This window comes from Talpa europaea (genome assembly GCF_964194135.1).
Source record: "Talpa europaea genome assembly, chromosome: 11".
NCBI lineage: Eukaryota > Metazoa > Chordata > Mammalia > Eulipotyphla > Talpidae > Talpa > Talpa europaea.
In genome coordinates this window covers 75,201,463-75,272,048 of record NC_140078.1, presented here as the reverse complement: position 1 = coordinate 75,272,048, position 70,586 = coordinate 75,201,463, and the positions used below count along the sequence as shown (strand labels likewise).

The 70,586-nt window shown below is 50.9% G+C and overlaps 3 protein-coding genes across 3 annotated transcripts in view; 2 read left to right on the top strand and 1 right to left on the bottom strand.

Moving 5' to 3' along the window:
* Positions 1-316: 316 nt before the first annotated feature.
* LOC311179570 (adenylyl cyclase-associated protein 1) lies at positions 317-1,744 on the top strand (the record flags this gene model as incomplete). Its single annotated transcript, XM_084246849.1, has 1 exon — positions 317-1,744. One exon carries the CDS (start codon positions 317-319, stop codon positions 1,742-1,744), a length of 1,428 nt encoding a protein of 475 aa, XP_084102975.1.
* Positions 1,745-15,282: 13,538 nt separating this feature from the next.
* On the top strand, positions 15,283-45,716 carry VIPR1 (vasoactive intestinal peptide receptor 1; the record flags this gene model as incomplete). Its single annotated transcript, XM_084247791.1, has 13 exons — positions 15,283-15,499; positions 26,548-26,656; positions 30,966-31,073; positions 36,386-36,492; positions 37,809-37,912; positions 38,341-38,470; positions 40,593-40,746; positions 41,285-41,345; positions 41,554-41,620; positions 41,990-42,081; positions 44,474-44,603; positions 44,836-44,877; positions 45,525-45,716. The coding sequence occupies exons 1-13, from the start codon at positions 15,410-15,412 to the stop codon at positions 45,714-45,716; spliced, it is 1,386 nt and encodes a 461-aa protein (XP_084103917.1). The 5' UTR covers positions 15,283-15,409.
* A 15,925-nt stretch (positions 45,717-61,641) lies between these two features.
* SEC22C (SEC22 homolog C, vesicle trafficking protein) overlaps positions 61,642-70,586 on the bottom strand; it is a 10,503-nt gene continuing 1,558 nt past the window's right edge. The window contains exons 2-6 of the mRNA XM_084247405.1: positions 68,001-68,168; positions 67,295-67,470; positions 63,882-64,000; positions 62,668-62,733; positions 61,642-61,993 (exon numbers count right to left, since the gene is read on the bottom strand). Of these exons, the coding sequence (XP_084103531.1) occupies positions 61,793-61,993; positions 62,668-62,733; positions 63,882-64,000; positions 67,295-67,470; positions 68,001-68,168 (730 nt within the window). The 3' untranslated portion in view covers positions 61,642-61,792. The remainder of the gene's footprint in view (positions 61,994-62,667; positions 62,734-63,881; positions 64,001-67,294; positions 67,471-68,000; positions 68,169-70,586) is intronic.

Below are 70,586 nucleotides of genomic sequence, written 5' to 3'. Positions count from 1 at the left end.
CTCCCTGCTCCTCCATTTTCTTCAGAGCACAGTTCCCACCGAGCCCTTCCTCTAACTTGTACCACTGCAGAGGTCAAGCCCAGCCTGCAGGCCCCACTCTCTCCAGTGCCTCCTTGCAGAGGATTGTGGTCTCCCCAGTCAGCCTAGAGAATCCCTCCTCCTTGCTCCTTCTCTCCCCCTGCTCCCCCAAAGAACCTTCCCCTGCAAGGCAGAGAATAGCATGTCTACACACCCCAAGGATGGATAAATAATCTTATATCTGGAGGTTCTTGCCGGAAGTGGAGAGCGGCTGATCGCAGTCCTGAGGTAGTACATTATGGCTGACATGCAAAATCTGGTAGAAAGATTGGAGAGAGCAGTGGGCCGCCTGGAGGCAGTATCCCATGCTTCTGACTTGCACTGCGGGTATGGAGACAGTGCTCCAAAAGCAGGAGCAGTTCCGTATGTGCAAGCATTTGACTCACTGCTTGCTGGTCCTGTGGCAGAGTACCTGAAGATCAGTAAAGCGATTGGGGGAGATGTGCAAAAACATGCGGAGATGGTCCACACAGGTCTGAAGTTGGAGCGAGCTCTCTTGGTTACAGCTTCTCAGTGTCAGCAGCCAGCAGGTAATAAGCTTTCTGATTTGTTGGCGCCCATCTCAGAGCAGATCCAAGAAGTGTTAACCTTTCGGGAGAAGAACCGAGGTAGCAAGTTGTTCAATCACCTGTCAGCTGTCAGCGAAAGTATCCAGGCCCTGGGCTGGGTGGCTATGGCTCCCAAGCCTGGTCCCTATGTGAAAGAATTGAATGATGCTGCCATGTTTTATACAAACCGAGTCCTCAAGGAGTACAAAGATGTAGATAAGAAGCATGTGGACTGGGTAAAAGCTTACTTGAGTATATGGACGGAGCTGCAGGCTTACATTAAGGAGTTCCATACCACCGGACTGGCCTGGAGCAAAACGGGGCCTGTGGCAAAAGAATTGAGTGGATTGCCATCTGGACCCTCTGCTGGATCCGGCCCTCCTCCCCCTCCACCAGGCCCACCTCCCCCCACACTCCCCACCAGTTCAGGCTCAGATGACTCTGCTTCACGCTCAGCACTGTTTGCGCAGATTAATCAGGGGGAGAGCATCACACATGCCCTGAAACATGTGTCTGATGATATGAAGACCCACAAGAACCCTGCACTTAAGGCTCAGAGTGGCCCAGTGCGCAGTGGCCCTAAACCATTCTCTGCACCTAAACCAGGAGTCAGCTCCTCTCCCAAGCCAGTCACGAAGAAGGAGCCAGCTTTACTTGAACTGGAAGGCAAGAAATGGAGAGTGGAAAATCAGGAGAATGTTTCTAACCTGGTGATTGATGACACTGAGCTGAAACAGGTGGCTTACATATACAAATGTGTCAACACAACATTGCAAATCAAGGGCAAAATCAACTCCATTACAGTAGATAACTGTAAGAAACTTGGTCTGGTGTTTGATGACGTGGTGGGCATCGTGGAGATAATCAATAGTAGAGATGTCAAAGTTCAGGTAATGGGTAAAGTGCCAACCATTTCCATCAACAAAACAGATGGCTGCCACGCTTACCTGAGCAAGAATTCTCTGGATTGTGAGATAGTCAGTGCCAAATCTTCTGAGATGAATGTCCTCATTCCTACAGAAGGCGGTGACTTTAATGAGTTCCCAGTCCCTGAGCAGTTCAAGACCCTATGGAATGGGCAGAAGTTGGTCACCACAGTGACAGAAATTGCTGGATAAGCGAAGTGCCACTGGGTTCTTTGCCCTCTCCCTTCACACCATGGGATAAATATGTATTAAGACGGTTCTTTTCTAGATTTCCTCTACCTTTCTGCTCTTAAACTGTTTCTCTGCTTTGAGAAGCACAGCTACCTGCCTTCACTGAAATATACCTCAGGCTGAGATTGGGGTGGGATAGCAGGTCAGTTGATCTTCTGCAGGAAGGTGCAGCTTTTCCATATCTGCTCAACCACACCACCAGTCCATTCATAAGGAAGTGCAGACCAGGACTGGTGTTTTAGCTTTCAGTTTTGGGGAGTTATTTGACCAACAGACAGTCTTTTGGGAAGAATTAAGTAGACCCCAGGAATTAACAGATCAGAATATTCACACAAACCTTTTCCTAACAATCAGCATGAAGGTAGCAGAGGCTGGTGTGATTCCAGTTGTTCTAATCAAACTAATATTTCACTGTTGACAAGTGAGGAAGGGGTTATATTGGACCAGAGGCTGAAGCTTGGCTATCTAGCATTCCAAGTAAAATTATTTCCTATAAGCATTCCTTTATTCTGCATTCATTCCTAGGTCTGCCTGAAACTGAGATAGCAGGTTCTCCTATACCAGCTGCTATGGCAGTGCCCTGCACCCAGGCCAGTTAAAGGAGTCTTTTACTCTTTCTCTAGTATCCCTGCCCAGCACCTTCCTACAGAGATTTAAAAAAAAAAAAAAAAAAAAAAAAAAAGGAAAAACAAGACATCATTCCAAGTAATCTGGCATTCCTTCTTCCTTCCATGCTAGGTGCCTGTCATCCATCTTCACTGCCTCCTTTGCCTGTCATGCTCAATAGCTTTTGGCTTCTGTCTGGGCATCTGAACAGAGAACTAAAACCTCCACTCCTGATTGTAGGTCTTATGGAAGAATCTTGCACAGCATTGCTAATGTAAATTTCAGTTTTTCCCTCTAGGACAAACACCAAAATATGCAAGTTTTTTTGGTGGGAAGAGCAATTGTCCTGTGACTTCTACCCATTTCCTGAGGCCTGTGGAAATAAACCTTTATGTACTTAAAGTTATACAGAAAATAGAATAAAATTAATACCAAAAAAAAAAAAAAAAATCTTATATCTGGAGCTACCATTAGGCCAGAGAACCAACAGCCAATCCAGGGTGGCTTCCCAAAGGGAGCAGCAGGTGTCAGAGTTCACTTGGGCTGCAGCATAGCCACTGAGAGCAGCAGACAAGTGACTTGGGTCTGGGCAGAATCCAGAATAGGGAGGAAGTAAGAGAGGCTTGCGTAGCTGAGTCTATTTTTACCCAGACCTGTGCAAACAGAGGTGTGGGCTGGTCCAGCCTGTTTTTTCCCTCTCCTGGTGCCTGGCCTCAAAGTCCCTTACCAGGTTGGCAGCACCCACTGGGTTGGGAGTCAGAGGGAGGGATGGGTGGAGGAAGGGCAGATGTGAGAACTGCCCCCAGGGACCTCAGGGACTCCCACTCAACTCTGGGCACTGTGGATTCAGACTCACAGGCACCTGCTTACCCAGAGCCAGCCACACATGTCAGAGTGTCAGTTGGGCCTGAAATAAAAGCCAGAGGTCAGCCTGGGGTCCGAAGTCAGGCTGTACTGTGGTCTTTGATCAGAGTTAGATATTGTCCGGAGCTCATGAGTCACTCTGGGCTGAGGCCAATGATCGGGATCAGAGGTACTGGCTCATGGTTGCAGTTAAGGGTCAGACTGGGGTTAAGGGTCAGTGTAGGGTCATGGGTAACTCTGGGTGGAGGACCAAGATCTGGGTTAAGGATCAGTCCATGGCCCGTGGTCAGACTTGGCCTAGAGTCAGAGACAGGTGAAAGCAGGAAAGGCCTCCTAGGGGAACTCCTGACTGACCTTCACCCATATCCACTCTCCAAGCCTATCACCCCAGCCAGGGTGGCCAGGAGTCCTCCCTGAGTGGGTGATTGACCCAGATTCAGGCCCCAAGTCATAACAAAGTGTCCCTGAGATTGTAAGGATGAATGCACTCCTGGCAGAAGGAACAGCCCTGAGAAAGGCCAAGAAGCATGCCGCATGGCTTTCTGCAAGCCGAACCCAGTCTTAGGAGGAAGACCTCACACCAGACTAAGGGGGGCCATGAAGTGTTTCCTCAGAGAGGGCAGCATTAGCAACTTGGGAACAGAGAGAAGGTGGCTTCAGTAAGAATCATTCATCCCCTCAGTAAATATGAACAGAGGACTTCCAGGGGACTTGAGATACCCTGGGACCAAAACATCTAAAAATCCTGCCCTCATGGAGCTTCTGGCTCCACAATAATAAATGCAGTCAAGCACACTCACAGGTAAAGGGCATGGGACCTCAGAAGGTGGGAAGTGCAATAAGGAGGGTGTGGGCTGTAGGGCCAAGAATGGCAGGGAGAGGGGAGTTTGCAGCATGAAGTAGGGGTCTTAGCATTGAAGAGTGAGGTTGGGAGCCATGGGGGCTACTGGGGAAGAGCATCCTAAGCAGAAGAAGCAGCAAAGACCTGAAGGAGAGGGGTAGGAAGGAGTTCTTGGAATTGCAGGGGACCCTGAGCAGCTAACAGGGAAAAGCGGAGAAAGTGATACGGAATCTTGTAGGCACTTTGAACTAAGGATCAACCGCATCTCACCAAGTTGAAGAAGTGTTTTAAGGGCCTCCCCTGGTGGCCCAGCGGTTGAGCGCTGGGTTGCAAAGCTGCCGCAGCCTCTGCAGCATGGGTTTGATCCCCGGCCACTGGCAGCCTCTGCAGCATGGGTTTGATCCCCGGCCACTGGCGAGGATGCCACATGGTGCGACAGACCTCTCCTGCCACGCCCACTGCTGCCCTCAGCAATGTGTTTTGTCAGTCTACCTGTTCTGTTCCCTGCTCTGGCTCTGGTGAATTCTCTCACCCTCCCACACTTCTGACTGTACCCAGTGCTTGTATAAATCAATCAATCAATCAATCTTAAAAAAAATAATCAGTCTCGACAATTATAAATCAGAGGCATCCTGCGGGGAGGAGGAGGGAGAGGGATCAGAGGGAGGGAGGGAGGAGCACAGGGGACTGAGGTGATGGTGCCAGGTGCATTGGGGAAGGAAACTCTATGGGCCCTACACCTGAGAGGGGGCACAAACATTGTTTAAAAATGAACAATGATGTAAAAAATAAATAAAAATAAATAAAATAATCAGTCTAGAGAAAAAGTTGAAATAACACTACAGGGTCACAATCAACAGACTCCAACCAAGGGAGGCCAATGGATTAGACCAACTCAGTTTCTTCAAAAGAGAACTTGCAAGGAAAAGACAGGCTGGGTAGAGAGCTGCAGGGGACCTCTGCTTTAAATTCTAATTGCGCACCTTATTAAACAAACAACTATTAAAAAATGAAAACATGTACCAGGAATTTGGGGTTTTTTAGGTATAAAAAATGATATTGTATGGCACTGGTACCATGGTCTTTGCTTATTTAGCCTTTATCCTTTAGGGATACATACTGAAATATTTATACACAAAATGCTCCATCTGGGATTCGACGAAATGACCACAGTTGGGCTAGAGGCACAGAGAAAACAAAGTGATGGGTACATGGAAGTTCATTCTATTATTTTAGTCACCTTGCATTTTTAAAAATTTATTATTATTTTTTTAATTTTATATATTTTTACATCATTTTTCATTTTTGTACAATGTATGCATTTTCATCTTGGTTATAGTCCCCATGCAATTCCCACCCCCTTGTTTTGATCCTACGCCCTCTTCCCCTCCCCCCCAGTGTGTCTCTGGTTCATAGTTGCTTGTTGATTTTGATTTTTACTTTATTATAATTAGTTTTTTCCTGGTCCTTTATTTAGGTTTTCTAAATTCCTGCTATGAGTGAGATCACCTCGCATATTTTGAAGCTTTTCTTAATACATTTAGAAAACAATAATACTCAATCCAGCTGCTGAGGTCAGAGATGGGAAGCGAGTGGCACAGAGAAGCAGAGATACCAGGAAGCTGCTACGGTGAGGGTGAGCCGGTGCACAGACCAGCCTGTGAGCAGGTGGGAGATGAGATGAAGACGAACTCAGATGGGGGTAGTGAGCTAGGGGGTGTAGGGGGCAGAGATGAGCGTGCAAGCTTGCAAAATGGCCCCCCTTGCTCCAGCATTTGGCTTCCTCCGGTGCCCCTTCCTCTCCTCCCTTTCAACTCTCCCCCCTCCACCCCCCTCACCTCCCTCCCTTTCCATCCCTTCTCCCCCAGCTCTTTGTCTTCCCTTCTCCTTCATCTCTCTCCTCCCACCTCTCTTCTCCAGTAAGCATTTTCCTGGCCTGGTTCCCAGCCCAAGCAGGTGGTCCCACCCAGCAGGTTTTTCTCTGCAATGGGGTTGCCAGGCAGCTCCAATTAGATTCCTCTGGTGACCACCCCAGCCTGGGCCTGCACCCTTCGTGCTGAAGGCTTCCCTCTCCAAGTTAACCCCAAAGAAGGAAAAGGGGTACTGATCTCCAGAGGAAACCCCACCTTAGTCTAGGCACTTGTGGTCCAACTGGCGGGGGGAATGGGGTGCAGCTGGGTGGGCCCATCTTGGCAATGAGAGCATGAGATGGCCTTGACCATTCTCCTGAGGAATGATTCTTCTCTTAGGCAAATGATCTCTCACAGCAGAGAAACATGAAAGCTGGGAGGGAAGCAGAAGTGGCCTAAGACATTTCAGTCCAGGTTTGTGTTTTTAAGTATCAAGCCTGGAAATTGACACTGTGGGGTAGGACAAAGGAAGAACTTGCTTGGGATTCTGAGACTACCTTCTCTGAGTAGTGCCCAGTTCCTGCCTGTTCCCCTCATGAAGGGGACTGCACTGGACACAGGCCTCCAAGATTCTCAGGCTCCAAAGCCTCAACACTACACAGGCTGGACTAATAGGCTCTTGGCACCAACCATGCGCCCAGAGGCTGGGGAGGATAAAAAAGAAGGGTGTCCCTGACACTTTCCCAGAGAAAACCACTCAGGAACTCAAGAAAGCCTCAAGTTGTTTTTTCTGCCCATCTGGTGTAATGAGGGAATAAGGCCAAAATTAATTTGAGTTCTGGAAAATAAAGACAAGCCTTTTTTTTTTTTTTCAGACCCCAGAATTTGTGGACTGAGATTCCACTCCAGTGGAAATGAAAGCTGGAAAGAGAACCGAGGACTGCTGGCTCCAGTGAGCAGGGTCTGGGCCAGGCCCCAGCGTGCAGGCTGTGGCCCCTGTCAGTGGAGGTGCACCAGCCCACCTCATGACATAGGGGCTACCATCAGTTCTGTGCCCCAGGGATCCCAAACTATCTTGTTTCCACAGAGAGGGTAGCCACACACTCCCAAGAGCTCAGAGCCCAGAGCTGGAGCTGTGATGATAATTATAATAATAAATATGATCACGGGATGTGGCTGTATACCTGTGGCCACAATCCAGCTGTGAGGACCCCAGAGACCTTGTTGCCAGACATCTGCAGCGGCATCTGCAGACATCTGCAGACTGCCCATGGAAGGCCAATCTTTGGGCCTCTTTCCTGAATTGCTCTGGTTTATGAAGCGCATTCTCCACGTTACTAGTTAGGGTCCCCTCCTCCAGTCTCAATTCCCATGTGGAAGGTGAGATTTGCCTCTATACACACAGCTCCTGGGCCCACATGCCCTCCCTCGTCGGCAGTGCCTGGCAGCACCTTGTCTGAGACAAATCAACTGGCAACAGGCCTGCCCCAGGCCTTCCTGACAGGCAATCACACTATCCTCCATGTCTCCGCTCAGGAAGTATGGTGATTTTGCAGCTCAATGATCTCACTGTTTCTTAATTTTCACTGCTAAGTAATTCCACATGAATGAAATATTAAATTATTATTAAATTAATTCATCTAGTAATTTATGTACCAATATCCATTAAATTAAAAATGGAATTGCAGGACCTTCCTGGTGGCACAGGACTTAGCACTATGAAGCTATCACTAGCCACTGCAACACAAGTTTGATCCTTGACCAGGGAGCTAACCCACATAACCCACCTCCCTGTCTCGCCCGCTGCTCCCCTCAGTAGATCCGCCTGTTCTGCTCCCCTCAGTCTCGCCCACTGCTCCCCTCAATAGATCCACCTGTTCTGCTCCCCACTCTGTCTCTGGTGAATCCTCTCACCGCCCCCCACGCCTCTGGCCTGTACCCCAGTTCGTCTATGCATAAATAAATAAAAATAAATCTTTAAAAAAAATAAAATAAGAATGGAATTGCCATTTACTTGGGCTCTCTTTGCCTTGGTTTGACATCAGCTACACCTCACAGAACATGGGGGAAGCATCCCACCTTCTTTTCCTTCCTCTAGCTGTTGGATTACATAGAAATTGTCTGCTCCTTCAAGGTTATTGAATTCTCCTATAAAACTCTCTGGGCCTGAGTTCCTTTTTGTAGTAAATTTAATCATTGATATTTCTCTAGAAAAGGAACCATTTCACCTACAAGCTGAAATATTGCTATATTGGCATAAAAATAGCATAACAACTTTTAACATTCTCTATTCCTGGAACTGTGTGCCTTTTCTTGTCTGTGTCCACTGGTTTTCTTGACCAGGTTCAGTAAACCTTTGTCTGTATACCTCAAGGGGCAAGTTTAATTATTTCATTCATTAATTCAAAATTTTATTTCCATTTAATTACTTTCTGCTTTATCTTTAATAAGTCTTTCTTTACACTTATTTTGTTATTTCTTTTCTAACATATTACATTGTAAATTTATTTCACTAATTTTCAAACTTCCTCATTCATTTTCTACAAATATATATATATGGCTACAATTTTAACCAAATTACTATATCTTAGGTCTTAATATCCATTGCTACTCATTTCTAAATCATTGATTATATCAATGGTGATATCCTAAATACAAAGCTGCTTAGAAGGGTAATTGTGTGTGTGTGTGTGTGTGTGTTATTAATTGTGTATGTGTATGTGAAATATTTCCAAATATACAGGAGAAAAGAACAAGAAAATCAAACCCAATGTATCCATTACCCAGCTTTATCAGATCTTAACATAATGCCATTTTTGCTGTAAACATATTTTAAAGAAATAAAATATCCCTATGATTTTGAACGCCCTCTCTCCCCCCCCACCCCACCCCCTGCCCCCGTATGCCTACTATGCTTGACAGAATTCTAAAGTGGCACCCAGGATTCCTGCCCCCTGGTGTGCGGGCCTGGTGAAATCCCTTCCCCTTGAGTGTTGGTGAGTCTCCCAATCAGGTAGCCCTATTTTTTTAAAAGATTTATTCATTTATGCATACAAGATCTGGGGTACAGGCCAGAGTTGTGCAGGGGTGTGAGAGGATTCACCAGAGACAGAGTGGGGAACAGAACAGGCAGACTGACTGAAATACACTGCTGAGGGGAGCAGCGTGCGAGTCAGGAGAGGTCTGCTGTGCCATGTGAGTAGTTTTCTGGCCAGGGATCGAACCCGTGCTATGGAGGCTGCGGACAGCCCCATAGGCTGGGGCCTCAAGCCCCTGTGCCACCAGGGAGGCCCCAGATGACCCTTTTTTAAGAGGGTCTGTAGTTCTGAAGTCAAAGAATCGCTGAGCTGCAGCAGATGCTCTTGCTGATGATGGGGGGGCTGTGGAGGAGAAAGCAAACATTGTGTGTTGTGAACTGATAATGAGGCTCATGTGACTAGGGCCTCAGAACAGCTTCTAGGAATTGAAAGTGACCCTCTTGGTCAACTGACAGTAAAAAAAAAAAAAACTGGGGACCTCATTCCTACAGCTGCAAAGAATTGAATTCTGCCAACAATTTGAAGGAACTTGGAAGAGGACCCTGAGATCCATTTGGGATCACGGCCTCGGCCAATACCTCCATTTCAGCAAAAGACCCAGATACCCCACATCTGGACCTGTGAGCTACAGGAAATGTTTTAAAGGACTAAGTTTGTGATGATTTGTTGCGCAGCAGTACAAGATAAACACTCCTCCTGTGTTCCATTCCTCTCCCTCTCTCCGCACTGGTAAAACACTTTGTGGGCGTTTATCCTTCCTCAGCATTTTTGGACTTCTACTAAGTATTTATGTTTCCATAAAAGTTACATAGTACTATTTGCTTATTGTCAACTCATGTAAATAACATCGTATTGTACATAACATCCTGCCACCAGCTCTGGTTGTTCCCCACCCTATTTTGAGAGATCCCTAGAGGAAGACGTGACTTCACTTCATTAATTTTGGTGGTTGACTGGAATTCCTGAGGGAAGGGTATTCAAATCTTCCACATGACCGTAGATTTGACAATTCCTCCTTTTTTTTGTCTTTTCTTTTCTTTTATATCATCAGATGCATGTTTGGTTGATTGAATGCTCTAATAACACGCACTCTCCCTCCTAAATTTTCCATCATAAATTCCTCTTCGTTCTCATTGACTATAATGACTGTAATTATTCCTGATATCTGCTTTTATGCTTCTATTTACATGATTTTTATTTCCAATCCTCCCATATTTACAAACTTCTGTTGACTTGTTTTCTTCTTCCTTCTTCTTAGTTTTTTACAAGTTACACAAAGGCTTCCCTTTTTTTTTTTCAGTTGCTATCCATAAATTTTTTACAACACACTACTTTCTGATGGCATTCATTGTTACTTAAACGCCATGTCTGCCTTATCCCACCCACATTATCTTTCTTTTCCAGAATCTCTGCCCAAGGTCAGCCACATACCAATTCACAGGAATGCAGGGCTGGAATGGGGAAAGTGAGTGGGGGGACAGAGCTCTCCTGTGGAGCTAGTCTGGACCCTTCTGGTAACCTGCAATCCAGCAGTCCCAGGAATGCACTCTTTTTTTTTTTTAAAAAAGATTTATTTATTTATTTATTTATACAAGCACTGGGTACAGTCAGAAGCGCAGGAGGATGAGAGAATTCACCAGAGCCAGAGTGGGGAGCAGAGCAGGCAGAAGGACCGAAGTACACTGCTGAGGGGAGCAGCGGGTGGCAGGAGAGGTCTGCACACCATGGTGGGACCCTCCTCAGGAGGCCTGGGAGCAGCCGGGGATCGAACTGTTGCTGCAGAAGCTGCTGGCAGCTTCGCAACCCAGCGCTCACCGCTGCGCCAGCCACCTGGGAGGCCCCCAGGAATGCACTCTTAAGTGCCCTGGGCCTGTGGTCTTGAGCACCCCCTGGGACTCATCCCCTCCCTGCCCTAGTTACCCAGAACCATGCCTCTAACTCCACCTCTCCCCAACACAAACTAGCTGAGTCCAGTTCTTGGACCCCAGCTGGGAGCAAATGGATCCTATGAACACACAACTCGTACCATACACAGGGCACACACTCATGCTCATCTACACTGGTACCATACACAAACGCACAAACACTCGCGCGCACACACACAGAGAAGCATGCCGCCTTAAGCACTTGACCGAGAGACCATGACTGCCATTTGGAACCACAAGGAGGGAAATAGTCCTCCCCTTTGGTGTCTTCCTGATTCCTTACACCGAGACCCCCCAAGGCCAAGCAACATGATGACAGACTGCTAACTCCCTTGGACCCAACAGAGCCCAGGGATTACTGAGGATGGGACTTTCTTTTTCAGTCATCTGTCCTAGTGCCCAGACTAGGAGCTTCTGAAGGTAGCACTTAAGTCTCTTTTCCTTGTCTCCTGGAGTGGGAGCATTGCCAACCCCTTTCATTTTCTATGCCTCAGTTTCCCCTTTGTGTTAGCTTTAGAGGTGCAGCACTTGGATTTCCCCTGAAGAAAGAGCTTGCTATTCAGTTGTGAGGAATGCATTGAGCTGACAATCCCTAGCGACAGCACTTTCAGGATCTCCCCCACAGCATTTGAGCTGAGGTCCTGTGCTTCCCAGACAGCCTCAGCCACTGACTGAGCACAGGAGGATGTGCAGTCTGTGCCCTGGAGCCCACTGTCAGGCTGGCAGAGGCTCTGGAGACAGACACCACAGTCGGCTTCTCCCTGCCCATCCAGCTTTCTCCTCCATTATCTCTCACAGCATTCCCTAGTCATCTGCACCTCTGGCTCTGCAATCCTATCTCATCTTATTATCTGCTCCTCTGCATGACCCACCTACAGCTGGCGCTGTCCCCTCCCCTGCCACGTCCCTGCTCTAAGGCCTTGATCTAAGGATCAAGGGACTGGGTAGGCTTTTTCAGAATGGGAACTGGCTTCGTTTCCTCACCTGTCAAGTCAGGACAATGGTCCTTCACCTACTGCATGCTCACAAACTTTTCTCCCTCATGCAGCTGCAGCACCAACAACAGATCCCCCAGGGCTCCCCTCAAACAGTGCTAGTTCTGGAGGGGGACACCCCATGTCTATGTCACTGTGACATCTCCGGAGCCCATGACAGGGCCAGGCCAGAGTAGGTGGTGATCCATGAGGGATGAAGGATGACACTTGACACGTGCTGTTACAGAGGGGGAGCGAGCACAGCTTCTTTAAATGCCTGCCTACTTCCCTCTTGCCCTCCCTCCACCAAAGCACAATTTGGAGTCCACATACATTTTCTCACAGAAAGAACTGGCATCCCCAAAAGGGGTAGCCTGGGGAGGTGGTGAACACATCAGACACCTGGAGCTGCCAGTCTCACTCCAAGCTTGAAGATTTAAGATGTAGGTCCCTTCACCTCAGAAGCACAGAGAAAGCAGAGCTTGCCTGTGTCCCCCGCAGCAATGGAGATGACTCTGGAAGGGAAATCTTAGAACCATGACTCCTAGCAGAGGTCCCAGTCTGGCTTTCAGCCTGCAACCCAAGGCCACACTGTGCTCCCCAGCCCCCCTTATCACTCCACCACAGAAACTCCCACATTGATTTCCTGAGCTGGGAGCCTCAAAGTGGTGAGTGCACGACTCAGGGAAGTAGGGGAAAGCCTGGGGGAGTCAAGGGTGGCACCTCCTGCTGGGCTCTGGCAGGCAGCCAGGAAGCCTGGCAGGTTCTAAATGAGTAACTGCAGATTTATTCCCCACCACCAGGCCTGTCATCACGGGGCATGGCAAGTGACTGCCTCTCTCTCTTCCCCCCTACCTTCTGCACCCCTGTGATTCCTGGCATCCCAGCAGGCCGGTGGGGCTTGGGCCAGAGATGGGACAGGTGCCAGAGTACCAGAAGGAGAGACCGCAGAACAGAATACCCCAGGAAGGAATCGATCCAGGGGACATGAGGACAAAGAGCAGGAGTGGCTGTGACCCCACCCTAAGCCTGGACAGGTGGGCAAAGGCCAACACCAGAGAGACTCATGCTCTGAACTGGGTAGGAGGATGGAAAACAGATTCAAGTCGCTGCTTCCCACCCACTCAGGAAGCTTGTTTTCCCACCTCCTGCCTCTGACATCCACCCCTCCCAGCCCAGGAGGCTTCCCAGATCATTGGATAATTGAAAGGGTGGCTTCCTTATCAGATCCCACAGGACAACCCTGCCAAGGCTGGACCTCTAACTGATTTCCCTACTGCTCAAAACCAGGACTGGACCTGCAGGAACAATTAGTTGAAATGCAATCAAATTTAGTCTGGGTTGAATTTTTTAGGTTATTTTTTTGTTTGTGTTTGTTTGTTTTGTTATTTTCTGGTTTCTGCTCCTTCTTTTACTTCTGAATTTGTTTTGTGCCTTTTGATAGGCGAGGAAGGGTGGGTCTACCAAGGGAACAGTTCTGAAAGAACAAAAGTAATTTTCATTTCAAGGAATCTGCTGAAAACTATTTTCCCTCAGCACCTTTCTGGGACTCTGGGAACGGCAAGGGCATAATAGATGCCATGCCAGTCACTCTTCCTGGCCCCAGCCTGCCCGCAGGGCCACAAGCTAAGGAGGGGCTTCTCGTGGAGCGCCCTCCAGAACTAGGGAGAGACAGCCCGCCCATCCTGTGCTGGCAGCCTAAAATGTACTGCTCTTCTCCCTTCCTATCAACCATGTGTTGGACCTGGCTTAAAGGTCATATGGCAAAGTGGGATCTGGTTCCCTCCTTTTCCCCAGTCCTTCCCTGCTCCATGCACTGGCCATTGCCGAAGACCCCTGTCTTCAGAGGGAACAGAACTTCAACAGGCCAGGGACAAGCATTAATGGTGAGATGTCATTGTTCTGCAGCTGGCTGAGCAGGTAGTGAGAGTGGAAAGGCAGAGAAGAAAGAAAATGCTAGACCCCAAATAAGCCCAAATGGAGGAGAGGTTGTGTGCTCATCCCTTGCAGGCTTTCCCCGGACTCCCCACAACTCCACCTCACCCCAGGTCAGCGGCCTGCGCTGTGGTGAGGGAAGTCCTGTTGGGTCCACACCTGTTGGTGAGCCAGCGCCTAGGATTCGAGAACCTTTTAAGCGGCTGCTCATGCACGCCAAGTGTAGGGGGACCTGCATCCCTCTCCCCATCCACTGAACGCCTCCCGTCCCCAGCCCCCTACCATCTTTACCCACCACTAGCCCCATCCCCCCGCCCCTACAGCCACCTCCGCCCCTCAACTATCCGGTCTCCAGCACCCCGACAGAGGGCATTGCTGTCACTTGTGCTGGGTCCTCAAGTCCAAGAGCTACCGGAAAACGCAGCCTGGGAACCCGCACCTCATTTCAGTGACAAGTAAACCGAGCTCTGTGTCCGGGAGAAGGGGGTGGAGTATGGGGGCGACAGGCTGACCCGAAGTCGCCCAGAAGCCCATCCGCCGAACCTTGGAAGTTGGGCCCCCGAGGCAGGTGGCCCCGGTCCTGGCCCTTCTCTGGACCTCGGTTTCTCCGCTTGTAAAACAGGGAAGGCAGGAGGCAGAGGGAGGTCTCCGGCTGGTCTTGGGTTCTGAGCTCACCAGGGGTCAGTGCGCTGGGAACAGAACTTCCCTGCCCGCTTGAGGGCGCTGGCGCTTCGGCCCAGCCTCCCACTCCAGGGGCCGGGACCCAGACGCAGGAGGATGAAAACGCTCCAGCCGGTCTGGAGCGCGGCCTCCTCCAGCCTGACAGGGCTGGGAAGCCCAGCCGGTGCCGAGCGCGCCCTGCCAGGTCGCCTAAGCGCAGGGGCGGCACCGAGTGACCCAGAGTCTGGCCTTACTCGCGCGGGTGCTTCCCCGAGTGGCGGCGATTGAAAATGGATCAAACTACGCGTCCCCACTCGCCCCCGGTGGCTTCCAGCCCAACAACGTGCGCAAAGCGCATCCGGTGAGATAAGAAGGGACAAATCCTGTCTCCAGCCCTCCACACCCTCCAGCCTAGGCGCAGGGGTGGGACATGCAGAGGCTGCTGGAGGCCTCCTGGAGGAGGCGGCTCTGAGGGTGGACGTGACAGCGCCCCGGAGTTGAGGCGAAGGGGCGTGCGGGGGTGGGAGACCGCAGCCGAGCTCTTCCAGACGTCGTGAGCCAAGCTGGGAAAGGCAGGGCGTGTTAGAGGGTCAAGACTCCGGGGGCGCGGACAAGGGGCAGAGCTCTGTCACCTCCTCACTGCCGAGGGCTGACTTGGGGGGTTGGCGAGCGCGCACCAGCGCTCCACGCTGCCAGGGTCGCCCCGGCCCCGCCCCACACCTGCGCGGCGGCCCCGCCCCTAGGATCCATTGGCTAGACCTGCCGTCCGTCAGGCGAGCCCCCGGGGCCCGCCCCCAGCCCCGAGCGGCGCGTCCTCCGTCCGGGGCCACCGCGGCGACACCTCCTCGCCCGGCTCGCGCGGTCCACAGCGCGGTGCGCTGCCCCTGCGCGCACTGTCCGCGCGGGCCGCCCGCCGCGGGCTCGGGGCCGACCATGCGCCCGCCCAGCCGGCTGCCGAGCCTGCTGCCGACCCTCTGGCTGTGCGTGTTGGCAGGAGTCCTCGCCTGCGCTCTCGGCCCCTCGGTGAGTGTCCGCCCCGCCGCCCAGGGTCTTTGTAACTAGGAGCGGTGCGGGGCCGTGGGATCCGGCCGTCTGGCCTTACGTCTGTGCGAGGGGAATAAGACCCGTCTGGTCTCCCCAACTCCGCCTCGGGCCGAGTCTCCACCCGCGGAGTGGGGTCTAGAGCGTGCCCAGTCCCTCCCAGTGCAGCCTGGAGCGCATCCAGTTCCGTGCGGGAGCCGGGGGAGAGAGTCTCTAGGCTTGCCTTCCTCACGCTATGGGGGTGCGGGGTGCGTAGGTGGCGTGGTTACTGGTTGCAGGGTGGGATAGGTGTGGTAGACCGTGGGTGGGAGGCTGGGGGTTATCTGTGCGCCGTGCGCCTCTGGAGGTGTCCAGGCATTGTGTGTCCTGCACGTGGGAGAGTGAGGGTCCGGCCAGAACACACAGTGCTGGGGGCCCAGGGACCTGGAAGGGGCGTTTGGGATCAGGTGGGTGACAAGCTGTTCCCCCCTGTGTCCTCCCACTAAGCAGAGCTGAAAGGCATTGGAGGCCATGGAGGGTGGCGAGCAGTGAGGCGCTGGTGTGTTTATCAGGAAGACATGTGCATGGGAAAACTGAGCAGGGTGCCAACAACCAGCAGACAGTGGTTTCCCTCTTGTTCCCATTTCTTCTTCATCCCCACATGGGACCGTGTATGCCCTGATTTATGTGTGTCAGTGTGCCCCAAGTGTATTTGTGTCCGTGTGTTTCTGTGTCTCAGTCTCCCCTGGGCTGCAGGGCAGATAGATCCTGGTTGACACGGGCGCTGCATGGATCATCTCCCTCTCCGTGAAGGGAAGACATTAAGACTCAGTGGGTCTACCCAAGCCCATTTTACAGATGGGCAAAATGAGGCCCACAAACACCCGGAGCCACACCTATCCAGTCACACCTGAACAGCGGTTGATTTTCCTCCTACCCGGCACTTGAGGAATCTAGAGTTCCTGCTTGGGTGTGGCCTAAAACCCTAGGGTTGCATGTCAGTGATCAGTTCCAGGTGGGAAAGTAGAGTGGCTTGATGATCTGGTCTCCTCTCTCCCGTGATTACCTCCCTGGCCATCACCTCCACCAGGACAGGAATCTGTTTCTATCTAGCTGATGTCTGACACACCTTTGGCAGAGGTAGCTTATTGCTTGTCCTGGGAGCAGACCTTACAACCGTAGGCAGGAGCCTCCTCCTCTTCTCCCTTTGATAGCCATGAGAACCACCTCCTGAGCACTCAAAACTTCACTGAGTTCTAGCCCCAAGTCTGTCACTCTGGCGCCACTTACCCATGTACCCTCAGTGTCACAGAGCCGCCAGGTCTCACTAACAACTCTCTGATCACCCAATTCTGGACGTTGATCACTCAAACTCTCCTTGGGTTACCAGGGATCTTGAGACCAACACTGGCACCCCTGAATACTCCTCCTCCCTGAAGACTCTCAGCCCAAGGGCAGAGTGGTTTCAGTGGGGCTTCCTCTCATTCTAGGCCATACCTGGCCCCACTTTCTGAGGCAGTCAAGCCTGGCTCCTCTAGTGCCTCCCCTGTCTTTCCAGAACTTACTCATTTAGTACCTATCTCCAGCACCTCCCTAAGCAGCTTGCCCTGATTGCTCCAGCCCATGTGGTCCTCCCCATTCTGACCCCACCCTTCAGCCTTACTCACCTCCCTGCCCAGGCTCTTCTGACCATGCCATGGAACCAACGGCTAAGGTTTCTCACCTCTCACACTCCCCACAGCCCAGAGCAGGATGGGGCCCACAGAGAGGAGAAGTCACGCAGCCTCGACTGGTAAAGGCAAGGGTTGAGCAACATCATCTCCCTCTTTACTTCTCCCTCCTCCCTACTGGCCACGATTTGCTTTCTCACTGAATGTACACCTAGCCATCCTGCTCCAGCAAGGGGGGGGGGGGGGGAAGGGAGGGGGAGGAAAGGTGTGCAAATGTTATCAAAGCCATAAAGTGGCAGCTGCAAAGTTCAGTTTGAAGGCCCCGGGCTTATCACTCCCATATATGATGCCCTGACCTCAGCCAGGGAAAGGGAAATCTCTGAACAGGGAAGTAAAAAAAGGAAAGAAAACCTCCAGTGTCTCAGAAGAGGAAGTCTGCCCCAGGGCGATCTGTCAGGACTTCCACTGCCCTGCCCCCAACACCAGGCATAAAAGCTCATCCCTGGTAGCAGAACCACTCAGGGCAATGCTCATAGAGGAGGAGAGACCCAGGCCCTGCCCTGGAAAGGTTGTCAGGCTGGTGGGGGGAGAACAGACCTGTGCCCCAGGAGGAAGAGACCAGGAGGGTGTGGGCCTCCCCAAACTGGAGCAAGGGTTTGCAGAGAGGAGCTGTCAGGGAAGGCTCCCTGGAGGAGGCAAAACAATGCCCTGAAGAGTTCAGCCAAATGGACGCAACCTTCCATTCAGATTATAAAACAGCCTCCACCGGCCAGATCAATGGACCTGACCCCCAGAAAGAAGAGGAATCTTCCAGCTCCCCCCGCCCCCCACCCCAGAAACCGGGATGGCCCAGGGGTGAGTGAGGCTATCTAACTCACTGAGGTGATTGCCTGTCAGCAGCTCCTGAAGGCCTGACTTACATAGACCTCCTGCCTGGCCACCTGCTCTCAACCTCTCAAGAGCTTGTCCACAGCAGCCTAAGCCTCTTGTGCCCCAGCAGGCCATCCTGCGGGCTTTAGGAGGCATGGCTGCTGTAAAGTGAGGTCTCCTCAAGTGAAGTGATCAACCCAGTTAGGCCTGCCCAGTGCTCCAGGGGACTGTGCTGGAAGGGCAAACTCCCATGACAGATGTCTACCCACCATCCTGGTGCCCCGAGATTTGGCCTTCCCTGAGATTTTCGGGAGCTTCCACGAGGAGTCCCAAGCTGAGGTCCAGAGGCCTGGCCCTCCCCACTCCAAGGCAACAGCCAGTTGATTGTGAGACTATCTCTAATTTCTCTGGAAGAGCCTCCGTTTCCTCATCAAGAAAATGATGAAGGAGGGAGATGGGAGGTGAGAAGGAAGGAGGGAGGTGAGAACCCTTGGCCCCCCGCGCAGGGGACCTGGGAAGAAAGACTGAGCTGGAGACCAGCTCCACCCCTGACTGGGGCCTTAAGCCTCCTGACTTGTCTTCCGGCCAGGATTCTGTGAGGTTAAGATGTGAACGTGCTGCGGAAACTGTGTGACCGTCATTCCTTCCCCTTGATCCCTTAAAACTCTGGACATCATGAACTTTTATCCCTTGATACCCAGGGGTCCCTCAGACAGGCAGGAGTCCTGGGGATGGAGAGGGAATGTCCTCAAGAGGTGACCGGCCAACTCGAGGGGTGAGGCTTCAGTGGGCAGCCTCAGTGGCAACCGCAGAGGCTGAGACTGCCTCTCACGTGGCCGCTCTCAGATGCAGCCAGGGCATCAGAGGAAGCCCCGTCCCTTTCCCCACTTCTCCTCGACTTCCCAGACTGCCCTGTTTGACTTTCTAATGCAAAGCCATTCTCGTGGCACCCGGGATGACGCACCACACAGGTCAATCATCATATATCTCAGGCTTATTTCAGAGACAAAGGGACACAGTTTAAGCACATTGAAAATTTTATTGTGAAAACTTTCAAACACACAGAAAATAACTCGGGAGAATAGTATGATAAATAGTATGATAAGTACCCATTCCTTGGAGCAATGTCAACAAAATGGCGGTATAGGAACTTCTAGCCCTCATTCCTTTCCAACTCCCAGGTTTGACAAATAATAACCTTTATTTATTTGCATCATTTGCTTTTTTTAAAGATTTATTTATTTATTTATTTATACAAGCACTGGGTACAGTTAGAAGCGCGGAAGGGTGAGCGAATTCACCAGAGCCAGAGCGGGGAGCAGAGCAGGCAGAAGGACCGAAGTACACTGCTGAGGGGAGCAGCGGGTGGCAGGAGAGGTCTGCGTGCCATGTGGGACCCTCCTCCGGTGGCCGGGGAGCAGCCCCGAGGGGGGGGTGCAGGGGGGGTATCGAGCCAGCGCTGCAGAGGAGAGGTCTGCGCACCATATGGGACCCTCCTCCGGTGGCCGGGGAGCAGCCAGGGGGGATCGAACCAGTGCTGCAGAGGCCGTGGGCAGCTTCGCAACCCAGCGCTCAACCGCTGCGCCACCAGGGAGGCCCTGCATCATTTGCTTTTTTGAATGAAGTGCTCTAGACATCATGAGCTTTTATCTCAAAGTATTGTAAAACGTGTCTAAAACCAAAGGATGTTTTCCTAACTACAATGCCATGATCACACCAAACAAAAATCAACAGAGATCCCTTCACATCCAACCTTCAAATATCCCCAAGCAGCATTTAATCAATCAGCCCATACTTGTGGTGCTATTATCAGAGGCTTTGGTTTTATCACAAGAAATTTTCCAGCCTGTGTTACCATGTAGCTGCAGGGTGGGTGAGCACGGAGCTGGTCTTCACTGAACGGGACCTCTTCTTTATCTGCAGTGTCCATCGAGGGGCTCAAGAAATGCCTCCTGCTGTCTTAAAAGCTAGTTCTTCCCACACAGTGGGTCTCGGGAGAGGTCCCCAAGCAGTCTCTGCATGTCTGGGGCCCACAGCCTCGTGGTTCCCTGGGTAGGTACCCAGTCCTCGCAGGTGGCCCCAGTGCCAACTCTGGCCATATACGCCATGCTTGTAAACTGAGTCCCTTCGCCAGCTGTGCCCGGGATGACGTCATACAAGCAGAGGCTATAAACCAAATGTTTACCCTGCTGCCCTGCTTCACTGTTGAACCTCTGCAAAGAAAACCCTGAATGGCTTCGTGTGCAAAAGCAACCTTCCTTTGATGGGACCAGGCTAAGCCACTTGCATTCCCCTAATAACCCTTGTCCTGGCACCACTCTGAGCTGTAAAGAGTTCATTTTTACCCCAAGCTCAAATCTATGTCTTCCTCTTCCTCAGCCTCCAGCACACACTAGTTGTCATTCTACCTTCCCAACACCCAGGATGCAGCCTTCCCCAAAATTTGGGGATTTCGGCAGAATTTGAATTTGCAGAGAGGGGAGGTTTCAGATCATTGCAGAAAGGATGTGAAAGTTCGGGGAGAAGAGAAATGGCTGCAGCAGGGGGCACAGCAGCCTCTTGTCAGCAGGTAGGAAGCCTGGGGCCTGGGCTTATGCTGGCATCCAGGCTGAGGCTGGGCTGGGGTCCTGGTGTGGATGGCAAGACCAGCCCGGGGTGAAGGATGGGGTTGGAGCTTCATTAATGACTGCTAACCCCTCTGGGCAGCCCCGTAGTGCCCTTCAAACTTGATCCTTGACCCAAATGCAAGGAGATGGTGTGGCAGGTGTCCCCATTTTACAGAGGAGGTGGAGAAACTAGCCCAAGGTCACCCAGCCAGGTAATGACAGTCTGATTCCAGAACCTGTGGACTTAACTAGGCTCTGCCACCTTACTGAGAACAATGACTCCTTCCAAAGGGGCTCTGTGATGCCACATGCTGCCTTCGGGCTTTAGAGATAATTTCTAATTAGTAAAATGCACCAATCTGATGTGCCAACGCAAGAGATTCTCACACATGTGTACACCTGTTTAGCCACCACCCCAATTAAGCTATCACATATGCCCATCACCCCACAGGCTCCCTTGTGTCCCTCCTCAATAAAATGAGGCCTTGTTTCAACTTCCTTCAGTGTCCTCTGCAGAGCTAGGAGCATCTGTCTCCTTTTTTCTGTGACTTCTGGATTCTATGATCCACCTTTCCGTGTCCCTTGCCCTCTTTCCTGCTGTCCTTTTCTCCTCTCAGTCCTCTGCTCTTCCCTTCACATCCTTAGTTTCAAGATCTCCATCTCCTCACCCATCCAAACACAAAACCAAGTGAAGGGAGCAGCCTGGGAAGTGGGTTGTGGTCCCATGTGCCTTTGGCCACACTGCTTTCCCCCTCGGTCCTCAGTTTCCCCTGTGACTCTTTCCTGCCCTGTTACTTCAGTGGGGGTGGTCATCTTACATGGGGGGGTGACTCCTAAGGCTACTGCCCTCCCCATTTCCCTGCCTCCTCCAATAGTACCAGGCAGGGAAAAGACCCTCCTTTGACAGACCCCAGAAGTGCAAATCATCCACCCTTGCTCCCAATGCTTGTAAATTTACAAGCAGGGATTTCTTTCTCCTGCCTCACCTATGCAGCCTGTTGCATTCTAGACCCCTCTCAGAGACCAGCTTCCCCTAGGAGGTACTCACACTTCCCCCCTCTCTGTTTTGTCTCCCTCAGCTACTCCTGCCTGAGTTCACAGGCTCTGGTTGAGATTGGGGGTTCTGATTTCAGGCCAGTAGCTGTGGTCTCAGGCTTCCCTTGAGGGAATTGAGTGACCCTCTCAACACCTGAGTACCTCTACAAACACCTGAGCGCCCCCCACTTCAGAGCACCTAACATCTAACAATGCTCCAGCATCTTCACTCTCACCCACACACAAACCCAGCCTTTGCCCCAGACCTCATAGAACCCCATGTGGAAAGTAGGGTTTTCTTCCAAGCCCCTCACAGCAGGGGATAGAGAGGAGGAGACCTATCTGAGCAGGTGGAATTAACAAGACCTGGTTAATCCCTGCCCCGTACCAGAGACCGAGGATTCCACTGTCAAGTCCCTGGCAGTCACCTCCCACAGCCAGGCAACACCATGGCAGGGTACAAGAGAGCCAGGGGTGAAGACATACTATGGCCTTCCTCACCCTTGTCCGGGTCCCTTCTGGGTTCAGGAACTCTGTACAGGAAAGGTATTGGTGGTCTAGTTTGTCCTGAAACTCTTGCCTCAACCCAGTGGCAAGGTCAGGCTGACTTCAAGCTTTCTTGGAGGTAAGCATGGCACAGGACTTTGTGAGGGTTTGGGAGAAACTCCTGTTTTCTCTTCTCCAGAGTGAGTCAGGAGACAAGTTGGTAGAATTGGGAAGGACCTTGAATGCCAATTTTGAAGAGTGGGCTTTGACCCCAAAGCCATGAGGAACATCAGGGATTTGAAGCAGGAGAATGAGGATGGGGATACACTTTGTACAAAGATTCCCTCGGTTGCAGGGGCCACTGCACCTACCCAGGAGGGGGAACTGATGAGGCCTGGCTCCTGCTCACATTTCCCAACTTCCAGGTCCCTTACAATCCACCAGACTTTTGCAACTTTAAATGTATTGGGCATTTTCATGCTCCATACTTCTGCATAAACATTATTCCTACTTTCTGGAATATTCTGCTCTGTCTCTGATGGTGCACCTCTAGTACCCATTCTCTGTGAAGCCCACACCCCATATTCTACCTGGGAACCTTTCCTTGAGATCAGTAGGCTTTGCTGTGTCCAGCTGGGAATTTTCCAACTTTGTGCGTTTGGAGTCCAGAGGGATAATGAGGATGTTTAGAATACGGAAATAAGTGGAAGAGGAAGTCCAAAGTCTGCCTGAATTCCTCAGTGATAAGGGTTAGAGGGAGCTGCCCTGGCCGTGGCTCCCAAAGGGCAATGGTTGACCAGATGGCCCAAGGCGAGGCCATGGAGAGAGGCTGATGCAGTCCAGACCAGTGGACAGAGGTTTAGGTCCCATCTGGAAATGTGCATTTTCTGGGTGACCCCAGGTCCCTCTTGGCTCTCTGTTTCCTCTACCCTCTTCCTGATAGGGTCTAGCACTCAATGAAATTGTGGTGAAAAGAGAGCTCATCTTCTTTTTTTTTTTTTTAATAATAAATTTTATTTTTATATTCCCCATACAATTGCAACCCCCCCATTTTGACCCCAATCCCTCCCCTCCCGCCACCCCCCCCCCAAAAGTGTCTCTGGTTCATAGATTTTTGTTGATTTTGATTTTCACTTTCTTATAGTTATTCATTTTCCTGATCCCTTATTTAAGTTTTCTAGATTCCTGCTATGAGTGAGACCATCCGGTATTTTTCTTTTTCTTTTTGGCTTATTTCGCTGAGCATGATCCCTTCCAGCGCCATCCATGTTGCTGCAAATTGCATGTGTTTATCTCTTTTGAATGCTGAGTAATATTCCATGGTGTATATGTACCACATCTTCTTGATCCAGTCATCTATTTTTGGGCATTTGGGCTGTTTCCAAAGCTTAGCTATTGTAAACAGTGCTGCTATAAACATAGGGGTGCAGGTGTTCTTTGGAATTGATGTTTCTGTGTCCTTTGGGTAAATACCTAGGAGTGGAATTGCTGGATCATATGGAAAGGAGAGCTCATCTTCATTCAGAGACACCCCAGGCTCCCAGGTTACCCCGGGGACCCCTGCCCCTCCTCTGCAAACTGCCTCTGAGGAAAGATTCCATGGCTGTGCTGCTGTGAGAACAGAGCTGGCTAAAGAGGTTGGTTCAACACCCTCACTCACTCAGAGAGTGGCAAGCAGGAGCTGCCAGGCACCCTATGATGCCCTCCATGATCGGAAAAGAAATATCTCTTGGCTGACAGCATAGCCCTGGCTGAAGAGGGCCCAGTAAGTAGGATCGCCCATTATCCAGTCCTTAGAGTGCAAGTCTGGACTCTTGATGACAGGGACAGAAAACTCAAGTGGCTCAAGCCATAAAGGAAGCTCGAGCACATCGCTAGGAGCAGAGCTGGTTTCAGGCGTGGCTGCAGTCAGAGGCTCAGACAATGCTGAGAAGACCCAGTTTTCCTGTATTTCTCTATTCTGCCTAGAGCTGTGTGACTTTCATCATTGTGTTTCACTTGGAGGCAAGATGGCAGGAGTAGCTCTAGCCCTGTATCCTCTGAGTTTGCTGGTCCAGTGGGAAAGAACAAATCCACCTGCCTGGTGGATTTGTCACAGAAGTGAGCCTCCTGGTTCCAAGCCAACTGACTTGGGCCACATGCCAGGTACTGTGGCCTGAATGCTCTAACTGGCTCACGTGTGATCACCTGTTGACCCCTTCAAGAGGGTTCATTAGAACCCCATGAACTTGAATTGAGGAAGGAGTTGGTTTCCCACACAGAGATGAGGACATGGCACCAGAAGAGGGTGAAGGGTGGGAGGAGGCAGCAACAACAGGTATCTGCAACCATTAATCTTGCTATCATGCTGGGAGTGGTGGGAGAATGGGAGGCTTGGGAAGGGTCCAGAGGCAGAAGGAATCCTGTTGCTGCAGGAGAATGGGCATGGGACGGTGCCTTGCAGAGAAGCACACTGCAAACACACCAGGTAGACCAATCTTGCTTGGGGACACAAGCCAAAGTGGCCGTTTCCAGGCCCCTTCCAGAGGCCACCTGGAACCCCATTTTTGTCTAAGTAACACTTATGGGCAAAAGGAAAAGCGTGTGACCCCAAGGAGGGACCACAGCACATTTCCTTTGAGTCTCACATCTTTTCTTTTAAACAGTCATAATCTATCCATGTTACTTTATATGCCAAGTTTTCAATGACTTGCCAGTTCGTGTCTTTATCCCAATTGGCTGGGAAAGTTAACAGTCCAAGATGGATGGAATTCATGTTAACTCGGTGACTTTCAAGCATGTAGCACATAAGCAGATGAGGTCTGGATGTTGGGAATCTTGTCTGAAAGACATTGTGGCAGGGAGGAGGCCTTCCCTTGGACCTGGGCTAGGCAGCCGGTGCTTAGCTACAAATGGGGAAGTTGGACTCTGAGGACCTCTGTGACAACGAGTCTGGTCCAAAATCCTCAACAAGGGGTGAGGAGCTGTCAAGGTGGAAGGGCCTCAGCTGTATGGCGTCTTGGGCACCAATTGGCCAGCTTCAGCTTGGACACCCTCTTCCCCTACAGCAATGGAGAGCTCACTAGCACCTGGGACTCATGCCCCAATTGGGTCAATTCAGAACAATGGTCAAAGACACCCTTGGTATCATAGATATTACAGAAGGAAATGAGGGGACACCCACTACTTATACTCTCCTTGTAGCCTGACCGCAAGTCTTTGAGACAGTAAGGGAGGTGATTGAGGCTCATTATCCACCAAGGAAATTGAAGTCCAGGGAGATGAGGTCCTTATCCCAGGATGGGAGGGACAAGTTGGAAGAGACATCGAGAATCTCTCATTCTGGAGCAGTTTTCTGGACACTTACCCACAGCCCTATTGAGGGCTGTGCCATTCTCTTCCCTAGGCAGAGACAAGGAAACCAGTGTGGGGTGGCAGCCACTTCCCTAAAGCCAGACAGGTAGAAGGTGCCATCAACCCTGGGTTGCTCCCTGGGTTGCTCCCTGGAGGCCTTCACCTGCCCTCCCCCCCTAAAAGCTCCTAAGACGTGACTTTTGCTGGCTGCTCCTTGGCAGCCATCACCTCTGTTCACATGTCTGCTTCAGTGCAAATGTCCCCTTGGTGCACAGATCTGGCTTGCTTGCTCCCTGGTCAGGGCACAATGCATGGGAAGGGAGAAGCTCAAACCTTTTTACCCCTTCTCCCTACCTTCCAAGGGCAGGGGAGACCTGATAGGATGGTAAACCATCCAAGAGAGGCTTCTCGCATCTTCTTAAACCTCCTCTTCCTTCATTAGATCTGACATAGGTTGAATTATTTAGAACTAAGAAGGACACAGGTAAGACCTGGGCCAGAAGGGCCAGGCATGTGACCCAGGGGCTGAACATAGGCTCTTAGATTGGGAACAGAGTCTGAAAGGTGTACCCAGACTCCTGGATTCCTCCCAGTTGGCCCCCAGACCCCATGATGAGGTAGCACTAGCTGGGCCCTGCTCATCCGTGGAGACTGAGGCCAGGATAAAAGACTACCTACCCAAGTTGGAGAGCCAGAGTCCAGTTAGCCAGCTGTGGGCTCTAATGAGGAGCCCCCATACCTTTATGTAGATTTGTGCCATGCACAAAGAGACAAAGTTGTTACAGCCTCAACACTGTGAGGGAGCCATCATCTGGTCCTCAAGGTGGACTGAGCCTTGGGGACAATGGATAAGTGTTTGGGTTCAGATCCAAGTAGGGGTCAGCCTTCAATGCAGGACTGGGATCGGGACTCAGTCTGGGGTTGGGATTGGGGTTGGGGTTCATTCTCGAATCTGGGTCAGCCCGGTAACTGCTCGTGGAGTCTATGAGCATGAACAAGAGGTGGGCCCTGCACAGGCTGATGGGGCCCCGTCCCTGTTTCTGTCCCCTAGGGCGGCCAGGCAGTTGGGCTGCAGCGGGAGGAGTGTCACCATCTGAAGATGATTGAGGTGCAGCGCAAGCAGTGCCTGGAGGAGGCCCAGCTGGAGAATGAGACAGCAGGTGAGATTCCCAGCAGGAAGAGAAACACTGCAGACCCCCAAGGAGACCCATTTTTTCTCACAGAAGCATATTTATTCCACATTTGTTGTATAAAGAGAGCACCCATCTTAGCAGTCGGGAGGGAGAAGGGTAAAGCAGGCAAGTCTGCACAGATCTGAAATACTCACCACAGGGGAGAAACTGAGGCCCAGTTCCTCCTCTCAACCCCAGGCTTTCCCAGTCAGCTAGACATTAAAGGGTGACACCTCCCCACCCCAACCCTCCCTCTGCAAACCAGATGAATCACTGGCTCTAATCCAGACCATCAAGTCAAGGTCACATTCAGAAGCTGAGCTCTTGGGGGCCCAGCTACTCCTCCTCAGGGGGCCTAGGGCAGCTCAGCCTCACTTTGTGGAGGATGGTGCCATGCGGGGGGGCCATCAGATCAGATGACAGCATCCTCTACTCTTCATCCCCCGCCCCCACCCCACCCTCCTGGCCAGAATGGGAGGAATTGCAGAGGACTATCTTCAAAAGGCTCACCTTGAGCCAGACTTGGAAGGAGGGTCAGGATTTGGAGAAGCAAAGAGGCAGGAAGGTGGGAGGCACCAAGGCAGACCGCCCTAGGGGAACAGGGGGATCAGTAAGGGGCCTGAGGCTCACTGAGAGGGAGGGGTGGGCTGGAGGCACTGTGGTGCCTGGGCCTGCTCTGGGTCTCCCTTCTAGTCTCCCTCCCTCAGCTGAGCTTACAGTTTTGTGGCAGCCTCACTCAGGAGCAGGGGACATCATCCCCAGCTCCCCCACCTCTCTGGGGTGGACAGTTATGTAATCCCCTGCCCCAGACCCTCCCTGTTGTCCCTGGTACCCATGCCTTCTGCCTGGGTACCATAAGTGAGTGTGTATTGCCCCATAAATGGGCTTTGCCGCCCCCAGCTCTCAAGGAAGAGAAGTCTCCTGTCTCCTGGGGCCCCTAAGACTGAGGCCTGGGTGCAGGGGTGGCCAGACCCCACCGGGACCAGGTTGCAGACATGCCTAGAAGGCAGTCCCCAATGGCAGATCATGGGCGGCCCAAACTCCATATTCTAGGCCCCAATGCAACACCTCCCAGGCCCCAAGGGCAGGCCACCCTCGTGATCCTGATGAGATCATTGCTGGCACAGGGTGCATGTCAGATGCCAGGTTTCTGTCACCATGCAGCCAGCCTGGGATCCAGAGGAAGGCAGGTCCTCTGTGGGCCGCGGGTCGGCCCATGTGTGGGGCTCAGTGCGTGTCCATGCATGTCCCTTGTGTGCTCTTGGCCCATGTCTCTCTGCGACTGTGCCTGCGCCTCTGGGATCTGTAACTGTGTCTGACTCTGAGCGTCTTTCTATGTTGGGGGTGTGTGTCTGTTTAAGCCTGGACATGCTTACACACGTCTTCCTGGTGTGCCTGTGTGCCTCTGTGTGTGTGCCTGTCTGTGAGGTATGTGTGTCTCTCCCTGTCTGTGTTTGCCTGCGGGGGGGGCGGGGGTCTTTTTCACGTCCAAGCAAGCACACATGTGAGTATCTTTGCACGTGCCCATATCTCTCTATACACAAATCTTTAAAATGACACACACAGCAGAGGCCCCTACACTACTCTGCCTTGCCACCCCCACTTTCCCATTTGGACTTTCCTGTTGAAGAGGTACCCCCTACCCCCAGTGGGCACAGTCAGCCTAGACCCTCTGAGGGCCTAGTGACACTTAGGAGGTACCTATGAGGCCTCCCTAGCGTGTACACATAGAGAATACTCCCTCCAGGGCCCAGCCCAGGACAATAGGCCCTCCAGGTGTCCAGCATTTTCTTGGCTATCATCCCCTTCTCAGCCTCCTGATCCTTTTGCTGCCTCTTGCTTCCTCACTCCTCCCCGGCTCTCCCTCCCTGCCCACTGACCGGCACCCTAGCACCACTCACAGCCCGGCCTCAGTGGTACTGAGATCCCCCATGAGGCCAAGAGTGACCTCCCCTTGGCAGGGCCCAGCCTCCTCCTCCTCTGTGCTGCCTCTAGTGAAACTGTGCTCAGAGCCAAACACCCAGCTCCCAATCTACTCCCCAACCTGCCCCGGAGGTGGAGATGCAAAACGCTCAAAGCCTGGCGGAGACCCAGACACAATAGGCGGTCTACAGAGTAGGGTGTGCCCAGCACTGTCAGAGAGAATGAAACAAAGTCCAACAGAACAGAATTCCCAAAGAAGCAGCATGGAGACCTACAGACGAGGAGAGTGTAGTTTGCTGGAGAAGGGGATGCAACTGGGGGCTGGTTACCTAATTGCTCTATGCCTCAGTTACTCACCTGTAAAATGGAGGGTTAGGCTATTCATTTAAGGAGGCAGAACAGTGCCTGCCACATACAAAGGCTACATAAGAGAGAGCTGATAGCAACAGGGTCCTGGACCTCATGCGGGACTGAACTGGCCTGAAGGGCCCCTGCATGGCCCCTAGAAAGGCTGGCACAGTAATAGAGGCGAGTCTGGCAGCCACAGTAAGGTCACAGGAGCCTCAGGCCAGGGTGGGGCAGGAAAGGTTGGGGTCCAGAAGGAAGGGAGGCTGTGCTGTCTGGCCAGGCCCCAGGGATCCAGGTGTCCTTGGTCTTCAGGACCAGGTGCCACCTGGCTGTGACAACCCCAGATGGTAACCCCTACCCCGACACACACACTACCAGCCCACTGCAGTACTCAGTGCCCAGACTCTTCCCTTGTGAGAAAGTCCCTCCACCTCTCCTTCCCAGGCCCCTTTCTTGAGAACTCATGAACCTTCGAACCTGGGCTGGGCCGGGCTTGGCCGAGCTTAGCGTTGACTTTGGCTCAGGGGTTGGGTTTCCTGCATAAATCTATGGGACTGGCAGGATCGCAGAGACAATTAAACCTTCCCCAGGGGCACCCAGCCTCTGAACAGGCAAAACCATGGTATTTGCTTCTGCTTATTAAATCAGATCCCTAGAAGCCCCTCGGCACACCCTTCTCCAGCCAGCCCTGCCAGGTGTGGCAGACACGGCCAGTGACGCAGGGTTTCTCTGCTCTCATCATCACCCATCTCAACTTGTAGTTCTACTGAGTTGGGGACATCAGTGTTGCTTTGCGAGTTTTGTGAAGACTCAAGAATTAAATGGGGGCCTCCCTGGTGGCACAAGAGGTTAAGACACAACCTATGAAGCCACCCGCAGCCACTGCAGCAAGAGTTCAATCCCCAGCCAGGGAGCTACTTACATGGTGCAGCAGACCTCTCCTGACTCGCCCGCTGCTCCCCTCAGCAGTGTATTTCAGTCAGTCTGCCTGTTCTGTTCCCCACTCTGTCTCTGGTGAATCCTCTTACCCCCCACACCTCTGGCCTGTACCACAGTTCTTGTATGCATAAATAAATAAATCTTTAAAAAGAAAAAGAATTAGATGAAGCCCCATATACCATCACCCCATCGTACCCAATATTTTCTGATACCTCCTTCACTGTGATAAAATGAAATTCAGGACACACTCATTCACTTTTTTTTCACATTCATTTTTTTGAATGATGTTCCGGCTGTCATGTAATAGGAAAGTCAAAAGGAGAGTTAGTTATAGTAAAATATCTTATACCTATTCAGCCACAATTACACTGAAAAAGAAGACAACATCTGAAGCTTGTACTTACACATAGAAATTCTGGGCACGTGGGAGTCTAAATGTAGATTGACATGCGGGGTGGACACTGACTCAGGCACCAGCATTACTGCAGGTGACATGATTTTGCAAAACATTGAACATCACTTAGTAAAGTCCAAAACACAAGGAAGCAAGTCTGAGCTCTCTGACTCAGTAGTTGCCTTCCTAGAAAACTCTGTTAAGTTAAACCCGTACAACTAGAACCTTGGCTTAGCATGTAAACTGGAGTAGGAACCCAGGTTCTGGTTATTACAAAAGGTTTCCACCCACACGAATGCCCAGCGGCTCGTCGGAATTCTTTGCCAATGCTGAGCAATTCGTCATGGTGTAGGATTATGCAGATACCTGCTGGCACCTGCCCATCAAATGCTGGGGGAGGCCCCCCAATCTCTGCAATAAACCAACCCCCACCCTCACGCCCCACCACAGTTCTAAACACACTCAGGCAGCACTCCATTCCTCACTAAGGACTATGGCGCTATAGCCCTGCCTCCTTCCCTGCTTCTGGCAGGTCAGGCCTGGCAGGTTGGCACCTCCCCTCTCAGCCTGTAGTTTCCTCCAGGTGGGAGCCTAGAGGAGGAGGGAGAGAGTGGGTGCCTGTGGGCACAGGTCCCAAGGCTGGAGACACGTGGTGCCCACATTGACTCAAGTACCCTCTGCCTTCACCCGCAGGCTGCAGCAAGATGTGGGACAACCTCACCTGCTGGCCGGCCACCCCTCGGGGCCAGGTGGTCGTCTTGGCCTGTCCCCCCATTTTTAAAATCTTCTCTTCCATTGAAGGTAAGAGCCTGGGTTAGGGAGGAGCTGGTGGCACAAGTGGACTGGCTGGATGACTAGAGTGGGGTCTTATTAGGAAGTAAGGAGTAAGAGGGCAAAGCAAAGGGGTCAAAGGGACAGTAGCAATGGGCGGTGGGGACGTCCTGGAAGAGTATGCACTGGTGCAGGGTCTTTAAAGGACTCAGGATTTGATTCACTCTTCACATAAAGATAAGCCTGTGGGAAGGGCTCACTAAGTATTTGCTCAGCAATGGATAACTCATTGACTGGCGGTGCTTGATTAAGTTATGGCTCCCATGTTCCGTTGTTTTGGGCTGGTCACAATTCCGTCTTTCACTACCTGCATCCAATGACCTCTTGGGCTCTGCGAAACCACCGCCTTGCTCACACACCTCGCTGGGCTCTGCTTGAGTGAAAGTTCACAGGTACGGCAGGAAAGAAAAGTGGGCTCTCTTACTGCTGTGTAATTAAAGAGGCTGACCACATCTATTCAGTCATTCTTGCACTTAGCAAATGTTTATTAAATACCCACAAGTACGACAGGCATGGGCTAGACAAACGTGTATGTGTTGGTGTGTGTGTAAAATAACAACACTATGCCCCTGGGAGCTAATGTTCTCGTTGGAGAGAATTTTTTTGTTTTTTTTTAAAGATTTATGTATTTATTTATACAAGCACTGGGTACAGTCAGAAGCGCGGGAGGGTGAGAGAATTCACCAGAGCCAGAGCGGGGAGCAGAGCAGGCAGAAGGACCGAAGTACACTGCTGAGGGGAGCAGCGGGCGGCAGGAGAGGTCTGCGCGCCATGTGGGACCCTCGCCTGGTGGCCGGGGAGCAGCCGGAGATCGAACTGGCGCTGCAGAGGCTGCGGGCAGCTTCGCAACCCAGTGCTCAACCGCTGCGTCACCCGGGAGGCCCTCGTTGGAGAGATTTTTAGCAAGGAAACAAACACTGGTATCTTAAATGATATGAAGGGCTGAGAGGGAGAAAAATGGGTGTGCTGCAACCAGAGGTCTAGGCCTTGTTGAGGGTGATACTTCAGCTGCCCTCTGAAGTCCTGGGTGGGAAGGAGTCACCACGCTAGGACCCTAGGTAGACTGGAGGTCCCTGAAGGAGAGAATCAACAGCTAGTAGCAGGAAAACCTCAGGAAACTCCATGTGGACCTGTGTGGCTGGAGCAGAGATAGCGCAAGGGACCAAGGGCTGGGAAGAAGGGCGGGTGGAGGCTAGCTAGGCCTGGCGGGTCCTTAAGGGTGACCCAGGACTCGGGCTTTTTCCTAAGTCATTAAGAAGCCACTGAGGTCTCCAAGCTGACACAGTCCATTTTTGGTTTTTAATGGGTAACTGGTTTCTGTGAGAAGAAAGTGTTCTGCAAGTGCAGATCCAATCAGGGAGGTAAAAGCTGATGATGATTTGAATTCCAGTGGAGCAGAGAAGAAAGAGACTTGCCTGAAGTCGGGTGGGTAGAGGTGGGGGAAGGAGGAATCAAACATGCCCCTCATGTCGAGGTTTGATGAGCTGGGGGGAGGAGAAGGCTGGAATGGGATGGGGAGGCCTGAGGGAGGAGCAAGCCGAGTGGGGAAGACTAAGGGCGAAGCTGGCAAGGGTGGAAAGCAGGACTTAGATAAGGATTCAGAGGGTGAGCCAAAAGAATCTTGGGCATTGCTCACTCCAGGTGACGTTTCCCTCTCTGGATCTCAGTTTCCCTGTTTGTAAGATGGACCCAGAAGGCAGAGGACAAGATGGTTTCTTTGAGGCAGGCCAGTTTTACCCCCGCCCCGGGGCTCAGTGTCCTGACCTCAGCAATGACAAAGAAATGTGGGCGCCCTCCCTGAGGAGTCTGGGAGCAGTCACAGGCTTGCCGCATTCCAGGCCAGCACCCACCCAGTCCTGCCCCCCTCCGGGGAACCTGGTTCCTGGGCACACGGGCAGCGAGCTCCTCTGGCAGCTCTCACCACGCGTCCTATCAGCAGAGCCTGGCAACCAGCCTCCTGTCGGATCCCTGGAAGCGCCTGCTAATTGCGCTCCTCCCTGACATGCTGCTAATTGCATTCCTCCTGATGGCTCTTCCTTCTGTCTCTGCTGGAATTGTCAAGGCAGCTCCTTCACTTGAGAACCTGGACTCCAGCCTACATTCTGGCTAACCCTGAGTTGCCAGTCTCAAGAGGGTCTATACAGCGCCCTTGAGCAGATAAGAAAAAGGCAACTCTTCCTCAGGCGCAGGCAACTTCTGACCAGCACCGTCCTACTGACAAGCTGGATTTGAAGTAGAGTTTAACCCCCACTGTCCATCGGCTGTACCCTTGGGCAGTTGACAACCTGCAAATCTGCACGGCTGGTACTCAGCAGCCCTATTTCCTCTGAGAAATAGGATTAGCGGCTAGAAATGGGTGAGGGGCTGAAAACGAAAAGGAAAGAGGGTGTGCTTTCCTGGGCCAGTAGATGAAGAACGAGAGAGCAACTGACCTTGAAGTTTGCAAGTAAGGGTGTGCAGAGTGGGGATGATAGCAGCCCCTGCTCCTCGGGTAAAAGGACTAGGGAAGGAGTGTCCTCGCTGAGAGAGTCAGAGGGACCCTAGTTCTACAGGGAAAGTGGGGGAAAAATTATGGAAGTTTAAAGATTGTGGAGAGTTAGAAAGACGTCATCTACCCAGACTGAATAAGAAACCTGGGGGCAGGATCTTCATGTCTTTCATCTGGGGTGTTTTTACCTTCAAATATATGAAGAGACTTTTTTTTAGGATGAACCAGAGGATAGCTATTTTGGTTGAGGAAACTCAACATACAGTCTATGTTAACCATATTTCTGGGGTCCCTGGGTCACCTCCTTGACTCATCCCACTTCCTATGCATCATGAGGTCATAGTGAAGTCTTTTTTTTTTTGAAGATTTATTTATTTATTTATACAAGAACTGGGGTACAGGCCAGATGCGCAGGAGGGTGAGAGGATTCACCAGAGACAGAGCGGGGAACAGAACAGGCAGACGACCAAATACACTGCTGAGGGGAGCAGCGGGCGCAACAGGAGAGGTCTGCCGTGCCATGTGGGACCCTCGCCGGCCGGCCAGGATCGAACTGGCGCTGCAGAGGCTGTGGACAGCTTCACAGCGTGGTGCTCAACTGCCTGCACCACCAGGGGAGGCCCCATAGGGAAGTCCTGATGACAACCTAAGACTGCCTTGGCCGGCTGGGGTCAAGTGTCATTGACAGGATTTCAGCAGGGGAGTGGCCTGATTGGGTCAAGCTCAGTATGGGGAGCAGCTCAGATGGGGGAGAAAAGCAAGGAGACCCATCAGGGGCTCTACAGAAATGACTCCCATTTTCAACCTCCAGTCACAGAGTGATGTTTTTCAGACGGAGAGCCCCGGGGAGGAGTGGTTGGGCAATGTGTGACTTCCTTTTGAAACATGGTGAGCAGGAGACTGGGAGAAGTGTGGAGTGTCCCTTCCAACATGGAGTGAAAGTCCCTTGCCCTTCCCACCTCACACATAAAGCCTGAAAAACCACTGAAGTCTCCAGGACTCCCCTTTATCCATCTGCCCGAATTAATGGAGAACCTGCCCTTACTGGCTTGCCACTACAGCACGTCACTTCATTTCTCTCAGCTTAGCATCCCTGTCTTTTAGTGGGACTGAGGGAAGCTCCTGATCACTAAACAGAAATATCTGAGATCCCTGTGGAGATGCTGATGAGTCAACCAGGTTCACTAGCTTACTTCATGGGCCTGGCCTCACTGAGCCCTCATCCCTACAGCAAGTGGGGAGCCCAAAGCCATACCTCCCATCCAGGATTCGATGCTTAGAGGGACTGCCCCCACCAGGCTGGGGCAAGTAGGAAAAGCAGACAAGGCCAAATCAGCCAGCCTTGAAGCTGGAACACTAACACCTCTGGCTTTGGGCACCCCTCTTGCCAGAGGGACTAGGAGCAAGACAGAGCTGGCGTCGAGTTTCATGAATTAAGCTAGTGAGCCTGTGTGACTCCTTAGATCTGAGGCTGAGATGGGCTGCAGTTTGATGGGGTAATTATTTGAAGCCTACAAGCTGGCCCTCCCGTAGGGGAGCACTGAGGGCCTGAGTCGGGGCAGCTGGAAGACTGTTCTCCCACTCTGGGAGCCTCTCACTGGTTAGTAGTTGGGAGACTGCAGAAAAAGACTGCCAGGGCAGGAGATCTGCCCAGCCCAGTGCCCCTGCCTCATCGAAGCCCTTCCTGCCCTCGCCCACCTCACAGTGGAAAGAGATCCAGCCCCAGCTGCTCCTTCCTGAGTTTCTCCCCCGCCCTGAGCTGCCCCTCAGTTCCTAACCATCAAGTAGGGTAATAAGAACCTCTTTCACATGGTGGCCAAGTGGATTTGCAGAAATAGTAGGCATCTGCCTGATGTGGTGTGAGCGCACATTGTGGGAATATTCAGTGCACATTCGTGGGGACCCTCCCTGTAGAGGACCGCTGGGCCCTGCCAACAGCTCTGCACCTGGGCACCAGGTCACCTCAGTGCAAGTGAAGGCCAGGGTTATCTGCAAGACTCTGGGGACCCCACCCAGTAGAGCAGAGCTAGAGCTCTTCTCCAGAACTAGAGCTCCCAGCTGGGGGAGATCCCTCACCTGACAGAGCCCCTCTGCTGTAGCCTGGGACCTCCGAGAACAGAGGAGAGTGCAGATCCCTGGCTTCAACTTGCCTCAGCCCCAAGACCCTGGTGACTGCTTGCACAGGCCTTCCCCTGGGCAGGTTCCCCTGCCAGGAGCTCCCTGCTTCTTCCTTCTCCATTTATCAGGACTTAGATGGGTGCTCTTATCAAGCGTTACCCAAGCCCCAACCACCTACTGTCTCATTTTTGGTCCTGCTCCAGCAGCACCAGCCCTGAGTATGGGAGGAAACCCAGGCCCCAGACCCCAACAGACTGGCTGAGGAGGACTCGGCACACGTGCAGTCAGATGGCTGCTGCCTGTTCCCGCAGGAGGAAGAAGCCAGCTCCCCACCAGCTCCTGCAGTTATGTGACAAGGGTCAGCATTCAGCTCGTGGCAAGGCCAGGGATCATTCTGGGTGAAGGATCCAGACACAGGATAGGAGTTTATGGTGCCACTGGGGCCAGCTTCAGACCATGAGGAGGGGCAGAGGTGAGCTCAGGGTTGTCTGGAGGGGCTTCTCTCTGCCCCAGTTTCCCCCATGATGCCCTGGTTATCCAGATCAGGGCGGCTGGAACCCAACAGGGCAGGGGTGATAGCATTGGGCTGAGCACAGAGACAGCCAAGCCCCATACCTGCTCCAGAGATACTCCCTCTCCCTGGCCTCAACCTCTCTTTACCCTTTTCTCCACCCAGGCCGCAACGTGAGCCGCAGCTGCACCGATGAGGGTTGGACAGACCTGGAGCCCGGCACCTACCCCTTTGCCTGTGGCATGGAAGACAGGCCATCAGTTTTGGATGAGGTGGGCCTCAGTGTACCCCGCACCCCCAGAATGCCTTAGCTCACAAGGGCCCTTCTACTCTCCCACCAAGGGGAACTCTCGCCATCTATGTGGGAGCCGGGACTCCTTCCTCTGCAGGCTTGCTTTCCCATGGGCTCACCCCCGTCAGCTTGCTTTGACAGGGAGCAGGAGAGGGTTTCATGAGGATGACTCTAAGCACCAAAGGCTGAGGCAACACCCCCAGGCCGGGCTGCCCCACTGCCTCTGGGGAGCCTTGCTGCAGCCCTGGATGTCATTAGGCAGGTGGAGACCATCTTCCCTGTTGCATGCAGAAGAGAAGCCAAAGTGTGGATCCCAGATGAAACCAGTCACAGACCCCCGGCAGTCAGCCAGGGAGAAGGAGAGGACCCTCTGTCCCGGCACAGGGACCTGCCTCGTTAAACACTAGCAGTGTCCTAGGGACATGGGCCCAGGAGCCAGGTGGGGTTTCTGATGGGAGGCCCCTCAGCTAGGTGACCCCCGTGGCTCTGGTGTGTGAATGTACATCTCTATGTGTGTCTGTGGGTCTGCGGTGACGTCTGCCCTGCCCACAGACATCCTCTCAGATGGTCTTTCACTTCTCCTGAGAGGGCAGCAATTTCCTCAGAGGTTTTCAGAACCCACCAGCACCTCAAGCAGCATCTAAATCCTCATAACCACCTGCCTCTGCTGCAGCGGGGGAGGGGGAGGAGAGGAAGGGAGGCCTTGCCTACTGACTGACTCTGTGTGTGTGTGTCTGTGGGGAGAGGAGCTGGCTGGGGAGCAGCAAGGAGCCCTCAGATTCCAGCTTAATCCTGCACCCCCAGAAAGACCAAATTGCCCTCATCCTGCTGACTGCAGCCCCTGAGACCCCCAAATAGGAAATTATCTCCCCAGTGTCTTGAAGATTCCCTCTTCCCTGTGTGCCTCCCCCCACCAAGCAATGAGAGGGCTTCATGTGGGGGGTCTGAAGGGCAAGCAGTCTGGACCCCTTAGGGTGCCAAGCCCAGAAATGGCACAAAGGAGTCCTGAGCCCCTGATTAAGGAGTGGATAGATGGAACTGTGAGGTCTTTCCTTCACTTGGGAAGGAGCAGAAAGGGTTGAATTCAACCCCTGCCCCCACCCTGGAGAGAAGTTCTGTGCTGTCTGTGGAAACTGAGGCTAGGTCTGGGGACTATAGGGGGCCATTCAGCTGCTCTGGGGAGCCCTGGACTCCACCTCCTCATCTGCCACGACAAGGGGAAAAGGGCACCCGCAAACACCCCTAGGTGAGCTCATCTGCCCCCAGCCAAGATCTTCAACCACCTCCCTCTAGCAGCAGCAGACAGTGTTCTACAGTTCTGTGAAGACCGGCTACACCATCGGCTACAGCCTGTCTCTCGCTGCCCTCCTGGTTGCCACTGCCATCCTGAGTCTGTTCAGGTGAGATCCAGCCCCCACAACGGGCCTCAAAAAGACTGAGCCGGTTCACCACCGTGGTGGAGCCAGCCCAGGCCAGGTCACCCCCCAGGCTGCACAGAGTCCCGGCCCCAGCCCCCTTGCCAGGCCAGCCTCCCCTGGAGATGACAGGCTGCTCAAAGTGTCCTGCCTGTCAGTCACCCCCACAGGATGACCCTGCAGTGAGGAGGGGGGGGTGGGGGATAGCAGGGATGGAATGAGGCCCTCGAGGCTCGAGGGCCAGGCTGCACATGGAGATGGGGCATCTGGGGCAGGGCTCCCCTAGGGGACAGGGTTCACGACAGAGGCCACATGTTCTCCCCACCCTACCCTTGCTCAGAGCACCAGGCAGAGTTGGTGGGGGGTGCGGGTCCAAGGGCCCTTCGGCCTCCCAGAACCGCCTGCCCCAGCAGGAAGCTGCGCTGCACGAGGAACTACATCCACATGCACCTCTTCATGTCCTTCATCCTGAGGGCCATCGCCGTCTTCATCAAAGACCTGGCCCTCTTCGACAGCGGGGAGTCAGACCACTGCGAGGGCTCGGTGAGGGCCCCCCACCTCCCCCCTGCTCATCTCCTCTCCGCCTTCTCCCTGCTTCCCCTCCTCTCTTCTTCCCTCTCTCTGGAAGGATGACCAAGCCTCCTTCCAACCCCACCTGGCAACCCCTGAACCCCTCTGTCCTGTCAGCAACACGAGACGATGCTCAGCCCTGTGGGAGCGCACAGATCTGCTCCTGCCGATGAGAACTCCCCTCCTCCATGGGAAACAACGGGACCCTTGGTGGCTGAGCCCAGAGCCCCCTCTCATCCCTGTTGCTGATGTCCCACGTGCCCCTAGGGAACTTCCTGCCTGTCTCCCCATCTGTGCGGGACTTCCAAGATCCCTTCCAATTCTCCCCTCTGCTCTCTGTGTGCCAGGGTTCCTCACCACGCCACCCTTCCCGCTGCCCCCACTTGCCATCCAAACTCACACAGTCCTCCAGTTCATCAGCCTAGTTCTGGGCCTTCCTAGGAAGTGGAGGTTAAAAGGCCCCCCCAGCTATGATAGAGAGCTGGAAACCAGCCCTGACTCCCACCTATTCCTTGGGGTGAGTGACTCATGGCTTCCTCAGTAAACCCAGAAGCTTATCACCATCTCAGGGGTTTGCAGGACCTGCTTCCCAAAGAATGAACCTCTAATGGCAAAATCTCAGGTATCTCGACGAGGGGGAGGGAGAGTCCCAAGGAGCCACGTTGACCATTCAGAGCCCCTCAGCAGATCCAGTCCAGAGTCAGACAGCGGGGCATGCGCTGGAGCTTGAGGAGCAGGCTGGAGCCTGGGCCTCCAATGCACTTGTTAAGGATAATTGTGGAGACTGCCTTCCCCATTCATTAGCAGCTCTGTGAAACTTGTCTAAGAGAAGCACAAATAATCGTCCTGTTAAAGAGCAGAATTATTCTTGTTATAAAGCAAATGGGGAGAAGGGAGAAGTAGGCAGCCTGTAGCTGTAGGCACCGAATGCAGCCTGTGGAAGGGCTTTTCAGCCAAAGGCAGAAGAGGACAGGCTGTTCTCTGAGGATGTCTCAAAGCCAAGGGCACAGGAAGGAAGGGTGGGAACCCAGGTTGTGAGTACAGTGAGGTGTGGAAGCTCGAGGGCTTCCTGGAGGAGGGTGGTGGCTCTAAGCTCTGGCTCACAAGCTTCTTGGCTCAATTCTAATTAGGCCAGGTGGTCAACCCAGAATCCCAATTGCCCTGCTCAGGGGACCCCATGACTCCTCCATTGTCCTCATCTCCCTGATACCCATTCTTCCTCGAGCCTCCAGAATGAGTTGTCCTCCCTCCTCCTCTTGTTTCTCATTTCCACCTCCCCTCCTCATCTCTCAGTCCTCATCTCTCCTTAACATTTCCATCTGGGCCTCCCTCCATGGCCTACATCCCCACACATTCGGGGGACTTTTGCACACTCAGGCAGGATTTCTCACCTATGCCTCCTCCAGCTACCTTCTATCCTAATTGGAAGATGAATGAGTAGATGTGGGAGAAAGGGGTTAAGTGGATGGGTAGGTAGACGGGTGGCTGAGTAAACAGACATTTGGGTGACTGAGTAGGTAGAAGTACAGATGGATAAAGTAAGAAAAATGGGATAAATGATGGCGAGAGGGTAGGTGGATGGATGGCGGAACAGATTGATGGATGGGTGGGTAGATGAACACACGGATTGAGCTAGATGAATGGCTTGTAGTGGATGTGGTCTAGGTAGGTGGACAGATGAATGGAGAGGTAAATGAGGGTGAGCAGGCTGGGAAGATGCCTAGGTAGAGATGCACGGATGGCAGATAGAAAATGGGAGTGTAGGCAGTGGATGTCTAGTGGATGGGTGGGTAAATAATGGATAAATGGGTAGGTTGGTGGGTGGATGATTGGATGAGTAGTGGGGTGGATAGAAATATAGATAGGAAGATGAACAGATAATAAATCGATGAGTCTGTAATTTAAAAAAACAAGTATCAGATGATCTAAAGTCAGGGAGAATAGGAAAATCACTGAGTATTTTCAAAGGGGATAATGCAAAAACAACAAAGTGATTAAGTCAGCTGTACTGCAACTATGTCACCCCAGATAGACACGTGGGCCGGCAGGAACTCCGGCTAGCCCTAGTGAGTCCTCTCTGTTCCACCCTCTGCAGGTGGGCTGTAAGGCAGCTGTGGTCTTATTCCAGTACTGTGTCATGGCCAACTTCTTCTGGTTGCTGGTGGAGGGCCTCTACCTGTACACCCTGCTGGCCGTCTCCTTCTTCTCCGAGCGGAAGTACTTCTGGGGGTACATACTCATCGGCTGGGGTATGGTACCAGGGAGGGCTGCCAAGCTGGGGTTAGAGGGGATGATGCCTGGGGAGCTCACTGGGGGAGGATGCCAAGGCAGCCTACCATTTGAGGTCCTGCCGGGCTGCAGATCCTACCTGCAAGGCTCCCGGCCAAGGTTTGGCAACACCTCCCACATGTCTGGCCCAGGGCAGGTGTCCTTGGACAATGGCTGCACCTAGGGCTGATGAGTGGGAGACAGTCAAGGTCCATAAAAGTCCTCCCCCTTCAGCCCTTGAAACCCACAAGGCCACTGCTAGTCTATAAAGTGCCTCCATAGAAAAAGATTCTCCCTTTAGGTGGACAGAGATTCTCAGGCATCGGGTTCACTCCCTCGGTGCAGCATCTTTGCACAGTGAACAGTTTATGCTACTGTAGGATTGCAGCTCTGGAAACACCACCCCCCCTTTTCTCTCTCCTTCCTTCTCTCTGATTCTTTCTCCTCAATCTTTCCCTTATGTCCCCCATCCCCACCTTCTATGCCCTTCTTTCTTTTTCTCTCTTTTGGCCCTGACAGGGGTGCCCAGCACATTCACCATGATCTGGACAATCGTCAGGATCTATTTGGAGAATTTTGGGTGAGCTCTCACCCCACCCCCTTCCTCTGGCTACCATCACTTGGGGCAGATCCCCAGGGTAGGATGAGGGGGAACTGGGAACCACAGACTCTGGGCCTGTGATCTCTAAAGGGCTCAGGGGCAGAGCCAGGGACAACCTCAAGGACTGCTGGCTCTCTCTGTGGCTGAGGACAACCTCTCTCCTTCTCCCCCACCCTCCCCTGCCCAGATGCTGGGACACCATCGACTCTCCATTATGGTGGATCATAAAGGGCCCTATTCTCACCTCCATCTTGGTAAGGCTCCCTCCCACACTTAGAGATGGGGAAACTGAGGCCCAGATTGAATAGTCACCTCACCTGTAGTCACACAGGAGATCTGTGTCTAGGTCAGAACTGAAACCTCGGCTTCCCAAAAACCTAAAGCAGGATTGTCGCCATCCTTTCTACTCCTACCCCCCAGTTCTTCCTGTAGAGCAGAGAAAGCAGATTGGGATGCTCAGCCTTTAGGGGTATGAAATAGTTTCCTGAAGACCTGCCCAAAGAGGGAAGAGCTAGGGGAGAGGAAAGATGGAGGGGAAGCAGGGTCCTAAGGAAGATGAGAGGCCCAGGCTGGAGGCCCAGGCTCCCCTCTCTGACCCCCCGACCTTGGGCTCTACTCACCAGGTGAACTTCATCCTGTTCATTTGCATCATCCGAATCCTTGTTCAGAAACTTCGACCCCCAGATGTCGGGAAGAATGACAGCAGCCCATACTCGTGAGTGTGGGCCCAATGCCCTGGCCCCCTATGACCTCCACCCACAGTCCTTAAAATATCCCACATCTCCTTGAGCCTCCAGAGTCCACCAAAAAGATATCTTGCTCTAACCCACCTCCACCCCCATGGTGGGGCTCAGTGCACAAGTGTCGGGCCTCGCCCTCAGCAGACTGCCCTCAGGCCCAGGTCTGCTTCTCCGCGGTCACCCACCTGGCAGGTGATCAGACCCAGGTGTGTACCTGCTGCCAAGCCAGGAAGCTAAAGAAGACAGTAGATAACCCGTGTCCGATAATCCGTGTCTTGTTCACACCATGTGCCCAGTCCCTCGTATGTGCCTGGCGTAGAAAAGGGGCACAATAAATGCACAGTAGGTGAATGCCCTGGGGAACCCCCAGTCCTCAATGAGATGGCCATCTTCAGGGCTCAGTCCTCCCCAGTAATAACAGCTGCAGGTGTGTGATAGAGGGTTTTCCTAAGGGGGTGCATGTATCCTCTTATTTACACAGCCTCCTATAAATTGCCCCCATTTTACAGATGACAAAACTGATGGACAATCCCTTCTCCCCAAGGTTTGGGGAGCACGTGGCCATGGCAGAGGCAGAGCACAGTGTCCGTGGGACATTGATCATGCCCCTTGTTTAGAAATGTGCGAGGACTGTTCCCGATGCTTGAGAGCATGGAGAACCAGGCAGGTTTTTGTGAGAACACCAATGCTCAAAGATAGAACTAAAGAAACATTTTTAAAAGGGTGGCCGTGGGAAGGGAGTAGGGGGTCTGCATGCCCACAGATGGGAACAGGAAGTTGTTTAGCAGTGTTGCATAGACAAGACAAACCTGGGATGTCCCATAGGGCCTTCCAGTCCTGGGATTCTAGAATGTTCTTCCTGGCCTGGCTTCTCTTTGGGGAGTTCTAAGATTTCTGGCTAGAATGTCAGGAGCTGGATTTAGGATTCTATTCTGGAATCCTGTGATTCTCTCTGATGAGACTAAGGCTCACGTTCCTGGTGTGGCAGCTTTCTCTCCCACTGGGTGTGTAGGCAGAGCTTCCCTTCCTGTCTGAGGAGGGAAGGCTCTGCGGGGGTCTGCAGCCTGCAGTCTGCTGAGGAGTACACATCAGGCCTGTGCACCCTCTCCTCTGCCTGTGGGGCCTTGTTTTCCCCAAGGTACACTCAAAAGATCTTGAATCAGAGGCAAAGACAGCTGGTCATCACCAGGTCCGTGTGGGTGAGATGGAAGCTGCACAGCTGTTAGCAGGCAGAAAGGGTGGGCAGAGTGGAGATGGAGCCCCCATGGAGGGGCTGCCAGCTCCCACTCTCCACCTCTCCATAAGCCTTCAACTTAAAGAAAGCCTCCATCTGTCCGCCTCGGCATGTGGGGTAGGTTTGCAGGCGGAGGGGGGCAGGTCGTGCTCAGGATCTTGGTGTGACTGGGAACTGAGACCAGGAAGGAGTGAGAGGGTCAGGGCCCTCAGGCTCAGGGCTTCACTTTGCAGAACTGGCTGCCAATGTGGGAGAGAGAGAGGCAGAGACCCTTCCTGCCCCCCACCATTCCCCCAGCCAGGGAACCTGGGCTGACACCGCCTGGACCAGTTAGGTGGTTTGGGGTGCTGAACCAGGATGAGCCCTGCTCCATGGGACAGGGACAATCATTCAGGGAGATATGGATGTTGCCCTAAGAGCAGGGTGGCAGCATATGTCCTGGTATGGGGAGGTGGGGGGAGAGGGAAGCCATTCCAGAAAAGGTGGCAAATCCCGAAGAAGTGGAGAAGCCAAAAACAGAGGTCTGTACTCGCTGACATCTTGGTGATGGATGAACAGGCACAAAGTCGAGCACCCACCAACCTTCCAAGGGGCCTTGGGCATGTGTGGTCAGCATCCCAACCCCAAAGTTCCTCATTCTCAGTCTCCTATTGACGCACTGAACTTTATAGCACCCCACACATCTCTGAGTATACAGTGGGCTCCATTTTTGTAATTTGACCAAGTATATATTTACCCCATTATGCAGACTGGGGAAACTGAGACCAGGAGAGGGAAAAAACAGGGTCTTCTGGTGCCTGGGAACATCTCCCCATTAGCTGCCACAGAGCCTGAAATACCATCATTAGGCTTCATCCTCCAGGTTCAGCACTGGCCTTCCATTATACTCTGTCCTCTGGAAGGGTGAGAATAGGGGCTTCTCTTTCATGCTTCCTCCTGGGCAGAAGGACTCAAGTGCACTGCAGACAGGGGTGAGGACCAGGTGTGGATGTGCTGTTTCTAAAATAGCACAGTCCATCCTCACTTCCTGGTCATGGGCCCTTCTCCTGCGCCCCTCGCGGTCCCCCTGGCAGGCCCTATCTATCCACACGTGTGGATACACATACCCACTGCCTGCTCTCCTCTGTCCCCAGGAGGCTGGCCAAGTCCACCCTTCTGCTGATCCCCCTGTTTGGAGTACACTACATCATGTTCGCCTTCTTTCCCGACAACTTCAAGGCCGAAGTGAGACTGGCCTTTGAGCTCGTCTTGGGCTCTTTCCAGGTATGCACCGCACCATTGACTTAACTGGTCTTCTGGCCTTTAAGGGAATTCCACCTGGAGAAGTGTCTCTTTTGAATGTATTCTAATCTTTTCATTGTACTGAGTGTTAAGCACTTGCTTTGTGCTTAGCCCTTTGCATAATCTGGGGAACACTGGGGTTGGGGCCAGCAGTGGGGCAGGCCTGAGGGCTCCAGGGGTATGTCGCTCACCTCTTCTGCTCCCTCCCTCCCAGGGCTTTGTGGTGGCGATCCTCTACTGCTTTCTCAATGGGGAGGTAAGTCTCTGCCGGACCCCAGGGTGGGGGGGTGGGGGCAGGACGCAGAACTCATATGGTTCTGGGGTCCAGAAGCAGAGCAAGGACAGATAAACCTTGCTATGCAGGTGTGGTCCTCAGACCAGTAGGTCAGCAGTGCCTAGGATAGGACCCTGCTAAAAATGCTAATTTCCTGACCCACCCCCATCTGCTTAGGATTTACATTTTCAGGCAATCCCCCAAGGAATGTGGGAGCATGTCCAAGTCTGTGAAGTGATTGTGTTAAGTGGTTGTGTAGAGCCCCTGGGGAGGGTGACGGCAGCAAGGCTGAGTAACTGTGGTGTCTTGGGCACAAACCACAAAAGCCCACTTGGATAAGCTCAAGTGAGCTGAAGGGCAGGAAACAGAAGAAGGGACTGCAGCCACCTTCAGGGAGTATCCTCTCTAGCCACCCCCCTTACACTCCCCCCCACCCCCTGCTCCTGGGTCCTCTCTGCCTCCCACCTCCACCCACTCCAATGACTTGAATTGACCTTTGCCCCTACGGGTATCAACTCTGCCTGGCCCAGGTAGCATCAGGTCTCTCAATTTAGACGGGAGGGAAAGCAGTTCAATCAGCAGTGGACAGGGCTCTGCAGGGGCGCACCTGACACTGTCCCTCCTCCCAGGTTCAGGCAGAGTTGCGGCGGAAGTGGCGGCGCTGGCACTTGCAGGGCGTCCTGGGCTTGGACCCCAAATACCACCACCCATTGGGAGGCAGCAATGGGGTCACATGCAGCACCCAGGTTTCTATGCTGACTCGCGTCAGCCCTGGCGCCCGCCGCTCTTCCAGCTTCCAGGCCGAAGTCTCCCTGATCTGACCCGCTGGAGCCCTGGAAGGCCCCTTCTGCCCGCACCCACCTGCCTTGAGCTGCCCTGGGGGGCCACAAGCCTGCCTGGGCATGGCCAGCCCCAGACCTCTGCTTGGAGGATACCAGCCCCCAGGTCACTGCCCAGAAGCCCTGAAGACATTGCTCCTGTGCCGCCTGAGGAGAGCAGGGAGCAAGGATGAGAGTGTTCTCAGCACGCTGGAGCGCTGGGAGCTCCTGCCCTGGAAGATGTGGGGTGGAAGCCGGTCATCAGACACCTTTCCCAAAGGCCAAGAAACCTGCACACTCGCCTGACTCTGCCCCCTGGTATCTCTCCTGACCCATCGAAGGAAGGCCATGACCCCTCTTCCAACAGTGCTTGTGGGAACAGAGTGTGATCTGAGGGGACAAAGAACTTGCCGCCACCACCCCAACAGTGCCTGAAATTGCACCTTCATTGTCAAGTTTCTTTGGGTTGAACAGTGCCACTGAGGCGGGTGTCTCTCTGAAGACACAGTCACCTCCCCCAGTGTCCTCTTAGCTGCCAGTTCTTTTGGGTAAATGAGTTTCTCTGCCTCAGGCAGGTGTGGTTGTGATATGGAGTTTTGGTTTGGGAAGCATAGGCGTCCTCATAGTCTCCACTAAAGAGGAGCAGGATGGTATTTGGGGTCCGAGCCCAAGTCCCCAGAAGAATGAGACAATGAGGGAGACAGCGTCAGCCCTCCTCTTCCCCTGACGGCCCACGTCTATGCCAGCTACTAGAACAGACTCAGATGTGCGCTTGTGGGCCTCTCAGTCCCCACATCAGCCCAGCAAGATGGGAACCACTGTTTCTATTTCACAAATCAGGAAACCTAGTTTTACAGACAGCAGGGACCTGGCCTTGTTACACAGGCAGGATTTGAACTCAGGTCTGGTTGATGGGAAGGTGAAAGCACAGACACTTCACTGCCTTTTGTACATTGTCACAAATGATCCTCTTGGTTATATGATCACCACTGATACTGTTATTACCACTATCCCCATCCACCCTCCCTGGAGCGTGGCCGACCAGTCCTCCAGCCCACCATCAGCTGGGCCTCAGGCTGTGGTCACAGCATCCTGTGTCTGCCCTGCACCCCCATGACCACACAGCTTCCTACCTGCGCCACCACCAGAACTGCAAATAGGCTTGTGCAACAATAAATGCTGGGTTGAATGAGCTTGGTTTCATTGGTGCTTGATGTTCCTGTGTGGCCAAAAATGGGGAACAGTTTGCAACTTGGGATCATCCTGACCATTGCAAAGAGGCATAGTCCAAATATTACTGAAGCTGGATGCTTTCCTACCCGCCTTGGGAAACCTGCATTTCCACGTGAGGAACACGTAATTCTAAGGGCCCTTGAGTCACATCTGGTTGAGTGATAATCTTCTCTCTTCTGAGCATGATGGAGTTATACCAGGTTGTCACCCCCTGAATCTAGAGAAAGCCAAGAGGAGATAGCTCTATTTTTGGATCAACCAAAAAAAAAAAAGCTGACAGAGCTGTCCAAGGTCTCAGAGGTGGTTTAGAGGGACATCTCAGAGGCCCCAGCCACTCCTGGGGACAAGGAACACACAGGCTCTGAGATGATCGTGTTTCCGTTGCCCAGGGTTCAGCCAAGAGGAGACAGAGAGGACAGTGCAAACACCACCCAAACAAGCAAGTGAGCAGAGACAATTGACCAATGGAAAGGTTTAGACACAGGGGCAGTAGGGTGAAGAAGATGACGTCAGTCATAAGAGATGTCTCCAAAACCATTGCCTGAGCTGACCTCTTTGGGTTCAACTTTTTGCAAACTTGCAAGGAGGTTTTCTTGCTGCAGGAGCAGGAGATGGATGCCAAACTGGGAAAAAAAGAGGCCAGAATGGACTAGCAAAGGCTTGGATCTGCTTGCATGGGTCCTTCCAGAGCCTATCTGACTCAGTACCATTTCAGGACCCATCACCAAGGACAGCTCTAATCTAGCACCCTGCAGAGGACCTGAGTCAAGGGTGGTCCTGGGGCAAAAGGTGAACAGGAGCAGGGGCAATCCTGGGCAAATACCCTTTAGTCAGTGGTCCAGCATACCCAGGTGAGGGGACTCTCCATCCAGAGCCATGCTCCAGCCAAGCCATGCCCTGGGCTTGGTCAGCTGTCAGACAGAGAAGGAGGTGGCCCTTGACTCCAGACTTCCCAGGTCTGGCAGAGAATGCCCCTTCTCCCTTCCCTACCCTGCCCAGGCCAACCGTGCTAGTGGTGCTGGTGGGATTCCCTGATAGCCTCATATCCCTAGTATTACAAGGCATGGAGGATGATAGACAGGGAATAGGCAATGCTCCTCTCACCAGCTGGGGCATGGCACTCCCTCTCTCACTGCCCTTGCCCCCCTCCCAACTCAGTGCCTTGCTGAATTGTACCCGGAGGCCTTGTCCACTGCCATATTCCTCAGTAAGGTCCAGAAGACCCAGTGCCAGATTTTCAGTTCCCATTCTGCTTCAGACTTTTTCTGGGATCATGAGCAGATCCCTGTCCCTTTCTGGACCTCATTTTCTCCCCCTGCACAAGAGGGGAGGGTGATAGGTTCCCTCGTTTAGTCCCTGACTAAAATATGGGTGGCTAATGAGGAAAGGGACTGCCCAGAGTCTTCTACCCACTCTGTCCCCTGGGCTTTGGCAGAGGACAGCAGCTAGAGAGGGGAGCCCCAAGAAGTCTAGAGGTCCAGGTGATATGCAGAGCCTATGCAAAGAACTGAGAGATGAGCTCAAGCTGGTACAAGAGGGGATGGCACAAGGGAAAATAAATGGGTTGACCATAGATCCTAGAAGCAAGGTGTCTGCAGAGGAAAGGGAAGCACCCACTTTCCATGTCAGGGTCTCCACAGGCTTCTTTGCCTATGTGAAGTCCACGTGTAGAGCCCTGACTAAGCTGGACCTGACCATTTAGCACAGAGCCTGAAATTCTACCACTCATGAGTCATGGCTTCAGGGTGAGGAGAGAAGGCTGGGGAGAGAGCAGAGTCACCAGCCATGAGGGTGGGAAGTGAGTGGAACAAGAGTGACCCAAGACTTGGACAAGAAAAGGGAGAACAGGGAGGGGCCCTGCCCTGAGGTGGAAAGTCCAGGGTACATATCCAGGAATGGGAAAAGCCAAAGCACTGCCCTGGGAGGGCAGGAGTCACAGGCAGAGATCCCAGGCTGCCTATGGGGTGGGGGTAACCACGAGCTGAATTTCTCCTGCACCCCTTCTTCCCTTCAGCTCCCAGTACCCGCTCCTGCTTTATGGAGCCATTGTCAAGCCAGATCAGCTCATCTCTATCGCCACCTGGTGGGCACTTTAGTAATTAGCCAAAGTTGGCCCTGGAGACCCCCAATCCTGGGGGTAGACCCTCTCTAGCAGACCAGGTGGCACAGAAGTTAGGTCTCTTTCCTAGCTCCCTTTCAGATCTAGATAAAATATGGAGGAGGTGGTGAGGATCCAGGATTGGTGAGACCAGGGACACCAGGAATCAAGGAGAACTGACTGTGCCCTTAGACCCATGCCTACTCTGGCACCGTGTCCCTGGCCCTGACCCTGCTGTGACCCCAGATATAGAGTAAAAAATGAGAAGTGTTTGGGGAGATGATGACTTGGTTTGGGACATGCTGAGTGAAATGTCTGTGAAACTTCTGGGAAGAGGCCCCAAGGCTCTGAGAATCAGGACCTAAATGACAGGGTCCAGATGGGGTAGGGAAACCAGGGAAGCCCCATGGGCTGGGCCAGGGTGGGGTTAGGCATCTGTGTCAGCCCCTCCATTCCCTCCACTCACCCAGGGCCTGTTTTAATGAGCTGCGGCGTTCCCCACTCCCACCTCCCCCCATGTGGGAACAGGAACTGCTCTTATCTCTCCCTGGGGAAGGGGCCAGAGCCACAGCTGGCAGTCATTAAACACCCTGATCAGGCCAGGGATGGCTGAGATATTAATAGCCAGGAGTCAATGGCCCTGGAGACACAGCCTCCCAGGGAGAGGGATAGTAGCCTTGGCCAGCTGTGGGATGAGGAGGACAGATCGGAAAAGGCCATCCTGGCAATGCCCCAGCCCCCATGCAGGACAAGATGGGGTAACCAGTGTCCAGAAAAGGAAAGGGACTTGATTGGGATCTCTAGCAAGTTATTGGTAGAATCTGGCCTTAAACCCAGCTCTCAGAGACTTGCCTGTGTATGTGAACTGTCACGAGTGAGATTGGCAAAGTCAATTATTTTGCCTCTTTATTTAAACAATCTTGATATATTTTTAAAAGATTTATTTATTTATGCATACAAGAGCTGGAGTTTAGGCCAGGGATGCGGGGGGTGAGAGGATTCACCAGAGACAGAGTGGGGAACAGAACAGGCAGACTGACTGAAATACACTGCTGAGGGGAGCAGCAGGCGAGTCAGGAAAGGTCTGCTGTGCCCTGTGGGTTTCTCCCTTGCTGGCCGGGGATCGAACTTGTGCTGCAGTGGCTGCGGACAGCTTCATAAGTTGTGTCTTAACCCCTTGTGCCACCAGGGAGGCCCATAATCTTGATATTTTGTTCATTATTTTTTGCAGTCATTTTACCTTTCTAAAATCATACATTAAAATATTGTTTATTCTGATTAACAAGTTTTTGTCACCGCCTTAAATTTTGCACCCAGGGTGAGTACCTCCCTTGCTTCATGCTAGTCCCAGGCTAGTCTCCAGTCCCAGCAGCCTTGGGTCCCAGCAGGCAGCCTGGAAAAAACTTGAAGGGCTCAGAGCCAGCTTCCATATGGTTCAGAGGGAAGAGATCCTGCCAAGGTGATGCCAACTAAAAATAGACAGCTTCTAGTTGAATTTAGTGGCTCCACGAAGTCAACATGGACCTACATCGTCCTTTCAGTAGGACGATGCCATCCTCAGTGTGATGACTTTTGTCTATCGACTTAGCTCCTCAGGATTGCAAGATGGCTGCCACCGCCCCAGGCATCACACTCACACAGAATCCCATCCACTGGCAGGGAAGAGAATGTTTCCTGTGTATCTCCTTTCATCTGGGAAGATAGCTAACACGGAGCTCATCTTCTGCACACTCTCTTAAGTCACAGCCCTGCCTGCAAGAGAGACGAGCCTTCCAGAAGGGAAGGCTGAGGGAGGAGGGGAGGGGAAGAATCTATCAGACATGTGTCCTGTTCTCACCCTCTGGAATGAGGTCCTGAGGGTGCAGAAGTTGAAAGTTGGACGTAGAAGGGCCACTGTGCCCATTAGAAGATGCTGCTAGAGTGGTGGTGTGGAGGTTGTGGAGGGAGGTTCAGTGCAGAAAATGGAAACGCTCTAGGTATTCTGTGTAGAAAGAGATTTAATGTAGGAATTTAAAAGAAGAAAGGCTTGAAGGAATGAATATTGGGGCACACCTCTATCCGCATGGTCACACCACCCCAACGGCCACCTGCTGCCACATAAACCAGCTCCCACCATCAGCCACCACACTGCAGGGGGAATGGTCTCTCCTTCTCCTGCTCCATGCACTGGTCCCTTCTGGCAAAGCCTAAGTAACATCCAGATCCCCAGCAGCAATAGATATGGGAAAGGTAGTGGTTAACCTTCCAACCCCTCAATTCAGCGGAATAAGGAAGGGGCCAACGAGGATGCCCAGTGGCAAGAATTAATTTCTAGCGCAGGGCTTCAGGTGGCTTGTAACCTGGTCCTCAGCAGGCGGCCTGAGACAAACCTTGTGACCAGGAAACAGAAGCTGGGAGCCAGGAAGTACGAAAGAGAGAAATGGCGAAACCAACACAGGAGGGGTAACGAGCTGTTCCCTGCTCAGTGTGAGCAGGAGCTCAGGAATGAGCTGCAACTCATTCTTCCAGGAATCTTCTGAGGAGCTGACAGGACATACCTCAGACCCGTCCTCCCAAGGCACAGGACAGGATAACCGCTGGCCCCAGCACCTACTGCTCAAGGGTTGCCAGTGTCAAATCCCTCACACTTCCAGGGTTGGCAAGTGTGTGTCCAATGGGTTCTTGTGTCCCACACTGCGGGTCAGAAGAACTCCAGAGAAAGCGCTATCTGGGGTACAACTGACAAGGAGCCTCACACAAAGGCCTTGTGCTGTTCCCTGAACTAGTGTCTCCATGGACACTCAAAATGGCCACTACAGCTGAAGTCTGTGGCTGGGATGGCCCGTCCTCTTGCCTGGGGCCCTCAGCCCTGCCCTGGCCGACCAGCTTCACATTGACTCACTCTGGCCCCTCAGACACTCCAGTCTCAGTCCTGTGTCCATCCAGCCCTGGCTATGATGTGTCCTGGCACCTGTGGTGGGCTCATCTCACCACTAGCCATGGCAGTGCATGTCAGGCCCATCAGCTCCAACTCAGCTGCCTTCCTCATGCCCCATGGAGCACACAGGAACTTCTGGATTCCTTCCAGGTCTCTGGGAGCTGAGGGAGGCTTGGTGGTGCTACTCAGGCCATCAAATCCACAATACCACTCTAGCAGGGTCTTCTAATGGGCACAGTGGCCCCTCTATGTCCAACTTTCAACTTCTGCACCCTCAGGACCTCATTCCAGAGGGTGAGAACAGGACACATGTCTGATAGATTCTTCACCTCCCCTCCTGTAGTATCAGCAAGGCACAGAGCACGTTCTCTATGATCCAGGCAGACGGGTCAAGGAGCATTCTGGAGTCCTCAGTGGCTTTTTCAGGCTTTTATTGAGCTTTTTACATCAAATGTAGTGCAGCAGTAGGTACATGGCAGGCAGGGGGACCAGCAGGTCTCCCAGCCCCCAGCAAATCTTCACTCTTCCTGGGCTTTCTGGCCTTCTCTCTAGTCTCTGCTTCTCTGCTTCTTCTTTGTTCCTCTGCTGGTTCTGCTCTCGCTCTACCACTGCTGCTGTTGCTGTTTCTCCTACTCTACTGTCATCCCTGTGACACCGCTCTTATAACCCCAGTCTCAGCCCAGGTGCGCCCACCCATGCACGCCCACACCTACTCCAGGTGCCCGCCATTAGGCACATGTGTAGGACTGCAGGGGTCTGTCATTAATGCTAATGGCGGGAGGGTAGAAAATCCTGATAATTTTCATTTACCCTATACCTCCCCACCGCTCTCTAGTCACAGGGGGCTTTCCTCTTCCTCTCCATCCTACCTTCCTCTCCTTGAGATGGCCTCACTCTCCTCCACCCTCCCTCAGGCTCTAGATGGTGGAGTCGCTTTGGGAAAAACAATTTCAGGAGAGTCAGGGACCGGGCTCGAGCAGGTGTCTTTCGACTCTCCCACAGGTAAGAAAAGACTCAGGTGCTTCTGGCTTGCCAGTGACTAGGAGGGGATGCCTGCCTGCACACGGGAGGCTTGTTTCTGGGGCCTTCTGTTGTAGCAGAGCTTGGGTCCACAGACTCCATTTGGGTGTGGGGACCAAGAGGGCCCCACCCCCCCCCCCACCCCTGGCGCAGAGGCCTCGGTGCTGAGTGACAGAGAACAGGCAGCTCTTGAAAAGACTAATATTTACTCTTCAAATGGATGCTGGCACAGGCTGTTTCCTGCAACTGGCGTCTGGCTCACCCCACAGGATGGACACAATAGGAGGCACCCCAGGAGATAGGCAAATGTCCCCCGGGGACAGCAGCATCCAGTTCGAGACAGGGTCTTTGAGACAGGGGCTGTGTGTGCCAGGGTCCCATCTGACACCACTCCTTTCTGCTTGCACACCTTCACTGCAGAGCGCTCATGACCTCCCTGAGCTCTGTTGGACAGCTCTGTGAGAAAGTGCACTCTCACGCTGGCCCTGTGTTCCTTGTCCTGGCCCTTGCTCTGACCCCTGGGGCCTCAGGAAATGTGCCTGGAACAACCCCTCAGGGCAGGGTGGTCCTGGTCACCTTCAGCCCCTCTAGCTTCACTTCTCCAGGCTCACACTGTCTGCTTGGTGACTAGAACAGGTTATTTCTGGGATGGAAGTGAGGCCTATCCTGGGGGGCACCTCTGTTCCCCAGCAGCTGTGTTCCTTGTCCTCGTGAGAGCCCATCAGCTGAGCGCCTCCTGTGGGAAAGAGTCTCCGCCAGGAAACTACTGGTCAGGCAGCCTGAATGTGGAAGGGAGAATCCCTAGTGGCCAGAGCAGGCTCCTACCAGCCCGCTTTCCCCTCTGGATCCCTCTTTGTACTCCCCCCTCCCCCATGGGTCCCAAAAGCCCTCCCTGACCAATACAGCCAGCCCCTGTCCTTGGCTGCAGTCCCCACCGCCCCCCTTGCCCACCAGAGAAGCCCTGGAAGCTCAAACAATGGCAGCTTGTGGGGCTTTAGAGCCCTCCAAGGCAGGCCTCTCTGGCCTCCTTAAGTCCAGTCAGAGCTGGTCACTCCCGGGCAAGTTCTCCAGGGGCACTGTGCCCCCTTCTGGTTCCCCCAGGGCTCTCAGGCCTGACTACTGACTCTAGCAAGCTGCCCCCCCCCCTTTTAAATTCAAAGTCACTATCTCCATATGCCAACTCCGCGCTCCCAGCCCTTGTAGACAACCAATATATTTTTACAAAATATTCTGCAGACATGTACTTCCAATCTCATAAATGCATTTTCCACCCAGTTCTGTTGTGAAGATCCGCCCACGCTGCCACGTTTCATCTGCTGCTTGTGCCTGCAGCCAGGGCTCGAGGTCAGTCCCAGCATGGACACCACACTGCTCTCCATCACCACAGACGATGCCTCAGTAAACATTCACTTCACATCTGTCCCCTAAGGGGCCTGTGCAAGAATTCCCCAGGGATATAACCAGGACTGAAGCTTCCACATCATGAGGTATGCACACCCGTGGGTAAATTCGGGAAGTAACTGGAGGAAATTGTCAGGGCCACCATAACAAAGTACCACAGACGGGAGGCTTAAATAACAGAAATGTATTTCCTCACAGTTCTGGAGGTTGGAAATTGAGATCAAGGTGTTGTCAGAGTTGGTTTCTCTTAGGGTTGGTTTCTCTTAGGTTTCTCTTGGGGTAAATGAAGTCGATCAGGCTTTTACGCCATTGGCCTCTGGCTATCACCTGCGGCCTGGATCTTGTTAATATAGAGGGCATGTGACTATGGGGCACTCATGCCTGATTATGGAGACCTGAGCACAGGTGTGTGCGCATGTGCAAGGGTGCACACCTGTGCCTAGGAGGCCAGGGGCTAAAAGGGCGGCAACACTCTGGGGAAAGGGCCTCAAGTTGCTGCCTCCCTACTGGCTTATGTCCTCTGTTTACCATCAGAACCTGTGAAAATGATGCCAAAGACTCCAAAATTCTCCTTCAAATTTCTAGAACTGATGGTGAGCCTACCTGGCTTGGGATGATTGCAAAATGGGGCCTCGTGGTGATTTGTCAGTGGGGATCGTCTCTCGGTGTTCCTGTGGTCTCTGTGTGCATCTGTGTCCTGAATACTTCTTATCAGGACACCTGTCGTACTGGATTTTGACCTATCTATATGACTTTATTTTACCTTCATTTCCTCTTTAAAAACCCTTTTAAAGTTAGTTATGCTCACAGAACGGGGGAGTTCACATGTTATAACTTTTTCTTTAAGAAGATTCTTCAGTTACTATCACATTGTAATGGGGGCGGGCTGAGGGTTAGCACTTCAACATATTAATTTTGGGAGGACACAATGCATCCCATAACTGTGGCATGACTCTTCAGATTTTCATGCACAAAGTCCAATGTCTTCTCCTTGTAAACACTTAGTGTCAGCGAAGTTTTGCCAAAGGAATAGGCATTAGGTGGTGTCTTACTGTTTTAACATATTTGTCTGCTTTTAGTAATTTTAAACATCTTATACTTAACGATCTTTGGAGGGGGATTCTCTTCTGGAAAATGCCTGTCTTTCTATTGAGGTTACGATCTTGCTGATTTATAGGAATTGTTTGTACGGTTCATTCTTATTGGTGTTAGACATTGAAAAATATCTCCTCCCTATTCTTTTAGCTTTGCCCATGAAATCCTTATTTGTGATCAAATCCATTAGTCATTTTGCATGAAAGGTTGTGCCTGTGGTTGATTGGTTGGAGTGAAAACCACTCTTCCATCCCAGGTCACAAAGATACTCTCCGAGGTGCTCAAAATTTAATGACTTTTATTTCACCTTGCGCATCCCATCCAGGGGCAACCTAGAACTGAGTCCGCAGAGCCAGACCTCACATCCCCACCAGGTGCACCCAGGTAGGCGCCTCCTCTAAGCTTCACTACCCTGAGGGCACCGTGGGTGCTTGGCTGCTACCTGGCCCCAATGGGGTAGGGGAGGGCCCAAGAAAAAAGAAGGCAATTCATCAGCTTGAACTGGCACCTAGCCCTCCTGGCAGAGAAAGGACCCTTCCTGGGCCAAGATCCCCTTTTATTCTTTGTGAGTGCTGCCAAGTGATATACAAACACCTTGTTCCCAGCCCAGAGGACAGAACTCTGGGCAACCCTGTCACTGGCTCCATAGGACAGGCCTCAATTTCTATGCCTGAGCGATAAAGGGGTTGAACTAGATGGTATCTAAAGACAGCTCCCAAATCCCAAAAGTCAATAGTCCAGGTGTTTATTTTGGAAGTCTGTGCCCGCTTCCAAAAGATTTGCACTCAGGACAGATTACAGAGAGGCTTGGGGTGTCCATGCCCCCATTGTGTTTAGAATGTGGTCAGGAGGGGTTGGTGCATTTGTTTCTTTTCTGGGAATTCTATCAGCTGCGACTGGAATGGCTTTTTTTTTTTTTTAAACGATTAGTCTTCTTTTTTTTTTTAAAGATTTATTTTTATTTATTTATACAAGCACTAGGTACAGTCAGAAGCACGGGAGGGTGAGAGAATTCACCAGAGCCAGAGTGGGGAGCAGAGCAGGCAGAAGGACTGAAGCACACTGCTGAGGGGAGCAGCGGGCAGCAGGAGAGGTCTGCGCACCATGTGGGACCCTCCTCCGGTGGCCGGGGAGCAGCCGGGGATCGAACCGGCGCTGCAGAGGCTGCGGGCAGCTTCGCAACCCAGCGCTCAACCGCTACGCCACCGGGGAGGCCCCCTGGAATGGCTTTTGCAAGAGTGCAGTCCCCTGGCTGCGAACTCCAGGATGTGTCTGGCTGCTGTGCCACCTAGTGACCACTTCATGACAGGGCTGGTCCTGAGAGAAAAACCTCATCACCTCAGTGTAGACAGGAGCCCAGAGCAAGGCAAGGGCAGTGTGGCAGGGCAGGGGCAGAGCCTGCACTGAAGGCAGGACGCCCAACCTCCAGGGCACTGCTGGCACTGATACTCTGGTTATGCCACGCTCGTTTTGGACTCCAGGTTGTATTCCAGAGTCTGAAGATTTGAAGCTGAATGCAGACTATTCGACACTTTGTCCCTGTGTAGACTTCACTGGCTAAGAGGCACCGAATTTCTCTCTCCACACCATTATGCCAGACCCACATCACACCATCTAAAAAAATGGACTCAACTCATAATAATTGTTCACACAAATACAAGTTAATAAGCACCTTAGATTTATTCTTCTCCCACTCCTGAAACCACCGCATTTAATTTATATATACATAGTATATAAATGGCAATACAACATTCTTTACATATATTAACATAAGTTTAGGTTTCACTACTGTGTGAAAGTTTGTTAAAACATACTCATCATTTACTCAAAATAGATCTTTATTATTACATGAAAATGTAAAAAGCTGTGTCACATGGACAGCAAGCCTTCAAAATGAATATGGGAAGTAAATGGTTTTGCCCTGGTTAAAACAGCCTCAATCTTTAAAATAACAAAATAGAATCCTGGGGGGAGGGTCAAATGATATGAAGGATTTATTAAATAATACATCTGAAGCAACCCCAGAATCACGGAAGGGTTAAAGGCGGTATCAAGCACAGATTAGAGGAACAGAATAGATTTAGTAATTTTACCCTAAATAAAAGGCGCTTATGGGCAACAGCTCTGCCACAGGTACACATGGGCAGATGTTTCCATATCCGGCCATTCCCAGATTTTACTGGCAAGCCCTTTTCCACAGGTTCTCTGCCAGTGAGGTTTCCCCAGCAACAGCAGTATGACATCACTGCTTTCAGATGGATAATCAGAACTCTTCACATTTGGGTCAGAACAGACCTGGAGGTCTGGCCCAAACTGCAGAACCAGGTACCCTGGGCGCTGGAGCAGACCCAAAGCCTCTGGTCCCAAGGGCTCTGTGCCTGGAAGGAAGGTGTAGTTCTGGGGAAGGAAGAGAGGCCTCCTCGACCTGCTGTCTGGAGTGCAAAAAAAAAAAAAAAAAAAAAAAAAAAAGGCCATTGACATTGCATTATTAAAAAATGCCCTTTTGTGTGAAAGCTAAAAGGCATGGTTGTGTTGCCTGAAGCCTGCAGAACCTCCACATGAACCCAAAGCCATTCTGTACAGAAACAACGGATTCACCCAGTATACTCCTCACTATCCCTTTGATGCCTGTGACAACAGGCCAGAAGGCTGCGTGATGTTATCAATACTGAACCAGGGCTGCCTGGGCAGTGACTTGCCCACGGAGGCACAGGACTGAGTGGAAGAGCCAAGTCACTCTCCAGACCTTCTGACCAACTGACCAGGACACTCCTCGCCTCCCTCATCTCTCAAGGGCACATAGTCTCTTCCTCTATCGCTATTAGCACTCCTGTGCTCAGTGGAGCTGCCCTGCACCCGTGTGGGATTCTGTACCAGAACATTTGGAAGGTAACATCTGAGCAGGGGCTTGACACCATATCAGGTATCCATGAAAACTCCCATCCTGCCGGCTCTCACCTGCGCCACACTGCAAGCAGCAGGCTCCAGGGCCACGCCCCCCACAATGAAGAACAGAAAATGGCACCCAGGACAAAAGTGCAGCATGTGGTCCCCACGTGCCATGGGGCAGCTGTGTTGTCTCCAGCAGACAGACAGCGCCCAGCGCTGCTCCCCGCCTATCACCTGCTTCCTGCGCCCTAAACAGCTAGCCTTGCTAGCTGCTGTCTTTGACTCTGAGATGTGCCGACCACAAAAGTGCTAATCCAAGACACGATTCCCAGATATACACAGGTGCTCCTTGGGGTGCTCAGGAGATGGGGTGGGCCCCAGAGCAATCTGCTCCCACTTGGAGTTCCTACGCCCACCCTACTGATGACACTTAAAGGTGGCTTTCTAGCCCCTCCAGAGACTCTAATTGTAGCTTCTGTTCCCAGGATTAGGGTGTGTGTGGTAGAGGTGGAAAGAGGCAGGGGAGACCTGGAGAATGGGGGCACCTAGGAAAAGAAAAGGGAGCTCAAGGTGAGGAGGACAAAGATGATGATTCAATGTCTTCATCCCAGCACTCCTGACACCCATCTCCCACCCCTTAAAATGCCAGGCCTTGATTCTTGATGCCTGTCCACAGAGTTTGCAGATGACAGGGGTCCAGTAAAAGCTGAAAGGCGGGCACGTTCCGCCCACTGCAGACAGTGGGGTCTCTAAGTCCCCAGGGGGTATACAACCTGCAATGTGTCCTTGACAGTCTCTACTCAGGAAACAGTCTTGCCACAGTCGGGCTACCCTGGGGAAAAGAAAGCCAGAGTCTGGCTTCATCGGCACACCTGGGGAAGGGGACCCTCTGGACTTTGGTGGCTTGATCGGAAAACTGTCCCAGACCACTGAGCCACATTCCTGCCGGAAACAGTAGGTGGGACATAACACATTCTGATGGCCAAGAGCTAGCAGCATCCGATCCCGGAAGGCACTTTTGAGGTTTTGTTTTCAGCAGTATTTCATCTATTCCCAGAGAGAGCCCTGTGAGGTCGGTTGGGCAGGTGGTATTTAACTACTGGGAAAACAAAGGTGCTAGCACGGCAGGGAGTCCCTGGTGGAGTGAGGCCTGTGCTGTGGAGCCATTTTCTGGCATCAAGGATGACACAGGGGCCTAGAGGCCCGAATCAAGCCTACCCTAAACCAGGTAATTCCCTTGGACAAAGTATCTAGGATTTCTTTCCTATCATGAGTCACTTGCTCCAGTGAGCTGAGGCTTCTTTTGGTTAGAGTTTATGTAGTCATTATTTTGTACTGTTTATCTAGTGTGTCTTTTCCCTTTAGTTTTCAAATGTAAATCTCAAATCCCATGTAGCTATTGAAAAAGCACATCCAACAGAGTATGGATAACAGGTCCACTAGAGCCTCGTGTACCGGAAGCATTCCTAGGAGGAGCTCCTGCTCCAGTATCAATCTTTACTCTTCACTGAATATGGATCGCAGGCTCAGCCCCCCCCCCACCCCCAGAGCACCTGGAATATGGGGCACATGGCAACACCACCCCCATGGGCTGGAGAAGAAATTTTTAAGCTTTTCTTACCAAGTCTTAAAGCCCTCTTTTTTGTGCTTCTAACCTAAAAGGATTTGTCTCTGCTCCTTGACTTCCCATTCTACTTTACCATCTCTTCAAAATTATCTCCCAGAAAGTCTGAGAATTCACCTGCCAGACATGCAGAAAACTATGGAGTTGTAAAATCAATGGAGAGACAACTTTGAAGTTTCTGAGGATGTTGCCAAAGTAACTTTCATGTCCAGATACTTGCTTAAAAATAGAACATTTCTATTATAAGGAAATAAAATTACTATGGCAACATTTTTCCCAACACAGTTACCAGTCACGTAAACTTTTTTTCAAGCGATACCAAGGTTGCTCGCTAACAATACACCACCAATTAACAATAACCAAGTGCAAGTGAACTTAAAAGGATATTTTTACTTTCCCTATCAACTCAATAACTGCTGCAAAGGCTTTCAACTTTTAAAAGCTATCAAAATAGAGTCTTTAAAAATTTATCAAAACCACATATTTCATCCCAAAGCATCCCGTGCAGTTGTGGTTGAATTCTTTAGATTCCAGACTTCTACCAAGAACAATCTAAAGGGCAAACTCCTGAAATGGCCTCCAGAATGGTACTGGACAACCCAGGCTGAAATTTCTGGAGATGGAAGAGACCTTGTTCAGAACATTTTGGAAAACGATGACTAATCAGTATTTTGACAATGAGAGTGAGAAAAGAAATTTTGAGAGTACAGGATCAATGATCTGTTTTATAAGGACTTTAAAAAGTTAACACCTACTTAACGCTTGCTCATTAAAAAAAAATGAGGCCCTTGATCTAATGAAGATGAGTGGGAGACCCTCTGGGGACAGATACACAGGATCGAGGATATGTTATCATTAAAGTGACAGGCAATTGGCGGCTACATGTGGGGCTGACGACAGCGCCTCTCCCACCGGGGTGTGTTAAGTGCCGCTTGTGAATCCTGTGTTTCACCGACTCCAGTTTGTAGCCACCTATAAGGAATCCTAAAGTTCTCATTTCTGCTCATGCTTATAAGCCTATGATCACTAGTATTGGCTACTCAATTAAATTTTAAAATATTCAAATATACCCTTCAAATAAATACAGAACATGTATGTACCTATACAGTTCTACCACCATAAAAGGTTATGTACAAATTAAGTAAGCTCAGCTTTCTTAACCATTGTCTCATCTTAACTATGTCCTTCCCTAAATGAAAATAAGTTCAATTTATATTCAAAATATATTGAAGTATTTTAAAGGTATTACATAGGACCCAAATTATCAAAAAATGTAAACAAAATTTATCTGGCTTATATTTATGAAATCATAGCTTGAAGTTTTAAATTCACCCTGTACTCATCCTCTTGGAAAAAAAAAAAAAAAACTTACCAAGTCACATTTAGAGTGAAAAGCTGATAAGGATTTTGAAGTGGTCCTTGGAGACACCTGCCAATTACTATAACTAGTGTTACTAAATCTAGTGGTTTATTGCCTCATTCAATTTAAAAGACCAAAATAATTCCATTCTGATCTTCCATAATGCTGCTTCTGATTAAGCCCTCAGATTCCACCGTCCTCAGTAAACGTGCTGACCAGGAGCTTCTGCAGCCACACTCAGCACACAACAGGGACTGGGTATCAAGCCAACCCAATGCCTTCACCTGCACCTCTTAGAAACCCCCAATTCTCAGCTTATTAGTCCAGTTTGGTAGAAGGAACTTCAAGGGTGGAAGCTTGAGGTGAAGTTGAGAAGCAAAAAGGGAATCACAGATGACCCTCAAAGGAAATCAAAGGATCCACTCATCTCATGATGTTGTCCTCACACTCCACAGTCAGATGGCTTTTCCTGGAGCTGCCTTGTCAGGATCTGATAGGAAGACAGAAAAGCCACTCCTATGTGGAAAAGGATTTGCCAGAGGTTCCTTAGTCCGTGCAGGTACATGTTGCCCAGGCAAATAAAAAGCAGCATCAGCACCACCTTCGTAGTCCTGGCAGGACTGTAGAACAGGTACAAATAACACTGAAATGATACATGAGAGGAATCCCAATCAGAGGTAATAACATCAAATGCAAGTTCACGTCTCACACCTGCCATACACTCTGTCATTTCACACACATTAGCTTTTTAAATTGAGTTAACTGTAATGAACCTTGGACTCTGTGGATAATCACTGGATAAAAGTGGGGGTTTGGATGAAAGAAGTGACACAAGAAAAGTGTGCACAAGAAAAGAGAGCACAGCACTCTTGAAAGAAGTGTAAGAAATACAGACAAAAATGCCCTGGCCATGGGCTGCAAAGAAAGAAAGGATGCAGGTGAAAGGCAGATAGTGAGGTCCGGATACCCTAAGGAGACGGACTGACCTACACATGAATTTTTCCTTTTTAGGAAACCATGGCAGGCAAGAAAGTCAGGGAGAGAAGCCATGCTTTCACTACTGTTCTGCTGTCAAAGGTCCCACTGCCTCAAACAGGGCTCTGCCTTTCTGAGATCAAAGTCCTTTCCCTGCAAAATGAGAGGAGTGGGCAGGATGAGCCTGAAGTTCTTTGACTAAGGACTGGTATTGTCTAAGACTTGAGCCAAGGACTTGGTGGAACAAAACTACAATCTAAAAACTTGCTGATGGTTCCAACAGAAGAAAAAAATAAGGCAATGGGTTTAACTGATTCACCAAAATATTAATATTTCACCCACCTGGAAAATGCAGGCTACAAAAGGAATAAAAAAAGCTAGAATATTTCCAATTTCCTCATGGGCCATCTACAAGACAAAGAATGTAAGAAAAGAAATATTTAAATGAAAGGAAATATTATGGCAGAGTACTCCTTACTCATTCTGCTCTGGTTGAACCTAAAAATCCCTGGCTGGGTGAGACCCAATCAGATCAGAGGTTGACCTGCAACCATCTTCAATATCTTGGATACTCCATGCACCCTCCTGTCCCCAGCCATCTATGCTAAGCCCCCAGCCTGAAATGTCCCCCAACCCCACCACCTCCCAAAATCATCTGTCATTACCAAGCTTTCTCTAATTCCCGCCCCCATAGTGATGTCACCATATACAGCTTGTGGTCTTAACCATCTTGCTGGCCAGGCACCTGTTCTTGTATGTGCAGACACTTGGAAGTATCTTCAGATGAGTAGTTACAAACAGTAAGAAGAAACTACAGCACACATTATTGGTCAGCATGTGGAACAGGTGATTACTGCCCTACAGCACAGGCCTGCTGCCATTCTCCTAACAGGCCAATCTATGTTAGTCTCCTGAGATTCAGCATCAGCAGGCCTAAGACTTTTATTACCATACACAAGTAGCAGCATTATAGCTCCATTTTTTAAAGCAATATCTTTTTATGCTCATATTGGCTCTACCCTTTTAAAAAAGGTTTTGAAGAACTTCAAAAAGATATTTAAAAAGCATTGTTAATGGAAAATTGCTTTGAAATGAGTGGGCTAGCCAATCAACTTCCTAGTGTGCAATTCTTTGGCCAATAAATAGGGAAGGTGATATCTGGATTATATAAATCAGACTATAAGACAACATTTCCTAGGGAATAAAGGAGCCTGATTGTTAAAGTCTGAGAATCAAACCTTTGCCCTGGGGAAAAGATCCAGCCCCTGGAGTGACTCCTGTGACCCCCAAGGTCACAGGGTGGTCTGAAGCTCCCCCATAGCAGGCTGTCTGCTTCTCAGTATCCCAGCAGGTACCTTGACTCTTAGGACAACAGATACAAAAGAGCAAGTTTCATGTATTTCCTCAACTTGCTATAAAGTATAAAATCAGAAATAAAATTTTGCGAATTTTTAAATTTTAAAACCTTAGGACATAACCACCTTAAAAACAAAATGTAGCTCCACCAGTTTCTCCCATCATGTGCCCTTCTATTTAAACTGTAAAGAACAGGTTACCTGTAAAGAATGTTCTGCGAGATGAATTCCCCGAATGAGATTCAGAGCAGCACACATAATGTTGAGAATAAGGGAGAGGATGCCCAAGGCTGTCACTGGTTCCATTCGGAAAGTAGGAGCTTCACAAAAAAAATAAGTGTCTAGTGAAAATAATTTCTATATGAAAGAAAAATAAACAAAGACATTAACTAGACCTCCACTAATGATAAGTTCATTATGTTAAACACACAATTACAAACATTAATTTTAAAAGCAGCTGTGGTTAGGCAGGAGAAAGGCAAGAAATGAAGGACAGAATGGGTCTGGGAATCTGAGGTGACTTACTTTCTTTTTTTTTTATTTATTTTAAAAGATTTTATTTATTTATTTATTTATTGATACAAGCACTGGGTACAGTCAGAAGCGCGGGAGGGTGAGAGAATTCACCAGAGCCAGAGCGGGGAGCAGAGCAGGCAGAAGGACCGAAGTACACTGCTGAGGGGAGCAGTGGGCGGCAGGGGAGGTCTGTGCGCCATGTGGGACCCTCCTCCGGTGGCCGGGGAGCAGCCGGGGATCGAACCGGCGCTGCAGAGGCTGCGGGCAGCTTCGCAACCCAGCGCTCAACCACTGCGCCACCGGGGAGGCCCTGAGGTGACTTTCTATCAGAGCAAGCACAGGTTTTTCAAGTGCTCGATTTTCTTTCGATTTAAAGCAGTGCTTCTCAAGCCAGGGGCGAAATGGCCCCTCAGTAGACATTTGGCAATGTCGAGGGACAATTTGGGTTTTCTCATAACTGGAGACATCTAGCAGGTGCTAAACATCTAACAATGCACAAGACAGCCTTACAACAAGGAATTTTCCAGTACAAAATACTAATAAGACTTAGGCAGAACCTAATGATTTAAAGCAATTTATGGCTTTATTTATAAACTTGTTACCAAATTCTGAAAGCATTTCCATTGTATACCTCAGCTAGTAAAATGCTCTACTCTTTTCCTGACAAGAGAATATTCAGTGTCATGTATGCTTCCAGAATTCATAACAAATGCTTTTTTTAAATTATAAAATAATTGGGAAGAGGAGAAAAACAGATAATTTTAACTACAAGCTATTTTTGAAACTCTAATTAGAACAAATGATCATTCTCTCTTTAAATATAACAGCTGAGAGCCTCCCCTGGTGGCCCAGGCAGTTGAGCGCCGTACTGTGAAGCTGTCCACAGCCTCTGCAGCACCAGTTCGATCCCGGCTGGCTGGGCAGGGTCCCACATGGTGCAGCAGACCTCTCCTGTCTCGCCTGCTGCTCCTCTCAGCAGTGTATTTCGTCAGTCTGCCTGTTCTTTTCCCTGCTCTGTCTCTGGTGAATCCTCTCACCCTCCCGTGCATCTGGCCTATATCCCCGTTCTTGTATGCATGAATAAATAAATCTTTAAAAGTATATCTATATAATGGCTGAAATTGATTCTGGTTCACACAATTAAATGGTGTTCTACCCATTCTCTTACTATGCTCTTTTTAAATCATCCTTTCTTGTCCTTATATTTCACACACACACACACACACGCACACACACACACACACCCCCACCCCTACGGCTACCCAACTGATGATTATTGTTAGTGTGTTAGAGGTGCCTGTGAGCAATTCAAAGTCCTGTTAAAACAGAACATACTACCTATAAAGATTCTAGCCTCAGGATAATAGAGTGAGTCAAACCACAGTAAAATGTCTTAGCAACATGGGCAAGTTGACACTTTCTGGATTTGTTCCTCTTGTCTAAGTGTTTAAAAAACAAAACACAGGTGACAAAGTTACCCCTATCTGCAGAGATGGCAAAGGAGAAGCTTGGGGTTCAATAACACAGTCTCCCTTCTATAAAAGTTAAGTTCATTCCCAAAATAAATTACAACTTATTAATTGGCATGAGAGCCATTCCAGGAATTTTACTGGTTGGAACTGATTAAAATAAAACACAAAGTTATGCCAAAATGTAAATACTTTTAATACACCACTTTAAAATTGAAGCAATTAGTTTAATATAAAACAAAATAATTAGACTGTTATACTGTAAACAGCTCTATCTTTCAGAGAAGGACTCAGATCTTACACCATTACAGAATTCTTAAAATGTAAATATACACTAACTTGGTTTACTTACTCTCTTGCAAAAAAAAAAAAAAAAAAAGTAGGTATGTGCCAATGAACTGACTGCGCAGACATCTGATATTTTATATGCCCTTTGAGCTCTGTAACTTAATATTTGGATACATGTTAATTTATTATGTAATGGAAAATGGTGATGTGGGGCCTCCCCCCTGGTGCAGCTGTTGAGCGCTGGGTTGCGAAGCTGCTCGCAGCCTCTGCAGTGCCGGTTCAATCCCCAGCCGCTCCCCGGCCACCGGAGGAGGGTCCCGCATGGTGCGCAGACCCCTCCTGCTGCCCGCTGCTCCCCTCAGCAGTGTATTTTGTCAGTCTGCCTGCTCTGCTCCCTGCTCTGGCTCTGGTGAATTCTCTTACCCTCCCGCGCTTCTGACTGTACCCAGTGCTGGAAGGAAGGAAGGAAGAAAGGAGGGAAGGAAGGAATTGGTGATGTGTATTAGATCCAGTCAACCATATATTTTTACTGTCTGGAAATGTGTGGTTAAAGTTCTGTGGGAGAAATAATTTGTTATTGTTCACTAGCTTGTAAAAATCTAGTGCAAGGCTTTACACATCTAAAAAGTTAATGAAATACATTTATTATCATTGAAAGAAGTGAGTTTAATTATGTGTAACTGTAAGCTAGCAATGCAGGAACCCTGCTTCATAATGTACACTGAGAACTTACTACCAGAGGAAGCCATGGAATGCCGGGGCACTGTGCTCCTGCCCACTAACCCCAGTCTTCAGATAAGGACTCTATTCACAGGGGTAGAAGGACACCCCCAGGTCTCATGGAGTCAGAAAAGAAGAGCCCTGGCTCTGACCTCTGCCCACTCTTGTGCCCACAGCCTTCCCCCCTCCCTCCATCAAGGAGAGAATTGCAATGTTTCACTATGTGATATGATGAGATAAGGATTTGTTATCTGTAAAAAGAGAGGGAGAGAATATACACAAATGTCTATCATTCACTAAGTGACTTCTAGTAAAAGAGAACGAATCCCCTTACAACATTTAAATTTGTAGACCTCACCCTGGTTAAGAAAATAACCTGCCAAGTCACTCTTCTGAATTTCATCAGTTGCTTTCCCTCAGATCAATCCACTGTCATTAATATTCAAGTTTTTTATAACAACCACCTGGAAACAAGATCAGTTCATATTAGATACCCTTCTCACCCTGGACCTCAAAAAACAGCTTTCTATTGAAAAAAAAAAAAGACAAAAAAAGCAATGCCCATTTGAAACACTAATATCACTCATCTTCAGCAGCATCAGAGAATAGCAGGTCACGTACCAGGCTCTAAGTGCATCTGCGTGTGACCATTCATCATCCCATTTGCCATGTTTGTGTCTGCCAGAGTGAGAACCACTGGAGGCTGGAACGCGAGCTCCTCCTGAACTTTTTCTAAACTGCTCCCCATCTGAGTAGAACTTGCATAGTTAAAATGCCACTTCACTTTCTGAATGATGCTATCTGCAAAGACAGAGCAACCCAAATTGAGCATTTTCATCAGAACGGAGTACATAAGACCTACATACAAAATGCAGTTCTAAGCAAGTTAATAAGTCAGCCAGATTCTGACAAGTGTCAAGCTATACATAAAGGTCAAATGATGACCACATGTCATTACTAGTCTTATCGATCTCTTCAAAGCAGAATAATTATATGACATAGTCTGTCTATAAAGAAGGCAATATTGCCTTCCAGAACCTCAATGACAAGGTAGTCAGAGGATAGGGGGCTTGAATCTTAGCTCAGCTGTTACTCACATTCAAGTACAAGTTCCACCATCCACCACCCCACCTCCATGCTCTGGAGGCCAGAGAGTTAAACCTTGAAGCTTTCCATGCCACTTCAGTAACTGTGAAATCTAATGGCACAAAGCTATTCTTCAGTGACACATTATAGCACTTTCAGTGGTTTTCCTAGAAGGTCAAAGCCAAACCTAAAGTATAAATTCTACACCTACATAACGGAGAATAAATATGAAAGAGGTTACAAACCAAATTCCAGAAAGGCATATGGCCGGACAGCTAGGCCAATGTGGGTGTTGTCATAGGAAGCTGTGAATTCCCACCACAAGGTCTCCAGAAAGCAGAAAGCCATGGCGGCTGGACACTGGTGGGAGCAGATAGCCATGCAGGCCACATGCCCCGAAGAAGAAAAGCTGCAACAAAAGAGCAACGTGTACATTACCAGGGGAGAGACCCAAGTATTCCCAAGACACACCAGGCACAACCTTGCCTTAATTCTGGACTCAGTAATCACATCTGTGTCATCTCTTCAGCCAGACCTGCCTGGAACTGCCTTTCTTCTACTGCCTCTATAAGGTATAGCATTATTTGCCACGCAGTGCATGATCACTCTTATTTATCCAAGCATAAGGGATGCATGTCCCCCTAGAGGAATTAACCTCAGACTATACTGCATCTATTGAGAAAATGTTATTCTTTAACCTATATCAATAGAGCTTCTAATATTAAATCATTCTGATATACCGAAATAAACCCTCCTTGATTGTGAATTTGTGCCTACTCATACACATACAACTGCTAGGCTTAGTTTCCTAATGTTTTATTTAGGACTCTGGTATCTATGAAAAGTAAAACTGGCCTATAATTTTCCTTTATTATACGTCTTCACATGGTTGTGCTAGTAAGTATTATCTGGTCTAATAAAATCAATGCAGGGCTTTTCTTCTCTGGCTTCTTTTTCAGCTGTCATGATAGCATTTCAAGTTCTGAGGCCTCTCATTCTGTCTGTGGTGTCTACTGACTCCCCTCATTGTGGAATATCTCTTTTCTTTTTTTAAAGATTTATTTATTCATTTACACAAGAACTGGGATATAGGCCAGATGCATGGGAGGGTGAGAGGATTCACCAGAGACAGAGCGGGGAACAGAACAGGCAGACTGACGAAATACACTGCTGAGGGGAGCAGTGGGTGCGACAGGAGAGGTCTGCCAAGCCATATGGGACCCTCACCGGCCAGCCGGGATCGAACTGGTGCTGCCGAGGCTGCAGACAGCTTCACAGTGCAGCACTCAACTGCCTGCGCCACCAGGGGAAGCCCATGGAATATCTCTTTTAGTGTTTTGTCATTTTTAGCTGAGAGCTCATCGCTATGAAGGCTTCTTTTTTTCCCCATAAGAATCACTTAGTGCCTGAGTTGTGGTGCATTTCCAGGGTGGTTCTGTGTTTCCTCTGGCCGGGCTACTCTGGGAGTGTCATCAGTCTGGAACCAATACTGATATTTGAACCTTGGCTGAGTGATTCACAGACCCTGAGGAGTATAAACTCAAAGTCCAACCTTGCATGAGACACAGGGGCAAGGATTCCATTTCTTAGGTGAGAGTTATTTCTCCTTCCCACCCAAAGTCACGCAGATATGAGTGAGGCCTGCACTGGTGGACAGGCCATTTCTCACCTACCATCATCTCACAAGAGTTGTAGCCTGACAAAAATCCCTCCTTGATCCATGGGTCTGGCTCCAACACCTCACCAAGGCCTCTCCCTTCATGGGTGCTAAAGCTCAAGCCCAGCGCTCACTGTGACTGATCACTCAGGAGCCTCGGTGTCAGCTCACACACTCACCTCCATGATATTCTGTTTCTCCTTCATTTGGGGGGATTTCTTGGGAAATCCCAAAGATTTCTCATTTGGGGGGATTTCTTTCAGGTTCCTCTATCTATTTAAAATAAACTTTACGTATACATATTTCTGAGTTTTCTTCCTCAGAGAGGGAGTATGGTCCTTCCTACACCTTAATTGCAAAATTCTAACCTCCAGAGCTGTGCAAACAAATTTCTGTTGTCTAAGCAGTTTGTGACTTGGTTATGGCAGCCTAGGAAAATAATTCAACTCCTCAACTACAAAATAAGCTGTGGTACTGCTCACCTGTAGATAAAAATGTTCCTCTGTGAAAATAATGCTAAATATTTAATTCAAAATACAAATGAGTAGGACATTTAATACTCCATTTTAAAAAAGGCTGAAGCAGCTAGGATTTCATGTGAGGTCATTGACTTTTTTTTTTTAAAGATTTATTTATGCATACAAGAGCTGGGGTACAGGCCAGAGATGCAAGGGGACAAGGGGAGGGTGAGAGGATTCACCAGAGACAGTGGGGAACAGAACAGGCAGAATGACCGAAGTACATTGCTGAGGGGAGCAGCGGGCGAGACAGGAGAGGTCTGCTGCACCATGTGGGCTGCTCCCTGGCCAGCCGGGGATTAAACTCGTGCTGCAGAGGCTGCGGGTTGCTTCATAGTGCAGTGCTTAACCCCTTGCACCACCAGGGAGGCCCCAGACTTTTTTTCTTAACAAAGAAAAGGCTTCCTATTTGTAGCACAGCACCAAGTTCCCACAGACTGTGAGTTAATCACAGCATATTGAGGAAAGGGCCATCAAGGAAGGTGGGTACCAGGCACCCAGAAAAAGAAATCACAAAGGTGGGCAGAGGCAGCTTGGTTTCTGCCCCTCAGCACCCAGAGTCCACACCACAGGGTGACCGCTGCCCCGGCATGCCTCCGGTACCCCTTTTCTGGCCAGGCCCCTTCTTGCCTGACACCACCACTGAGCATTC